The sequence below is a fragment of the Eutrigla gurnardus genome, assembly GCF_963514095.1.
Source record: "Eutrigla gurnardus genome assembly, chromosome: 5".
In the NCBI taxonomy this organism is placed as follows: Eukaryota; Metazoa; Chordata; class Actinopteri; order Perciformes; family Triglidae; genus Eutrigla; species Eutrigla gurnardus.
Window position 1 is genome coordinate 1,872,719 of NC_139919.1, and position 72,089 is coordinate 1,944,807.

Sequence of the window (72,089 nt, forward strand, 5' to 3'; positions counted from 1 at the left end):
TGCCAGCATCCCAGAGCCCAGAGCAGAGGGTGACAATGGAAATCAACCTATACCTGTCCCTGCAACCCCTCAATGCAGATAATGATCCCCTGGAGTGGTGGAATTCCAACAAAAATCAGTTTCCACTTCTAGCTAATGTAGCAAAGAAATTCTTATGCATTCCCGCCACAAGTGTACCATCTGAGAGGGCATTTAGCACCAGCGGGCACATCCTCTCTCCCCTAAGGTCACGACTCAGAGTAGACAAGGTCAACATGCTGTCCTTCTTGCATCACAATCTGCCCTAATATGCTCATGATTGGTTTCTGTGTGTAACAGTTCTCTTACATCAGGTCATATTCTTATTTTGCTACAGTTAATGTGTACAGTGCAGTTCTTTAATAGCCTAACAGGGCTTAGTCTCAGGTTTAAGGGGTGTTATTTCAAGTTTTACTGTTGTGTAATGTACAGTAGCTTTTGGCCTGTAGCCCCCCAGGTTTACAATGTTTTATATTTATGTTCCTGATCCTGAGTCTGACTATTGCTTATTTATTCGCCTGTGCAGAGCTCTCAGGTTTAAAATGTTTATGGCAGTCGAGTGACACCTCCAACTCTTGGTTGTTTACCTGTAAAAAGAATTCTTCTTGGATCATGATTCATGACCGTAATATTGGTTTCAGTTGAATAATTGTCTGGTGATTTCACACACACATTTTGCTTAAATAAAGCAGTTTTTCTTCTAAGAATGATACTTGTCTGTTTTGTTGGTTATTTCATGGCCCCTAGTACCAAAAAAAATCTTTAAAAAAATAAAATACCGTCACCGTGAAATACCGTGGTATACTGTACTAATACCGTCACCGTACCGTACTGCAAAATCCCATACCGTTACACCCCTAGTGCTGATGATGGATCAGGACCATGGTCCGCCGATGACATCAACCCAGCTACGACAATGGACAACAACAGATCCAATACTCTCCAGGGTACGGGAGTATATCCTGAGAGGTTGGCCAGATAACCATGACACTGACTTCAATCCTTATCGGCAGAGGCAATGTGAGTTGAGTGTACAAGATGGCTGCGTGTTGTGGGGAGCCCGTGTAGTCATACCAGAAAGAGGACGAGCTCATATGCTGGAAGAATTACACCAGTCACACCCAGGAATGAGCCGTATGAAGAGTTTGGCAAGAGGTTACATGTGGTGGCCTCACATGGATGCTGATACAGAGACTAAAGTGAAATCCTGCGCTACATGTCAAGAACATAGGAAAGCACCTGCCAGTGCACCACTACATCCATGGGAGTGGCCTGAAAAGCCCTGGAGACGACTCCACATAGACTATGCAGGGCCCTTCATGGGTAGAATGTTCTTAGTAATTGTGGATGCGCATTCAAAGTGGTTGGATGTGTATCCAGTGACTTCATCCACCTCTGCAGTGACTGTAAATTGTTTGAGGAACAGTTTCAGCACACATGGCATTCCAGAAATGATCGTGTCAGACAATGCTCAGTGTTTTGTCAGCGAACACACGAAAGAGTTTATGTCCAGGAATGGAATCACACATGTCACATCAGCACCATACCACCCCTCATCTAATGGTCTAGCAGAGAGGGCGGTGCAAACATTCAAGGAGCTGATGAAGAAGAGCACAGCTGGGACGATAGAGACAATGGTGGATCGGGCTTTGTTCAGCTATCGCATCACTCCACAGTCGACTACTGGATTGTCACCAGCTGAGATGATGATGGGAAGGAAGCTGAGGTGTACACTTGACTTGATGCACCCAGATTTAAAACAAAAAGTCGAGTCAAAACAAACCAGTCAGAAAACCTACCATGACAGGCATGCCAGACATCGTAACTTTGGGGAAGGTGACTCTGTCTACACTAAGAACTTTGGATATGGACCTAAATGGATACCTGGACTAGTGCAGGAGTTAACAGGACCAGTTTCCTATACTGTGTTGCTGGGGGATGGGAGAGTGGTCAGGCGACATGTCGATCAGCTGTTCAGCAGGCAGGAAGGGGAGCTTCCTACACCAGTGTCCGGTACTACAGAGGACGACATAACAGAGCCCCGTCCACCAGCTGCTGGAGCACAGGAGGGCGCAAGTTCTCACCAAACAGAGGACAGTGCTGTGCCGGTGGTGACCCCGGAGGATACTGCACCAGGGGGTACATCAACCGACGGGTTGCGCAGATCAAGGAGGGACAAACGTTCTCCAAACCATTTGAAAGACTACTCCACATAAAGGGGATGCCTTTAGGGGCAAGAATGTGCCTGTGTCTCCTTAGGGGGGAGATGAGTGTTTGAATAAATAAATAAAAAGAAAGAAAAGTAGATAACAAAGTGTTCGGAAGAAATAAAATGTGTTCTGGTATGGTGATGATTACATAAAGTTATATAAGAGAAGCAGGGTACAGCAAGCTAAAATATGTATATAAGTTTAGATGTTACTGGCTAAACGGGAAAGAAAATGCAGGTGTGTATTTTATTTATTTTTTTGTTTACAGAAAGGCAAGAGCTAAGAAGGGAGGGATGTGATAGAGTGCAGTTAGATGACTTCACCAGTAGAGGGACTCTATGTTATGTTTATGCTCCTTTTGCCTTCGCTGGTGTGTTCTCCCCGGTAGCCAGCCGGGCATGTTATGGCCGCTTCACACGTGACTAAAGACTGTTAATAAAAGGTGTACAAACCAGGAGTTGGTCTTGGTTACCTGACTGCAAGATACCAAGATACTACAATTATAATGACGTAGCTTAGTCAAAGTCCAGTCGGATTTTCTGAGCACCGCAGTCGGATTTTCTGAGCACCGCAGTCGTCTTTTCCTTATTCCTTTTGAGTTCTCCTATTGCCTTTCCTTAAACCTGTGACGTTTTCCCCAGAAGTCAAGGAAAAGGTGTTAGGAATAGGAGTTAGTGTCATGATCTCCTCTCTCAGTGCACCTCTTCCTCCTGCCAATCCCCGAGCAGTCTGCTCTGCCTCTGTCTCGGTGTTTGACCCAGCCTTCCGGCCCAGACTACAGATTCTGCCTGCTCCCCGCCTGTCTATTGCCTGCTTGCCGCGCTACATTGGACCCTGTCCGACGATCTCCTCTGTGGCGGTGTGCTACGCCAGCCACACGGATCACCGACTGCATCCGCGGTACTGCGTACAGGCAATAGACTGTTTCTGCGTGTTGGCAGGTTGCCTTCGCCACACACCGCCGCCTGTCGTACTGTTTCCTGTCGCCTCTCACGGCGTGCTCCCCCTGGACGTTTTGTATCATTCCCAGAAGCAAGTTCAGTATACGGTGTCAGTTTTGAACTGTCCATTATTGAAGTGCAATAAATTGCAATAAAAGTCATTACCGGCTGTCTACGTGTGCTGCATTTGGGTCCTCTCCCACACCCATTACAGTTAGGACCTATTTTTTTTTACTATTCGACCACAGCTCAGGAGTCTTGACTCCCCCACCCACTTGTGTTATGTTAGAATGAGCTTAGTGAATAGTGCAATAAGGATGAATCATGAAAGAAACTGTGTGTTAGTTTATTCAGAAATTCTGAAGCGTGCTGCATTTAATGCACTCGCAGGATCTAAATTCTATTGGGGAGTCCATTTCCTGACTGCTGGTATAACTGCGTTATTGTCCCATTGTTTGGCTACCAGCTAATTATGGAGCCATCACAGACACACCGACTTCAGGGAACACAAAATCACTGAATCACAGTTACAGCTGATTCATGCTCATTGAGCATGTTTATTTGAGGTAAACATTAGGAGAAAGCAGCAGCTTTAAGCACCAGAATTAAACCAAAAACAAAAATAACTTAACTGGCTGTAAATTAACTAATCTGTACTCTGCACTGTACATTCTTTGCAGGACACTAATTCCATCTACACAACAACAGAGTCAAATCATTCTCACCACTGCTTTATCTCAAAATACCAAAGGAAATAATTACAGCTTTTTCTACATTGGTATTCTTTGAATTATGTAAACCTACCAAGAATTAAAATGCCTGTTTCACATGAAAAGCCCATTATCATTATTGATAGTTAGGTTTGGTTCCTCACTGCATTGAATTAATTTCAGAAATTGCTACGTATGCTCAGATGCTGTAGAAACTGGCTGAGGATAAATTAATCTCAAGCAATTTGAAAGTGGTCCCTGTTTGAGACACTTAAGCACTTAAGTGTATTTAAGCAGTCTCGCTCCAAACACTCAAACATGGCAGCTTGTTCAGTGGCTCTATGCAGGGGCGTCCCTAGGATTTAGAAACATCCGGGCCGGGCATAGCCCAGAGGAGCTAAGCAGATGTGCGCTCCACATACCCTACAGGTACCTGCTCTTTCATTGTCCTCCCGTTGGTCTGCTGCAGGATCCCTGAACACATCCCTATCTGCTATGGTTATCATCATCTGAGAAAAAGTGTGTTAAATTATTTTAAGAACACACAATTCACACTACACTTGCATTCAGAGACGAATGCTTGGTTAAATACAGGGGTGCACTGCAAACCTGTCATATCACCGGTGAAAAAGGTGAAAACGATACAATCCCATAACCACAGATCATCAAATGAATGACCCATTTTGAATTTAGTTTGCACCCATGTACTGACATTAGCTAGCTAGGTAACACATTGTTTTTTCATTTAACACATTAGCAGCTACAGTAAAAGAGGCAGGCTATACAGGATCCCTGTCTGCTAGCTAGCTTTCATGCATGAAAAAGAAAATAAACAAGATGGTTCGACGTTATAGCCTAACATTAACTTTAGCTACTTTCCCCGCTAGAAGAAGCCCAAGCTTAATTATTTTTAGGTACATAATTCTCACACACTACAATTGCATTTACAGACAGATGCTAATAATAACAGATCGTTTTTTCCCCCATGTAATATTAACTAGCTGCTAGCTAGCTAACGTTAGCTACTTCCCTCTAGTAGTTCCAGCTGCAACACTCATTTCGAAATTATACATTTTTACATAATTTCTATTCCCATTACCTCTTTGTTTGCTGACCACCTTTGGGGGGAAAAACATGGAAATCTTTTTTTGTGACATCTTGTTACACTTCAGCTGCTAACCAAAGACAGCTGAACAGCTTGCTGTTGTCTAGAGTCCTTAAGAGAGAGAGTGGCGACAACGGAAGTTCAAAACGCCGGCCGATCACGTGGTCCATGTAGCCTCCAAAAGTTCCCGGAAGTGCTTGGCGGGCAATTGAAAAACACTAGGAAAACCACGACGATCGGTAAATAATGGTCAATAAATGCTTTGCGTTGCAACATGTATATTCTTGTGTTAATTGATTTGAACTCTGTTAGTTTATCAACTTAACTTTACTGTACAGTCGTTGAAAAGTCGTAATATTTTCTCTTTTTCTTAACTTTCAGATTTGAGTGAGGAGAAAGGTGACTAACAAAGATTTGCCCATTGACTGCACATTAGGTCTGGACTCGTAACAACATTATGATAACTGTATTCTAATATGAAATCCATGGCAAATAAATTACACTTTGATTTGAATTCACTATAAATCACTATTTCTATCACTATGTGTTAACTATTCTTCCTCATCTCAAACTTACTCTACTCAGTGATGCACAATAAATCAGTAGCACAATAAATCACAGTCTTGTTTTTCCCAAAAGCACTTAATACCACAATAAATTCCTTAAAACAGTATGTAAAGAAGTGAAACAGATCAGCATGTTAAGCTGTTTGTGTCCTTTTCACTATGTAGTCCTTGACAGTCTTCACGATGGTGTGCTGTGCTGCGTGGGGATGCTCCAATCGCTCTGAGAGGGGTGTCCGCATGTATGGCTTCCCTAAAGACAGGGACAGGCGAAAAGCATGGGTGGTTAAAGTTGGAAGGAGCCATTTAACCACCTACAAAGACACTACTAACAAAAAAATATGCGAGGTAATCATATTCAAACAATGCATTTGCACTTTTGCACACTTTCAAATACCACACCACTGGGAAGTTTAAGATGTTTTTAATTAAAAACAGAACAGAGAACAGGAAAAACAATGCAAAAACCAAGGGAAGTTACGTTGTAAATATAACGGGGAAGAAAAAGAAAATGACAAAACACTTGAAGGCCATCTTGGAAACAAGACCCAAACCAAGAAGGTGAACATCGGGCAACCCAAGAACAGCTGAAGTAGCTTCAGGACAGTGCTGGACAAGGGTAGAGCTGAGCACAGAGACAACAAAAAATATTTTAGCTCCTAAAAGAAGTCCCACTTCAAATTCTCTCTTTTTCTGTGTCTGCACTCTGCCTTCCTCCTGCAACCTGGGAGGGTGCAGTCTAGTGCAGGAAATGCAAGGCAGAGGGACCTCATACAACAACCCAATCACTTTCAGTTATAGAGATTCACATTTTCTAATCATCAACAGCTTTTCCTGCTCATGGTTAATTAAGTATAATCAGCCACTGATGTGTTACACATTTTGTCAAGTTGCCTCAGGAACTGGATGTGTTTTATGTGTGCAAAGATTTGAAACATATCTACTAAGTGTAATGTGCCATCTGATAGTGTGTATTCAACCACTATGGGATATATGCTAGACATGTTCATAGTGCCGGATACAAGTGAGTTGTTGAGTGTGAGAACTAAGGTGAAGTCACTCTGCAGGCACATTTTGAGGCTGACCAGTTTTTGAAGACCAGCAAGGGCAAGACTAGGCTGAGAGAAGATGCGATACCCACCATCTTTGTGCATCGGCCAGTAGTCAGAAAGAGGAGGGCCCCTACTCCACGATGCCCCCCTTCACCTGCAAAGACAGGGTTCTTAGCTGCAGATCACAGCTACTGTATTTTAAGTGACACAGGTAAAATGTATATCAAATCTTGATAAATATACCAATATTTCTTATTTAAAGTGAAACTCTCGCTAAATGCAACCTAGGCTTTTTTGTGAATGTATACGAGTCAAACCTTTGTGTAAAAGCATAATTACGATGAAAGAGGCCCTTTTAAGATTTACCGTATTTTCGTTTTTGGTTCAAACTCATTTTCAATGGGAGTGCTACAGACACTTTCACACTAGCATCAAATCGCTATTTTTAAAACACACGCAACACTTTCGCCGTAATTATGCTTTTGCACGAAGGTTTGACTCAAATTATACATTCACAATTCAATATTTGAAAATACACAGTTAAATGGCTTCTACTTACACCAGATTCCAAGACTGAGGAAAGAAAGGATGAGCAGAGTGAGAGAAGGGAAAGTGAGATAGAGGAAAGAGAGGACATGGCAGATGAGGAGAGACAGGGAGAGCACACATCAGCCATGCAGAGCAGGACGCCACCGCTGACACATCACAGCTCCTAAAACAATTGAAACGACAAGAAAATCTAATTAAAAAAACCAGGGCAGCACTGAGAAACTTAAAAAATTTAATATTCAAATGTGAACTTTTTCACCCCGCACTCAAACCTATATATATATAGCCTCAATTATATTAAATTGATGTTTATCTACAATCACACTCCCTGCACATTAAGCTGGCTATTGGTATAAATTGACAGTGTTCGATTAAGTTATATTTAGTGAACAGAATTTACATGCGTCCGCCTGTTGCATGTGTTGCTATCGTTATCCAGCGTGCTAGCTTAAACTTTTATCCGTTAATATTCTCTAATCTTCTAATCTAGACGGGGACAATCCGCCAACATATTTAATATAGCTAATTACTCATGTCAATTTAATTCCAATGAACTACTGATGTGAAAATGTCATTCTTTAAACATTTTACCTGATCAAGTGTTGCTCCGACCGTGTGCTCCATAAGAATTACGTTGGGCGGAAGTTAGCCGGGAACTTTTGAGGGTCTCCATGCTCCGCCATTGCTGTGAAAAAAATTAACCATTGCAGTAAACGTAGGTGGCGCCACTCTCTCTCTTAAGGACTCTACTGTTGTCAAGCCTGCCTGTTGTCAAGCCTGCCTGTTGTCAAGCGCGCCTGCTGCCTGAGGCCGCTGTTTTGGATAAATGAAGTCACGTGCGACCTGGAGGTGTTAACCACTTGTGTGCCAAAGCCAAAGTAGTGGCTTTAAAAAAAAAAAATGTTTACTCAAACCTGTCCAAAAACACTGTTTTATTGAAGCAACAACATAAAATAACTGTAGTTTGGGGATGTGATCTTTAAAAATGTTTTAAATTAAATATAAATAAATATATAAATATTAATAAATAAATACATATTAATATTCAGGGGTATTCAGGGCTAATTAAAAAACATCCGGGCTTTAGCTCCGTATGTTTTAGCCTAGGGACGCCACTGGCTCTATGCTTCAAAGTATAAACCTCTATGTAGCCCTCTAGTTTTGGAAGTGTCAATTTCAGCTTGTTACATGCTACAAGAACATTTTGAAATGATAGTTACGCAAAATTACACCACTGGCCTTCCCAGTCCCGATATATTATTTACTACAATGGCAAAGTCATGTCCCCTTTATAATAGACCTCTACTTATCCTGAAATACTTACCCTAAACATAACTCATTTCAGTTCTCATGCTGAAACCAAATCAACTCAACCAATGAAGGCAGTAAGTAAAAAGAGGCCAAGTAGGGTTCATCATGCCAGTAGGAAAAAAGAATCAGGATGGTCCCATGACATCATTGTGCATAATAATTAGCTATGTACTTTTGTTTGAGTGTGTATTTTCAGAATAATGGGCCTTTGGAACAATAGATGGTTTGTTTTCAGGTCCAATGGGGCATTTTTTTTTGGACTACTGGGGTTTCGGAATATTGGGCAGTCTCCACACAAACAATGTTCTCCTGAGTGAAAGTCCTGTGTTTGTTTGAGTCATCTATCCATCTGAGCTCCTGCCTGCACAGAATGTGTTGCTCTTTATTCTACATCACCCTACTTCCTCTTTGCTCCTGTCATAACTACTAAAGCCATAAGGACGCTTACACACTCGACCCACTTACAAATATTTATTTGGTGAGGACAGCCACCCCCCATTTCACTTCAAATCTCTTAAATATTTTACCTCATCTCCATGCTCCTTTTTGGAGGCTAGAAGTTGTCATCTCAAGATGTGCTGCCTAATGTTGCAGGTAATTAGCCGAGTCTGTCTCTTGCTGGAAAGTAAAGGGAAGTCGAGCCAGGCAAAGCACCAAGAGAGGCACGCTGACACCATCTTTGCCACTTAAATATATGCTAATAGAAAAGACATTTATCTGCATAGTTTTACATAAGAAAGGGGCCACCTGTCTAGGGTTTTTAATACTTTCTCTAAAAAATGTCAGAGAAAGTCATAACTTAGCTGTTACACAGAATAACATTTGCACTCTTATCTTCAGTGGCCGTGATCTATTTTTAAAAAATCATTAAAGAGTAAGAAAAAGAGAGGAAGCGGGGAGATGGGGCGAATACAGAGCAGTGATGGGAAATAGATGACCTCTATCAGAATAACTTTATGCTGCCAGAGAAAAGTCAGATAGTTATTCATTAGATGTGCTGCATACCTGAAAATATCACTGTCAGATTAACGGTTGTATCTTGGTATAATTACTCAGTGGTTCCCCCACCATTGTACAGGCCTGGCGGGGCCGCCAGGCCAAGGAAACCTGCCACTAGTGTTGCTTTCGTTAACGAAAATTATGATGAAATATCGTCGTCAACGAACCTTTATCACGTGACGAAAACGAGACGAGACACAACAAAAATGCTGGTCATGTGACAATAACGATAATTAAATATATAATGCAATATTGTAGACGAATAAAAACGAGACTAAATGCGGTTTACAAAATAAAAACTATGCTAAAATGTGTCTTCATTTTCGTTGACCAAAACGAGGCGACACGAAATGTTGTAACGTTGTTTCCTCTCGTTAAGTCGCGTTATTATCAGTCTGCTCGTTCGAGATGAACTGCTCCTCGCCTGGAAAGCAAACGAGATCAGTGGTGCAGCAGGAGGCGGACAGTTTCCATCGGCCTTCGAAGATTTGACAGGAAGTCATAGAAAAAGTTACATCCTGTTAGACGCAATCTGTAGTCTATTTGTAGTTTGCTACCACATTCGCTTTTATTTATATTTGTTCATAAATATCTGTGGAAATCAGAATCAGAATACTTAAGAATCCCTCGGGAAGTTATACAGCTGCATTTATAAGAGAAAGAGAAGAGAGAGAGTCAAATAAGTATAAAATAATGCCAATAAATATTAGTAATATTTATTGGCATTATTTTTTGACAGTTATACTGTATTAAATGTTTATCTGGGTAGTGTTAATAAGTTAATGAAAATTATGACTAAATATCGTCGTCAACGAACCTTTATCCTTTATATGAGGAAAACAAGACGAGATGCGAAAATGCTGGTCATGTGACAATAACATTTTTGGTTAGTAAAATAATGTTGTAAATTCTGTGTCTGGAATGGATGTATTCTTGAGTGTATAAGGTAATAATAATAATATAATAATAAGATAACCAAGACGACCAGGGCGAGGAGGAGGAACTGGGCTCCTCATCTCACCCAGATGGTCCTACCAGGTCCTTCCTCTGGACCACCTACCCCGATGTGCACTTGAATTCAACGTCGTCTCTGTCACCCTTCCTTTCAAGGTCAACATCATAGTGATCTATCGCCCACCCGGTCCTCTCCGTGACTTTTTAGATGAGATGGATGCCCTCCTGAGCTGCTCCCCTGATGATGGCACACCACTCTTCATCCACCCGGGAAATTTGACCTCACACTCTCCCCCTCTGAAGTCCACCCCATGAAGCCCATCACATCCCTCCCCTCTACGCCTCGAACTGTCACCAGCCACCGCAACCTGAAATCCGTCACTCCCTCTGCTCTCTCCTCAACTGTTCTTTCCTCACTACCATCCTCAGAACAGTTCTCCTTAATGCCTACTGAGGAAGCCTCCTCCATCCTGATGTCCTCACTCTCCTCTTCTTTGGACACTCTCTGTCCCCCCACCTCACGACCAGCATGATCATCTCCCTCCCCTCCCTGGCTGTCCGAACCTCTGCGAACCAACAGATCATTGTTTCGAGCGTCAGAGAGAAAATGGAAGAAATCGGGCCAGGATGAGGACCTTGCTCACTACCACCACCTCCTCTCTGACTTCACCTCAACTGTATCGGCAGATACTTTCTTTATTGAGCTAATTATTATGTATATATTTGAGTGAAAGATACGCTCTGTCTTCGATGTTCAGACCTAGGCCTATATTTTACAGAGATATTGTTTGCTACCTAAATGGCCTGAGGCCTATACTACGAAGCAAGTTCAACATAACCAGGTATCTTCCAGTTATTCAGCTTAAGTAACCCTAACAAAGGCAATCAGAGATAAGCGGTCACACGATGCTGGTTATCAATGTGCGTGCACATAAAAAGAGGCGGGGTTTGCAGCAATTGACCAATCACAAACATGGATCAGTCTACGGGCAGAGCGGCAGATTTCACATACAAGGAGCGAACCATAATCTTACAGAAATACGAAGAAGTTAAACATATAATACAGGCAAAAAGCAACAGTTTCATCTGCAACATGCAGGAAGGACAGCTGGCAAAAACTGTGTGAATGCGTAAGTCGTAGTAATCGTATTAATAGTCTTGCCCCGTCATAAGAGCACTACTAGATCTGACTGACTCAACTCAACATGTTAACTGAATTACCACCGCATGTACCGAGGCTCCATGTAGTGGTTCTGGGTTGGTTCCTAACTCTGAGACCCTGTCCCCCCTCCAACACCTCTCTCCATTCTGGAGAGGGATGTCAACAGACTATTTAAGAGGCAGAAACCCTGCAAGGCAGCTGGACTAGACTCTGTCTCCCCCTCCACCCTCAAGCATTTTGCAGATCAGCTGTCTCCTTTGTTTACAGACATTTTTAACACCTCGCTGGAGACATGCCATGTACCAGCCTGCTTCAAATTCTCCACCATCATCTCCATCCCCAAAAAAACAAGGCCCACAGAACTGAAGGACCCATTGACTTGACCTCTGTAGTCATGAAGTCCTTGTCCTGTCCCACCTCAAATCCATCACAGACCCACTCCTGGACCCCCTGCAGTTTGCCTACAGAGTCAACAGGTCTGTGGACAATGCTGTAAACATGGCCCTCCACTTCATCCCCCAGCACCTGGGCTGCGTTTCAAAAACAGGTTGAGTCGCCCTCGCTCACTTACCCTAAGCACTTGCCCTCGGGGGAATCCCCGCCGCCATCATAAGGGCTGTTCCATTTCTCTGAACAGCTGAAGTGAACTCCGTGAGATCGACCCTTGAAGGCTGAGTGATCGAGTCAACAACGATGGTCACTCCAGAGCTGTATATCACCCACAATGCATTGCAGTGGTGCACGAAAAATATGTCCATGCGGTGGCGATAATGAACCTCAAACACCATTGTCTGCTGTCTATTCCCCACCAAAGAAGAAGAAAATGAATTAAAGGAGCCAGCACGGGCAGGTACTAATTGTGCAATTAGACTGTCTGTTGCAGAGTCATGGCAGAGCCCATCGTTTACAAGTGTAAGTATATAAGCTATTTGTCACAAACAAAAGAAAAACAAAAGAAAAAGAAAGCAAAATACTATACAAAATAGCATTTTATTTTTCTGATGTCACATTGTTTGCTGTGCATTCTGTGTGATTAAGGGATTGTGTCCATATTGTTACAGGGTCTGATGAGGAGACGGAGCTCCTCATAAAGCTCAGAATGACAAATGAAGCTCTCTTTACTGGCAAAAGAAATGCCTCAAAGCTGGCCTGGGAGTGAGTTTGTTTGTAACCTACTGTGGCATTGCATTTGAATGTATTTCTGTTACTTATTACTTACCATTGCTTCTTTGTTGTGGTGCTAATTTTATTTGTGGGAGACTATATAGAGGTTTTAATGTAGGCTACCGTATTTTCTGGACTATAAGTCGCGTTTTTTTCCTAGTTTGGCAGTAGCTCATCTTCATCTTCCTCACGTACTGTTCTCGCTGCGCTGTCGGCCCGTCTTCGGTCTCTGCTCCGATCCCGACCGGGCTCCGGACACGAACCAGAGACCCAGGTCCGACAGTGCAAGCGGCTGTCCCTCTCTGAAGCAGAGGAGAGGTCGTCTTCACTCCCGTCAGTCTTCACAGATAGTCCACAAATAGTTTCTGATCATATATCCTCATCAGTTTGCTCCAGGCGACCGTTTTTTCTTTTTCTTTTTTGACCCGCCTGTAGGCTATTTGATGTTGGCCTCAAAGCCCCGGCCATTATATGAGACCCGGCTAGTAATTAAATGTTTGAAAAATAAATGCGACTCATAAACCGGTGCGACTTATATGTTTTTTTCCTCTTCATGGCATATTTTTTGACAGATGCGACTAATACTCAGGTGCGACATATAGTCCGGAAAATACGTTTGGTGAGCATGACATAACTGTTTTATTGTGTAAACAGGACAATTGTACAGAAGATGGGTCTGCAGGGGAGGCTGACAGCAACACAGGCGGCTAAAAAGTGGGAAAACCTAAAAAAGAAATACAAGGTAATTAGTATACAGTAGCTATACAATTGGTGAAACAAATTCACTCATAAAAAAAGAAGATAGAGACTGTGTTACTTCTGTTTTCTCCCCTATAGGACCTGAAAGCCCCCCCTACTGGAGCAGGAACAGATAAGGGGGAGGAAAAGGCAGACAGCTGGCAGTGGTTTCCCCTGATGCATGAGGCAATTGGGTCACGGCCATCAGTAACACCACCTGCCCTTATTGCCTCATGCACAGGGGGAAATGAGCCACCAACAACGAGCAGCACTGCCACTGCCAGCAGTCTGCCAGGACCTCCAGAAAGACCAACACCATCATCATCATCCTCATCATCATCATCATCATCATCATCATCATCACAACCACCACACCACAACAACCACATTCATCTCCACCCAAAAAAAGAGCCCGGAGGGAACGTCTTGTTGACATTATCCTGAAGGAAGGAGAGAGGGATGAGGACCGCTTTCAACGTTTGGAGGCACAGACAGACAGGCTTCTCAACATTTTTGACAAGGTGGTGGACAAAATGTAGGCTAATTTAATTTTGTAACTTTTGTTTTTGTTTCTTTTGTTTGTTTAGGCCCTGATTTATGCCTTGTGAGTTTAAGTTCAGTAATTAATCACAACACCCTCATTTGTTTTCTTTTATTTTGACATGAACATAAATTTCATGTAGTTTCAATCTTTTTTTTTTTAACTCAAAAAGAAATACACCACACATGTGTAAAAGAAATGTGAAAAAATAAATCTCAATAGCATAATTGTGTGGTGTCTCATTCGCATTCACAATATTTACATTCCCTACAGGTAATCATGGTCCAGTAGTTGTTGGACCGGTGCGGAGATGCGGCCTGCCAGCCTTTCTCTAAGTGCTGCTCCACCGACCTCAACAGCAAGAGGGGCAAGAGGGATATTGTCCGCCCAAGCTTCCTGGACTGGCTCCTCAATATCCCTGACACCCAGGCATATGTTATGCAGTACAGCACAACAGGTGATGACAGATGGCACAAACATTTTATCAACTTCCAGGGCCTTAAAAAAGATGCTGCGCCATCGAGTCTTCATCATTCCAAAAGACCTTTCAATAACTGAACGGGCCCTGGAGTGACAGCCGTTGTAGCGCTCCTGGACCCTGGACTGCAGTGGCTCTCTGTATGGTGTCATTAGGCAAATTGGTTGCTCAATGCAGGGGTATCCACCATCATCTACAATGAAATAGCCTGCCGGGGGGTAGAGTTGACCTGTGTAAATAGGACTGTTCTTTAGCACACGTGTATCATGGACAGACCCAGGATAACCTGTAAATGTGTCCAAAAACCTGCCTCCACTGTCACACACAGCTTGGAGCTAGATGGAATGAAAGAGCTTGCGATTAGTGTAGTCCATGGAGGCAGGACCTGCAGGTGCCTTCATTCTGATGTGGCAGCCATCAATGGCACCCACACATGCTTTGAATGCCTAATGTTGTGCAAGGGCAGCAAATCCCTCTCCTGTTGCCTCCAGCTCATTTGGTTTGGGGAGGGTGATCCAGTGGCTCCTCTTCTCCACAATTTTTCCTGCCACCTTATGTACAGCACGGAAGACACTTGTCTTTGGGGAACCAAATGCCCGGGAAACAACACTGTAAGAGGCCCCATGAGCCAGCCAGTACAAAAATAAAAGAACTTCAAAGTCAGGTTCCCAGCCATGACTTTTGTTTTGTCATCACGTGACAGACGGAAATCCCTCTTTGGATCCTCCTGGGGATCCAAATATACTGCCATCAATGGTAGTGCTGTGTTGATGACGGCATAACAAACAGAGGGTGTAAAATCAAAACTGTATCACAAAAGAATGCACAAAAAACTATGCTTTCTTCTCATTTATTATATTATAGAGAATTGTTTCATGTAATTTCATTCTGATTTATTCCATTCATGGTATACATTCTCACATGGTTGCACATATTTACATAATGTACACATTGTCACCATAAATAAAAAGGAGCATGATGACAAAAACTTATAGTACCTGCCCCTCTCTATTGTTACAATTACATTGGCTTACTTCAACACCAATATTGTACTGTTTCAAAATATTAAAGATGATGAAACATAGTAGTGACAAGAAAACAAACAAAATAGCAGTAGGCCTAGACACCACTCGTCTATCTATCTTTCCTTTTTTTCCCTTCTTTTTCTCCTTCTTCTTTTTTGTAGACGCTTATCTTCTCTTTTTTAAACATTTTCTTAAACTGAGACGTACTTGTACAACTTTTCAATTCCTTGCTTTGTGAATGCCATAGTTTTACACCAGCAACAAAAATACACATTTGTTTTAAGCTTAACCTTGCAAATGAATGTTTAAAATCAAGCTTCAGTCTGTTGCCCCCTTCCTCTAATTTAAACAAGTTTTGTAAATGTTCTGGTAATGATCTGTTCTTTGCTCTAAACATTGTTGCTTGTAACGTCTATCCTTCATGACTTTAAGTGTTGTGTTTGTATTGTTGTTTGAACAACGATCTTTAACAATTAAGGCCATAAAGACAATGACGAGGAGAAGGAGGAGGATAGTGGTGGTAACAGGCCTAATAAGTAGGAAGGGAAAAAAAACAATCTAAAACTAAAACTAATGTCAACTAAACTTAAAGTAGGTTAAATGTATTTAAACAACAAAACTGTCTACAAATTATAAGGTAAAGAAAAATAAATAAATAATGAATTGCCTGAACAAAATTTGATACAAAACTAATAATTCTGATAAATACCAGGTGCCGACGTATTGCCATCAAGAGCAGAATACGTCTCAATGAAATGAGTCCCCGCATATTTTGTGTAAATTGGAATAGGCAGTATAGCGCTACTCCAACAACGTGTGGTTGATCCATGATTGTCTGGGCTGTTAGTGAACGAGGGCAGGTGTGTTTCATTTACCTCTTTCACTCCTCCTCCATGAATGGCCCTCCGCCCACTTTCCCTCCGCCCTCCAAGTGGCCTCTGTGTGACGTCATAGCAAGGGCTGAGGGCAAGTGAGCGAGGGCAACTCAACCTGTTTTTAAAACGCAGCCCTGGACTCGGCAGTATCGTACGCCAGAATCCTGTTTGTGGATTACAGATCCGCCTTTAACACTATCATCCCAACCCTGCTACAGCAGTGGTCCCCAACCTTTTTTATGCCACGGTACCATGTCAGGCAACATTTTCACAGACCGGTGTGAGGGAAACATACAATGAAAATTATTAATTATATAAAACAAATAACATAAAGAAGATGGGATTGATATGTGGGACTCAACTTATTGCGAACAAATTGTAAGCACATTAATACTTGATTATTTATTCAATTAAGAGCTACGAAAGTTTGCAGGATACTAACAAAGTGTGTGTACACAACGGCACTGCGACTCACCACCCAAGCACAGTGCTACAGTGAGGGAAACAGTTATACTATCTCTGTGCAAATCATACAATATCAAGTGCATACAAAATACAACCAACTCCACATCATGCAGAATTAGTGTGAGCCCTGAGCTTGTTTCTCTTCTATGAGATTGTCCAATTTCGGTGTAATCAGAGACAATGACACCCGATGTGTTCCTAATGTCCAGCCGTTTTTGTGTCATGTGACCACGGCAAGAGCCGCTGAGCAAATAAGTGCGAGCAGATGACATGACAGTACTGCACTTATTTGATGTTTAGACGCCATTTTGTGTTCAAAGACACTGGAATCACACTGAAACGAAAGCAGATCCACTCCAGAGTGCTTTTATGACTTAAATGTGTTGATCTCGGTGGGACATTGAAGAATGCAGCTTATTTGACAACTGACACTGCAATAGTGTGTTACCTGCAAATAACAGCTTAAAAGCCTCCTCCCTGCGTGAAACAGCTATTACAGCCTTTTCACCACATTAAACTTGTAAAAGCATTGTTTTGCACTTATTTGATGTTTAGACGCCATTTTGTGTTCAAAGACACTGGAATCACATTGAAACGAAAGAAGATCCACTCCAGAGTGCTGTTATGACTTAAATGTGTTGGTCTCGGTGGGACATTGAAGAATGCAGCTTATTTGACAACTGACACTGCAATGGTGGTTAAAACGTGTGTTACCTGCAAATAACAGCAGGTCACTACAGTGTACACCTTTTCAAAAGCTGTTTTTTTTGTACATGCATGAGTTTTTATGGCATAGTTGCATAGCAGCCACTACAGTGGACTCTATTGCATCATCTCATACACTTCCACTCAGTGGCAAGCCATTGCAAGTGCAAAAAAACCCAAGTCAAACCAACATGGCCGACAGACAGCCAGAAACTCCAAGTTGTTTATTTTCTTCTGTTCAAAACTTCTGTAAAAAGAGACCCTTGCAGGTAAGAAAAATATGGTGACATCAAGCAACATCTAAGGAGTCATCCAATTGCTAAATTGCCGAGGTATTGATTTTATTTTGGGAGGAAATTGTGATTAATCACATGTCCACTGTAGTGTACATCATGCATCATGAGCTATATTTCAAGTACAATTCATAGGCTACAATTAGTCTATTACTGCTGCTGTTCTTGAAAAAACTTCATTCCCAGTAATTTCCTTTCCCTGTAAATCAACTTGTTTATGTTTTTAGAATGTGATTTGAAGTTTTTGTAAATCTTTACATTTTGTAGAGCTCAGGAGCAGAGCGTAATAGACAGGCCTACAGGATAGTGGAGGAATTACCACAGTCAAGTGAGGATGATGATGATGCTAGTAGCAGTGAGGAGGAAGGGCTGCCAGAACAGGAAGGGTTATCAAGTGCTAGCAGTAGTAACATTGGAGCTGAGGACACTGAATCTGGAAAGGAGGCTGAGGAAGATGAGGCTGATGGAGCTGAGGATGCAAATGATGGTGAGGGAGTTGAGGCTGAGGATGCATCCATCACCATAGAACTCAAGGGAAAAGGACAGGCATTGGCCTTATAAAACAGTATGTAGAGTAGGTTTCCTTGCAGTAAAGCTTGCCATAAAAACATTCAGTGTAAGTTAGTGCTGGATGAATCGTGAGCAAGAGACTTGGGAATCTATACAGGAGAGTGAATTCCTCAATGGTGTTTTAGTTATGAATGAATACATTAAATTATATTATAGTTCACATGAAAATTTCACATTTCAATACACTATATTATATAAATGTATTCATTTGTTTATTAAATACGTTTCTACAAAAACGCATGCTGTCCACCTGAGTGTACATGTAATTATATCTTTATTACATATGGGTTGAAAAAAAATAAAGTTCAAACCTTGTATTTCATGCCTAAAGATGACTAAAAACACTAAGTAAAAAAATCCTGACTGAGGCAAATAACAGCTTAAAAGCCTCTTCCCTGCGTGAAACAGCTATTACAGCCTTTTCACCACATTAAACTTGTAAAAGCATTGTTTTGCACTTATTTGATGTTTAGACGCCATTTTGTGTTCAAAGACACTGGAATCACATTGAAACGAAAGCAGATCCACTCCAGAGTGCTGTTATGACTTAAATGTGTTGATCTCGGTGGGACATTGAAGAATGCAGCTTACAACTGACACTGCAATAGTGTGTTACCTGCAACTGCGGCTACAGTACTGAAAAGAAATCTAGGGTTGTTTTTATTTTCCTCTATTAAAGATGACTAGTAGGCTGCTCTGGCATTACGGAGAACCTTCTTATACGTTTTAAGACTGTCTTGCCAGACTAGGTGGGATTCTTCCAGTTTGGTGGAGCGCCATTTGATTTCAAGATTACGCAATTTTTGTTTTAATTTACAAGTTTGGGAGTTATACCATGGAGCTAACTTCCTACCTTGCTGCGGCTTTCCTACAGTGCAGACACTTTTCCTCTTTGCTCTCACCCCTGCCTGCAATTTTCTGCTATTTTTTGCTATCTGCTTCTCCTCAACAAGACACAAAGAGCAGCAGCTCCTGGATACTTACAAAACCAGTGGGATTATATTTTCTTTGAGATAAAACAGGCATTTTTCAATATTTTTACGACTTATTTTTACGGCCTACCAAACAAGATAAGCCTGAGCCTGTGCTACATTGCTAAAGGTAATTAGCAGAAGATGCCTCCCTTCTCTACGGAAGATTACCATAAACTCCTACAGAAGATTTTACTGCTGGTCACAAAAATGAATTGGTTAGAAGTAAATGTAGAAGTGAATGGACTTTGTGGGAACAACACCACTCTAGCACTGACTCAAAACAGTGGACAGGAGCATGCTAGAACCCAGCTAAGTAGCAATAATGAAGCTATGAAGAAACGGGAGGATCCTGTAGACGGTAATAAATCTACCAGCAATAATCCTCCCTGGAACACACTTGCTGCGAAGCCAAAGAGAAGACCATCTCCCTGTGACATGGGAGAACGGATAACTGGCAGGACCCAGCGCCCCGATATCTGTGATCTGACCGGCTGGCCTGTGTTACCATCTCCATCCAGGCACAGCGCATCCTCAACCCCACTGCCTCGTAGGACACAGCAGCGGACAGCTGGGGAGAGGAGAGCTACCAAGAAACCTCCCCAGCAAACAACTGTTCAACTAAAGAACAGGTTTGCTCCACTGCTGCAGGACCATGGATCCCCCTCTGATTGCCTGGATAACCCCCCACCACTTCTTACCCTGCTGCGTAGCAGGGTAAGACCTGCTAACTCAAAGCCACAGAGAAAGCTAACGACAGGGCCTGAAAATCTGATTGTGGGTGACTTTTCTGTAAAAGATATGAAAAGCAGTAATAACATCAAAGTCTGCTTTCCGAAGGATACGGTGTCGGACTTGGAAAAAAGAATCCTGGCAATTGTGGCTGCACACCCAACTGTGAAAAATATCATTCTGCACATTGGATTTAATGACATTGAAAAACAACAATCAAGAGAGTTGAGAGAACATTTCAACAAACTCTTTGAAACAGTCAGCTCTGTGAATGCTGAGGTTTTCATCAGTGGCCCTCTGCCCCCGACCGGGAGAGGAGCGGAGACATTCAGTAGACTCTCAACTGCATCTCTTGCTCGCCCAATGCATTTTATTGACAATTTCCGCTTTTTCTGGGACCGCAGGCATCTTTTTAAGACAAACGGACTTTGTCTAAATAAGCTAGGAGCAAAACTATTCATCACCAACATGTCTTACTGCCTGCGTCATCCATCTGTCGCCAAGGACAAGAGACGAGAGGAACCAACAAAGAGGGAAGACAAAACACAGATTATCAGAAACGACGAAGGAGGACTGAATGTGGATCCCTCCCCCGCCCCCCCCCCCCAAATCCCCATACAGGTCTTCGTCATTCTCCCTCCCTCCAATAAACCTGTCTCTCCCCTCCTCCCCCTTGGAGTTCCATGAGCTACCACCACCTACCCCCTGCCCTACTCAGATTATCAGAAACATCAAAGGAGGACTGAATGTGGATCCCCCCCCCCCCCCCCCCCCAAATCCCCATCCAGGTCTTCGTCATTCTCCCTCCCTCCAATAAACCTTTCTCTCCCCTCCTCCCCCTTGGAGTTCCAGGAGCTACCCCCACCTACCCCCCGCCCTACTCAGACCCCCTCTCCCAAGACTGCAACTAAGTTACCAAAACCCAGGACCCCCTCTCCCAAGACTGCAACTAAGTCACCAAAACCCAGGACCCCCTCTCCCAAGACTGCAACTAAGTCACCAAAACCCAGGCGATCTCCCCCTCAGCATCAACATCCACTTCCAGCAGTTCACCCCAGCTGTGACGCTGCTCACTCCCCCCCCTTATGGCCACCCCCTCCCCACCCTGACAGCAGCCCTGAATATTACTGAGACAGAAAAGGGTTCAGCAGTAGACCGCATTATCAGCTGGACCCAAGGTCGCCTACATCAAAACATGGCACCTTCTGCATTCCTGTTGTGACTACTAAGAGAGTAAACATTGGGAAACTTGAACACACAGCTAACCTAAACAATCTCATTCCTGTTCTCTCAAAATCAAAGTCAACCTCAAAGCCTGTCAATAACACCATCAGGATGGGTCTGCTAAATGTTAAGTCTCTTAATAACAAATCATTTTTAGTCAATGATTTTATTACCACTTCTAAACTTGATTTTATGTTTTTAACTGAAACATGGCTAGAACAAAATAACAGTGCAAGCATTCTGATCGAGACAGCACCCCCCAACTATAATTTTATTGATGTTTGTAGATCTGGGAAAAGAGGTGGCGGGGTTGCTGCTATATTTAAAAATACATTTCAGGGGAAACAGATGTCACTTGGTGTTTTTCCATCATTCGAATACCTTTGTGCTGTGCTGAAATGCTCTCCCAGAGTTCTCCTGTTAATTATTTACAGGCCACATAAATATTCATCAAATTCTTTCGATGATTTTACTGAATAATTGTCTAGCATCTCCACTGATTTTGACTGCCTAGTTATAACTGGTGACTTTAATTTTCATATTGATGATTTGAATGACAAGGGTGCTGTGATGTATTACATTTGTTACTGATTGACCTGATAGGCTTGCCGTACTTTTGAGTAGTTGGCTGCGCATGCTCAGTAAGGGTTCTAAGGATACACACGTGTGACATGTGTCGTTGTACTGTTTGCCCCAAGCTGCTAGTAAAAGTTATTGAACGTGTGCAGCTGCCTCGTTATTGAAATACACCACATAATTGGCGACGAGATAAACTGGACGAGGTAAATGGCGACCTTTGCGTGACCGGACGAGTTCAAGCCTGAAATTGAGCCATGGTCTGCCTACGTGGAGCGTATGGAGCTCTTTTTCGTGGCACACGATGTCGCAGCGGACAAACAAGTGGCGACCCTGTTGAGCACCATGGGGGCTTCTGCCTACGGACTTTTGCGCAATCTGGTTCAGCCAGACAAGCCAAAGGATAAAAGTTTTCAGCAGATTGTGGACGTTCTGCGGGGATATTACGAGCCTAAACCGTTGGTCATCGCGGAGCGCTTCAGGTTTCGTAGGTGTGTCCAGAAAAGTAATGAGTCGGCTTCTCAGTTCGCGGCGGAGTTACAACAGTTAGCCGCAAAATGTGACTTTGGAGACCGGTTGGAGGAATCCCTACGAGATGGTTTCGTCAGCGGGATTAACAATGAAGCGTGCCAGCGGAAATTGCTCTCAGAGGACGGACTTACTTTTGCAAAAGCCGTGGAACTTGCAATGAACATGGAAACAACGGGATGTGCAGCAATTGAGGAAGGGAGACGGCGCCACCGTTTCTGTTAACAAGGTAAACGGGAAACAGAGACACTCTCCTTCAGCACAAAAAGAGTGCTATAGATGCAAAGGCAAAAATCATAGCGCCAGTGACTGCTACTTTAAGGACAGTAGATGCCATAAATGTAATAAATTGGGGCATATCCAAAAAGCGTGCAGGGCCAGCGGTCCCGCGCATGAGAAGAGAGGAGCGCAGAAGAAGCGCACACAAAAAGTCACCACAGGCTATGTCCATGCAGAAGGGGCAGAAGTGGATATGTTCCCAGTGTTAAGTGCAGGTGACACAGACAGGCGGCCATTCAGCGTTGACTTTGAAGTAAATGCGGTTCATGTACTGATGGAAATAGACACGGGAGCCGCTGTCAGCATTATCTCAGAGACTGTGTATGAAAGATCATTCTCACATGTACCGCTAGAGGGTGCGAGTGTCAAGCTAAAAACCTATACAGGTCAGCCCATCCCAGTGAGAGGACAGTTCATGGCTAAAGTAACATATGAAGATCAGACTGCTGACTTGCCACTGATAGTTGTAAAAGGGAAGGGTCCTTCACTTTGTGGGAGAAACTGGCTTGAACAAATAAAACTCAATTGGAGAATGATTAAAACTGTCAGTGAACATACATTGCCACCCAAGTCTATTCCTGAGGTGGTTGCAAAATACAGTGAAGTTTTCAGAGATGAGCTCGGGACATTAAAGGACATCAAGGCAACAATCTCTGTCAAACCTGAGGCAACTCCAAAATTCCACAAGGCATGCCCCCTGCCTTTTGCAATGAAAGAAAAAGTGGAAAAAGAACTGGAAAGGCTGGAGAAAGATGGCATCATCTCCCCTGTAAAGCACAGTGAGTGGGCTGCCCCAGTAGTCCCAGTAACCAAGCGGGACAGCACACTCCGTTTATGCGGTGACTACAAGGTTACTGTGAACCAGGCTACAAACACCGAGATATACCCCCTACCACGCATTGAGGAGGTGCTGGCAACACTTAGTGGTGGGAAGTTATTCTCAAAAATAGACCTGGCTTCAGCATATCAACAGGTACTACTTGATGAAGACTCCAAGAAATATACAGCTGTAAACACTCACAAAGGACTGTTTGTTTACAACCGCCTCTGTTTTGGTATAAACTCTGCTGTCAGTATCTTCCAGAGAATTATGGAGAACCTGATGAAGGATCTCAACGTGGTGGTTTATCTGGATGACCTCCTTATAATGGGCAGAGACGAAGCAGAGCACCTCATGAACTTGGACAGAGTCCTACAGCGTCTCCAGGAGAACGGGTTAAGGGTGAGAGAGTCCAAGTGTGAATTCGGCAAGACTCAGATTGAATATCTGGGTCATGTGCTGGATGAAAAAGGCGTGTACCCATCCCAAGACAAGGTGAGAGCCATACATGATGCACCAGCATCCACAAGCGTCAAAGAGTTAAGAGCTTTCCTGGGGCTGGTAAACTATTATGGACGTTTTGTGCCGCAGCAGAGCACAGTGCTTGCACCGCTCTATGGTCTGCTAAAAGATGAAGCCACCTGGAGATGGAGCAAAGCTGAACAAGATTCATTCAACAAGTGTAAACAACTTTTGACAAGTGACAAAGTGTTAGTGCACTACGATCCTCACCTGCCGCTAACTCTTGCATGTGATGCTTCTGCTTATGGGATCGGAGCAGTAATTCAGCACACAACACCAGATGGAAAAGAGCATCCAGTGGCTTATGCTTCACGGTCTCTCTCCCCAGCAGAGAAGAATTATTCACAAATCGAGAAGGAGGCTTTGAGCTTGGTGTTTGGTGTGAAAAAGTTCCACCAATACCTGTGGGGACGGCAGTTTAGCCTAATCACAGACCACAGACCTCTTCTAACACTGTTCGGAGAGCATAAGGGACTTCCAACAATGGCGGCAGCACGTATCCAGAGGTGGGCCATCATATTGTCTGCATATGATTACCACATACTGTACCGTCAGTCTGAAAAGCATGCCAACGCAGATGGATTATCACGTGTTCCACTGCCTGAGACCAAGGATGCAGGAACAGAGACAGTGTCAGCATACATCGATGCACTGGTATGTGAGCACCTGGAGGGGGCACCACTGAGTGCAAAACGGATTGCCAAGTCGACAAGAAATGACTCGGAGCTTTCAAAGCTGCACAGGTACATCATGGAAGGATGGCCGAAGGAAATACAAGAGGAACTGAAAGTGTTTCACAAAAAGAAAGATGAATTGTCTGTGGAGCAGGGATGCGTCCTGTGGGGGACAAGAGTGATTGCACCTGTAAAACTGAGATCAGCAGTGCTAAAAGAGATCCATGCCGGGCACCCAGGCATCGTGAAGATGAAAGCAGTCGCACGGCAATATGTCTGGTGGCCTAAAATCGACATCGACATCGAAAAAGTCTGCAAAGAGTGTGAGACTTGTCAGCTGGATCATCACATGCCGCGCCAGGTCCCACTACACCCATGGGAGTTCCCTGGGGGTGTTTGGAAAAGACTTCATATTGACTTTGCGGGCCCGTTCATGGGTAACATGTTCATGATCGTGGTCGACGCGTACTCAAAATGGTTGGAAGTTTACAAAATGACACAAATAACTTCTGCAGCAACCATCACCAGGCTAAAGAGGCTGTTTGCGTCATATGGAGTTCCAGAACAAATAGTCACTGACAATGCAACAACCTTCACGTCAGACGAGTTCCAGCAGTTCGTGAAGAGAAATGGAATCCTCCACACAACTGGTGCTCCGAGACACCCGGCCACCAACGGCCTAGCTGAGAGGTATGTTGCAACCTTCAAGGCAGGCATGAAAAAGCTAGCAAAGGAAGACCTGAGCATTGATGATAAAATCTCACACTTCCTGCTACGGTATCGCACAACTCCCAACAGCACGACTGGCGAGTCACCAGCTGACTTGTTTTTAAAGAGACACGTGCGAACCAGATTGGACTTCCTGAAACCAAGCATCACAGAAACAGTGAGAAGAAAGCAGTATCGACAGAAGGAAAGACACGACAACAAAGCTGCAGAGAGGCAGTTTGACGTGGATGAACAGGTTTATCTGCGCAATACTGCAGGAGAAAGTCCAAGGTGGATTCCAGGAGTAGTAAAGCAGCAGACTGGCCCTGTCTCATACAAGGTGCTAGGTGAAAAAACTGACCACATGTACAGACGTCATGGAGATCAGCTGAGACCTCGTTTCTCTCCAGACACTCCGGAGCAAGTGCCTGAGGAGGAGGCAGCCGAGCTGGCTGAGCAGGCAGAGGCTTGTTCAGGAACAGAGCTCCTGGCACCTGAGACCGCAGCATCTGAGCTGCCCAGATTCCCAGAACCACCTGACCCCGCTACAGTGACTTTGAGGCGCTCACAACGTGCCACACGCTTGCCACAGCGTTACCAGAACTGATCATGGAGATGAGAAGTTCTGAGGACTGTTGAGAAACTGATTGCTGAATTTGAGTTTATTAAAGTTCATAATTGAGTAATACATTAAGAGCATTCAGTAAGGTTAAGTGAGCATGTCTATTTTTGTTGTTAACAGTTACTGTGATGATAGTGATTGCTCATGCACTATAGTGGTAAACACTGTTTTGGGGTGTTGCAATATTTTTGAGTTAGTTTTGAGCTAAAGGGGGAGGAAATGTGATGTATTACATTTGTTACTGATTGACCTGATAGGCTTGCCGTACTTTTGAGTAGTTGGCTGCGCATGCTCAGTAAGGGTTCTAAGGATACACACGTGTGACATGTGTCGTTGTACTGTTTGCCCCAAGCTGCTAGTAAAAGTTATTGAACGTGTGCAGCTGCCTCGTTATTGAAATACACCACAGGTGCAAAATAACTTTTTAATATTTTAGACACATTTGACATTTCTCAACATGTGACACACCCTGGACCTGATTATCACAAAAGGTCTCCATGTTTCTGATGTTTTTGTGACTGATCCTTCATTGTCTGATCACTTCTGTGTTTTCTTTAATATTGCTTTCATTCCTGACACACAAACAGAATCAAATATGGTCAAAAAGCGGTACATCAATGAACATGCCAATGTACTCTTTAAAAATGCCATCTCGTCGTTACCACCTCTAAACCCATGTCATGCTGATGATCTTGTAAACATCTTTAATTCCAAAATTCTGAATGTCATTGATGTCATTGCACCTGCTACGGTTAAAACGATTTCTGGTAAGCAAAAGGCACCCTGGAGAAAAGCTGCTGTTGTGACAGCCCAGAGAAGAGAGTGCAGGAAGGCTGAACGAATCTGGCGGAGTACTAAACTTCATATTCACCATGACATCTATAAAGAGAGCCTCCGGGCCTACAATTTAGTCTTAAAAAGTGCGAGAGAAACATTCTTCTCCAATATCATAAACAACAACACTAATAAGGCGAAAACCCTATTTGCAACTGTTGACAGACTGACCAACCCACCAACACAAATACCAGCTAAACTCCATTCCACGCAGAAATGCAATGAGTTTGCATTCTTTTATACTAATAAAATTGAAGGCATCAGATGCGCCATCAATATCTCAAACAAAAAAGTTGGATCACCAACCTGTTCAGGCAAAAGTTACACAGCAATCATGGCAAGCTTTAATGCCATAGACTCTAAAACTCTAGTGGAAACGGTGACAAATCTAAAATCATCCACCTGCTGCCTTGATGCTTTACCTACCAACTTTTTTAAGAATGTTTTTGACTGCCTATCAATAGACGTATTGCAAATAGTTAATAACTTCATTCAATCAGGCAATTTCCCAAAGGCCTGCAAAACTGCAGTCATTAAACCTCTTCTAAAAAAGCGGAGCCTAGATGCCTCTATTATCAACAACTACAGACCAATTTCAAATCTACCCTTCATAAGTAAAATAATTGAGAAAGTTGTCCTCCAACAACTAAATCACTTCCTGTTTTCAACTGGCTGCCACAACAACTTCCAGTCAGGATTTCGACCTTTTCATCGCACCGAGACGGCCCTTATTAAAGTTGTAAATGACATCCGTCTTAACACAGACTCTGGCAAAACTTCAATATTAATGCTATTAGACCTCAGTGCTGCATTTGACACTGTCGACCACTCAATACTTTTGGACAGGTTGGAAAACTGGGTGGGGCTCTCAGGCACAGTCTTAAAGTGATGGTTCGGAGTGAAATGGACCCTAGGTAATTTCCACCAAGACATCCAGCCAAACACCCCCTCGGAAGCATTTTCAGCAATGGTCAGCAGTGGTCAAGATAGGGCGATCAGCCGAACGGCTTCGTAATAGCGCGATGGTACATACATTATATCTCGTAAATTTCCCCACTAATAATACATGGAATGTTACCAAACTTCTGCAGTAGTACACATAGGGTCTGTACTCACAAAACGAGGCATTTTAAAGTTTGTAAGTACATCAGGAGTTTATTTAAAAAGAACACTTGCCTGATAGCTTCTACTGCTCAAGCTACGCTGTTTGCGTAGACGGAACGTCCGTGTTTACACAGCTTCTTCTTCGTTGGTGTTTAATGGCAGTCGGCGTATACCCAGCTGTTTCCGTGACGCGAGTTTCACGCCAGCGTATGAAAAGATTTCGCTTAATTTTTTTTATAAATGCTTATATTATCAGGTCGACAAGCATTTATAAAAAATGTGCGAAACTTTTTCATACACTGGCGTGAAACTCGCATCACGGAAACAGCTGGGTATACGCCGACTGCCATTAAACACCAACGAAGAAGAAGCTGTGTAAACACGGACGTGCCGTCTACGCAAACAGCGTAGCTTTAGCAGTAGAAGCTATCAGGCAAGTGTTCTTTTTAAATAAACTAAATTTACAAGATATACTGTATGTACCATCGCACTAGTACTAAGCCATTCGGCTGATAGCGGCCATCTTGACCAATGCTGACCATCGCTTAAAATGCTTCCGAGGGGGTATTTGGCTGGATGTCATGGTGGAAATTACCTAGGGTGCATTTCACTCCGAACCATCACTTTAAACTCCGATAAAACGGAACTTATTGTACTTGGGCCTAAACTCCACCAAAGCTCGCTGTCTAAAGATATAGCTACTATTGATGGGATTGCCATCGCCTCAAATACTACTGTAAGAAACCTTGGAGTTATCTTTGATCAGGACTTGTCCTTTGACTCACATATTAAACAAACGACAAGGACAGTCTACTTTCACCTGCGTAACATTACTAAAATTAGGCCAATGCTTTCTCAAAAAGATGCAGAAAAACTCATGCATTTGTTACGAAGCCGTTCGGCTGATCGCCCTATCTTGACCACTGCTGACCATCGCTAAAAATGCTTCCGAGGGGGTGTTTGGCTTGATGTCTTGGTGGAAATTACCTAGGGTCCATTTCACTCCGAACCATCACTTTAAGCTGGTTCAAGTCATATCTACAAGATAGGAACTATTTTGTTTCCATTGGCGAGTTTGTATCAGAACCTACCAATGTAACGTGTGGATTCCCCCAAGGTTCAATCTTGGGGCCGACTTCATTCAACATCTACATGCTCCCACTAGGACAAATCATGCAAAATAATAACATTGACCACCATTGCTATGCTGATGACACCCAAATCTATGTAGCACTATCACCAAACGACTATCGCCCCATAGATCTTCTGTGCCAGTGCATTGAGCAAGTCAAAGACTGGATGTGCCAAAACTTCCTACAACTAAATGAGGATAAAACTGAGATGATTGTTTTTGGTGCTAAAACAGAAAGGTTTAAAGTAATTCAACACCCTTCACTCTCTGTCCCTGAAAACCTCAAACAAAGCCAGAAATCTTGAGGTTATTATGGATTCTGATTTACTTTTCGACAGTCACATTAAATCAGTAACAAAATCAGCCTACTATCACCTCAAAAATGTAGCAAGACTTAGAGGGCTCATGTCAGCTCAAGACTTAGAAAAACTTGTACATGCCTTTATTACTAGTAGGCTAGACTACTGTAATGGTCTCCTTGCAGGTCTTCCGAAAAAAACTGTCAGGCAGCTACAGCTTGTTCAGAACGCTGCTGCTAGAGTTCTTACAAAGACCAAAAAATGGGAGCACATTACACCAATTCTTAAATCCTTACATTGGCTCCCTGTATGTCAGAGGATTGATTTCAAAATCCTCCTGCTCACATATAAATCACTACATGGTCTAGGACCGAAGTATATCACTGATATGCTCCCACTACATAAGCCTTCTAGACCACTAAGATCTTCTGAGACCAATCTGTTAGTGATTCCCAGAGTAAACAACAATCACGGGAGAGCATCATTTAGTCACTATGCAACAAATAGCTGGAATAAACTTCCTGAAGATGTAAGCCTTGCCCCAACTCTGACCACTTTTAAAACTAGACTGAAAACTTTTATGTTCACCATAGCTTTCTGCTAAATCTTTTAATGTCTGCACTGTTTTTAATTATTGCAAATATGTTTTTATTCTCCTTGTCTTTCTGTAATGCATTTTAATTTTGCCTTTATTTTCTTTTAATTCTTCTATTTTTTTCTTTTTCACTTTGTTGTATGACATGTCATGATGTGAAGCACTTTGAGTCTGCCTTGTGTATGAAATGAACACTTGCCTATGTTTTATAGTTTTCCCTTTTAGAGGAGCAACAGAGTCGAGAGTCGTTCTCAGTAGGCTTCCAGATTCATCTATAAGAGAATCAATCTGAGAGGGACTAAAATGAACATAGAAGTCCTCCGTTTCATTAAGACATGGAAGTGAACTCAAGACTGGCGGAATTACTTCCTTAAACTTAGCTACTGCTCTATCCGATAGACACCGAGAGTAGTAGCTTTTTCCTAGAGGAGCGAAGTCCAGCAGCAAAAAGTCAAAGGTTATCAAGTAATGGTCAGATAAAGAAGAATTTTGAGGAAAGATTATTAAGTGTTCAATTTCAACGCCATGAGATAAGACAAGGTCGAGAGTGTGGCTATGACAATATGATACGATAGACTTTATTGATCCCACATCGGGGAAATTCACTTGTCACAGTAGCAAGAGATGTACAAGCAATAAAAAAAACGACACAATAAAAACAATAAAATGCTGGTATAAAAAAACAGACAGACAAAAGACAAGAGGATTTAGATTAATAAAGATATAGAGAAGCAATGGGCTATGTACAGTGAGTTTATGTACACTCTAAGTGAAGCCAATAGAATCTATTAATGAAGTAAATGCTACACTAAGGCTGTTATTTACAACGTCCACATGGACATTAAAATCCCCCACAATAATAACTGTATCTGATTTAAGGACTAAACTTGATAGAAACTCAGAGAAGAATTCAGATAAGAATTCAGAATATGGACCAGGAGCACGATACACAATAACAAACAGAATTGGCTGCATTGTTTTCCACTTTGGGCATGGAAGGCTGAGAATCAGGCTCTCAAATTAGTTATAGTTTAGTTTTGGTTTTGGATTGACTAATAGGCTAAAATAAAAAATGGCTGCAACTCCTTTTCCACGTCTGCTGCCTCAAGATATGAGTATTAATATGGATGGGAGGACAAGCTTTGTTTAAGCAAACATAGTCTTCATCAGGCAGCCAGGCTTCAGTCAGGCAGAATAAATCAATATGATTATCTGATATTAAATCATTGACTAATACTGCTTTAGATGAGAGAGATCTAATGTTTAATTAGATCTATTTCTAGATATATTTAATTCTCCTATTTTGTTGTACTGCATTTAGTATTAGGTTTTCATGTGAAATCCCTCTTCTGTTGGACCAAATTAATTTAGTTGGTCGGGGGACAGACACCGTTCTTCTGTGGTTTTGGTTTTGGGTGGGTGACTGCTCCAATGGAGGCGCAGAGAAGTGTGTAAGACTGCAACTGTGCTTCCTGGTCTCAACACTGTTTTGTCATATTTTAGGACTACCAATGAGATCGGTGATGTTTCTAGATAGGAGAGCGGCTCCATCCAAAGTGGAGTTGATGCCAACTCTCCTGATCAGACCAGGTTTTCCCCAGAAAGGCTGCCAATTATTAACAAAGCCCACATCGTTATCTGGACAGCCAGCGGTGGAAAGATGACATGCGGCTATACATGTCATCACTAGTAAAGTTTGGCAGGGTACCAGAGAAAACTACAGAGTCCGACACTGCACTTCCATTTTAGTGTCGGCTGGCACAACATTACTACACCACTGACAACTGACTGCCACACCCCACAGTTATTCTTTTGTTGCACATTCAGCTCAGTTTTGATTATTGTGATAAATTAAATATTTCTTTGATACCGTTTAAAGCCATGTGCTTCCTCCTTTTTGGTGCGGCCTTTGAGCCAGTTCGTGTCAAATTGGGGGCTTGCCGTCATTCTATTGGCTAAAGTTTTAGTGGATGGTTACTGAACCTCGTGGTTGCTTGATTGCTGCATACCTGAGGGTTACCAATTACCCTCTGTCCTTGCTTAATGTAAGGTAGCACATGTGAGTTTCTCTCTGTCTTTTCCTCATTCATTTGGTCAGCAGGCGAGTTTTGGCGTAGTATAGTTCTGCTATAGTTCTGTCTGTTTTCTGAGAAAATAATTTCAAAAATCAGTCATCATATATATATATATATATATATATACTCAACAAAAATATAAACGCAACACTTTTGTTTTTGCTCCCATTTTTCATGAGATGGACTTAAAGATCTAAAATTCATTCCAGATACACAATATTACCATTTCTCTCAAACATTGTTCACAAATCTGTCTAAATGTGTGATAGTGAGCACTTCTGCTTTGCTGAGATAATCCATCCCACCTCACAGGTGTGCCACATCAAGATGCTGATCTGACATCATGATTAGTGCACAGGTGTGCCTTAGACTGTCCACAATGAAAGGCCACCCTGAAATGTGCATTTTTTTGCTTTATTGGGGGTCTGGGGACTCAGAACCAGTCAGTATCTGGTGTGACCACCATTTGCCTCATGCAGTGCAACACATCTTCTTCGCATAGAGTTTATCAGATTGTCAATTGTGGCCTGTGGAATGTTGGTCCACTCCTCTTCAATGGCTGTGCGAAGTTGCTGGATATTAGTGGGAACTGGTACACGCTGTCGTATACGCCGGTCAAGCACATCCCAAACATGCTCAATGGGTGACATGTCCGGTGAGTATGCTGGCCATGCAAGAACTGGGACATTTTCAGCTTCCAAGAATTGTGTACAGATCCTTGCAACATGGGGCCGTGCATTATCTTGCTGAAACATGAGGTGATGTTCATGGATGTATGGCACAACAATGGGCCTCAGGATCTCATCACGGTATCTCTGTGCATTCAAAATGCCATCAATAAAATGCACCTGTGTTCTTCGTCCATAGCAGATGCCTGCCCATACCATAACCCCACCACCACCATGGGCCATTCGATCCACAACATTGACATCAGCAAAGCGCTCACCCACACGACGCCACACACGCTGTCTGCCATCTGCCCTGAACAATGTAAACCGAGATTCATCCGTGAAGAGAACACCTCTCCAACGTGCCAGACGCCATCGAATGTGAGCATTTGCCCACTCAAGTCTGTTACGGCGACGAGCTGGAGTCAGGTCAAGACCCCGATGAGGACGACGAGCATGCAGTTGAGCTTCCCTGAGACGGTTTCTGACAGTTTGTGCAGAAATTGTTTGGTTATGCAAACCAATTGTTTCAGCAGCTGTCTGAGTGGCTGGTCTCAGACGATCTTGGAGGTGAACCTGCTGGATGTGGAGGTCCTGGGCTGGTGTGGTTACACGTGGTCTGCGGTTGTGAGGCCGGTTGGATGTACTGCCATATTCTCTGAAACGCCTTTGGCGACGGCTAAAGCTGTGCACACACCGGAAGAACTGCCCGACTCGCGTCGGTAAATTCGGCGTCGGCTACTTAATATGGCCGACTCGAACAACGACATGGGCGGTTCACACCTACGGAATTACAGCCGACGCCATACGTTCCGCGCTTGCGCAAGATGTAATGTCTCCAAAACAACAGGCGGCGCTAATCTGTATTGTGGGCCAAAAAACACGAAAACCGGAAGTAGGCGGTCCTCTCTAGACCGCTTTCTTCGATTCCACTGGTTATCTGGTATGTTTACCATCGTCACTTCCGGGCTTCACTGATTCGCTAGTCAAGCTGCTAGCCTCCACCAATCAGAATGGTAAAAGAATGACCGACTCGAATGGCGGATTACACATTTGAATCGGCTGAAATGAACGCCGACGTGGGCCGATTCGAGCGACCACACCAAGTAGACTCATGTCACGGGCGCCGACTCTCTCAAAGACGCCGATTTTCGGTCCGGTGTGTGAGCCCCCACATTTGGTCTGGAGAAAGGAAGGAAGCTGCTTTGTCTCTTGTTGGTAAGTCAGAAACTAATTGTAGATTTGGGTTTAGGCATTGTGTGTGTAAAGCTAGTGGTAACATTTAGTCTAGTATTGATAGCTTGTTGTTGAACTTCTTGTGAAGCTGTCTATGGTAAGTGAGCAATCAGCTTGTTTGAGCCAGCTCACCTGTAGTGAATAGACTTGATTAGAGGGAAGGAGGAGCCCCAGTCAGAACTTAAAGGACAGCAGTAGTTCTCTTCAAACCACATTTGGTCTGGAGAAAGGAAGGAAGCTGCTTTGTCTCTTGTTGGTAAGTCAGAAACTAATTGTAGATTTGGGTTTAGGCATTGTGTGTGTAAAGCTAGTGGTAACATTTAGTCTAGTATTGATAGCTTGTTGTTGAACTTCCTGTGAAGCTGTCTATGGTAAGTGAGCAATCAGCTTGTTTGAGCCAGCTCACCTGTAGTGAATAGACTTGATTAGAGGGAAGGAGGAGCCCCAGTCAGAACTTAAAGGACAGCAGTAGTTCTCTTCAAACCACATTTGGTCTGGAGAAAGGAAGGAAGCTGCTTTGTCTCTTGTTGGTAAGTCAGAAACTAATTGTAGATTTGGGTTTAGGCATTGTGTGTGTAAAGCTAGTGGTAACATTTAGTCTAGTATTGATAGCTTGTTGTTGAACTTCCTGTGAAGCTGTCTATGGTAAGTGAGCAATCAGCTTGTTTGAGCCAGCTCACCTGTAGTGAATAGACTTGATTAGAGGGAAGGAGGAGCCCCAGTCAGAACTTAAAGGACAGCAGTAGTTCTCTTCAAACCACATTTGGTCTGGAGAAAGGAAGGAAGCTGCTTTGTCTCTTGTTGGTAAGTCAGAAACTAATTGTAGATTTGGGTTTAGGCATTGTGTGTGTAAAGCTAGTGGTAACATTTAGTCTAGTATTGATAGCTTGTTGTTGAACTTCTTGTGAAGCTGTCTATGGTAAGTGAGCAATCAGCTTGTTTGAGCCAGCTCACCTGTAGTGAATAGACTTGATTAGAGGGAAGGAGGAGCCACAGTCAGTACTTGCGGTAAATTGAGCACTTAAAAGGCTGTCACTACAGCGTCAGCTGCAGCGTCGGGCCATCAGAACGAAGACAGCTGAACAAAGACAAGGGAGTCTATCTGTGGGAGTCAAGACAGCTGAACAAAGACAAGGGAGTCTATCTGTGGGAGTCAAGACAGCTGAACAAAGACAAGGGAGTCTATCTGTGGGAGTCAAGACAGCTGAACAAAGACAAGGGAGTCTATCTGTGGGAGTCAAGACAGCTGAACAAAGACAAGGGAGTCTATCTGTGGGAGTCAAGACAGCTGAACAAAGACAAGGGAGTCTATCTGTGGGAGTCAAGACAGCTGAACAAAGACAAGGGAGTCTATCTGTGGGAGTCCATCGAGGAAGCCCATTGAGGTAGGTATAACATCTCAACCCCCCCCCCCCCCCCCCCTCGCAGCCATGTATCTTATCCCAGTCAGGACATCGCACTGGAGAAGATTTTACCGAAGTCCCTTCATTCGAGGCTGTAACCCATCCAATCTCTGCTACCCACCAATCTCCACCGGTAAGGAACTTGAAGTACTAGGGGGGCTGTGGAACTGCCAGTCTGCAGTCAAGAAGGCGGACACCATCTCAGCCTATGCCTCCCTGCAGTCTCTCCACTTCCTGGCCCTCACAGAGACCTGGATCACCCCAGAAAACACTGCCACTCCAGCTGCCCTTTCAACTGCCTACTCATTTTCACACTCCCCAAGACGAACAGGGCGAGGAGGAGGAACTGGGCTCCTCATCTCACCCACATGGTCCTACCAGGTCCTTCCTCTCGACCACCTACCCCGATCTACGCTTGAATTTCACGCCGTCGCTGTCACCATTCCTTTCAAACTCAACATCATAGTGATCTATCGCCCACCCGGTCCTCTTGGTGACTTTTTGGATGAGATGGATGCCCTCCTGAGCTGCTCCCCTGATGATGGCACACCGCTCGTCGTCCTCGGTGACTTCAACATCCACTCGGGAAAGCTGCACTCATCTGAATTCATCGACTTCTTTTCCGCATTTGACCTTACGCTCTCCCCCTCTCCACCAACTCACCGGGCCGGGAACCAACTTGACCTTGTCTTCACAAGATCCTGTGGCATCTCGGCAATCTCTGTTACCCCGCTCACCGTGTCCGACCACCACTTTGTGACTTTCTCCCTCCCCATGAAGCCCACCACATCCCTCCCCTCTACGCCTCGAATGGTCACCAGCCGCCGCAACCTGAAATCCCTCACTCCCTCCGCTCTCTCCTCAACTGTTATCTCCTCGCTCCCATCCTCGGAACAGTTCTCCTTAATGCCTACTGAGGAAGCCTCCTCTATCCTGATGTCCTCACTCGCCTCTTCTTTGGACACTCTCTGTCCCCCAATCGCACGACCGGTGCGATCATCTCCCCCCCCCCTCCCTGGCTGTCTGAACCTCTGCGAACCAACAGATCATTGTTGCGAGCGTCAGAGAGAAAATGGAAGAAATCGGGACAGCACGAGGACCTTGCTCACTACCACCTCCTCCTCTCTGACTTCACCTCAACTGTTTCGGCAGCTAAATCTGCCTTCTACCTGGCAAAGATCAACTCTTCTGCCTCCAACCCCAGGAAACTCTTCTCCATGTTCTCTTCCCTCCTCACCCCTCCTACCCCTCCGCCCCCTTCCTTCCTTACTGCCGATGACTTTGCAACTTACTTTACCAAGAAAGTAAATGACATCAGCTCCTCATTCACGCCTATTCCCTCCCAGAAGACATCTCCCCCAACTCTCAACTCGGATGGTCTTACCAGCTTTAGCCCCCTCACCTCTGAAGACGTTCACGCACTTGTTACATCTAACCGTGCCACCACCTGCTCCCTTGACCCGATTCCCTCCTCTCTTCTCCAGGACATCTCACACGACATCTTGCCATTCCTCACCACCCTGATCAACTCCTCCCTCACCTCAGGTGTCATTCCAGCGGATTTTAAGACCGCTATCGTGAAGCCTCTCCTGAAAAAACCCACCCTTGACGCTACTGACATCCAAAGCTACAGACCTGTATCTCTTCTTTCATTCCTCTCTAAAACCTTGGAACGTGCTGCCTACAACCAACTGTCATCCTATCTCTTGCGGAAAAACCTCCTAGACCCTAACCAATCAGGATTCAGGACTGCCCACTCCACTGAGACGGCCCTCCTCACTGTGACCGAGTCCCTGCGAGACGCCAAAACATCATCCAACTCCTCCGTTCTCATTCTCCTTGACCTATCTGCTGCATTCGACACAGTCAACCACCAAATTCTCCTCTCCACTCTGGCTGAACTTGGCATAACCGACTCTGCTCTCACCTGGTTTACATCATACCTGACAAACCGCACCTTTCAGGTCACATGGAATGGCTCTATGTCCAAACCCTGCTCTCTGGACACGGGTGTCCCTCAAGGCTCAGTATTAGGACCGCTTCTGTTCTCACTATACACCAGATCACTAGGTTCTGTTATCACATCGCATGGATTCTCCTACCATTGCTACGCTGATGACACCCAGCTGTTCCTCTCTTTTCCCCCGTCCTCTGACGCTCACATTGCAACTCGCATCTCGGACTGTCTGGCTGACATCTCTGTCTGGACAACTGCACATCACCTCAAGCTTAACCTGAATAAAACCGAACTCCTCTTCATCCCTGGGAAAGACTGCCCTCACATGGACCTGTCGGTCACTGTTGAGGGCATCACAGTATTTCCTTCCTCAACTGCGAGGAACCTGGGTGTAGTCCTCGATGACCAACTATCCTGCACCCCCAACATCACTGCTGTGGCCCGATCCTGCAGATTTGCCCTCTACAATATCCGCAGGATTCGGACCTTCCTCACAAAGGATGCAACGCAGCTCTTGGTCCAAGCACTGGTCATCTCCCGCCTTGACTACTGCAACTCTCTCCTGGCCGGACTCCCGGCCTATGCGATTAAACCATTGCAGCGTATCCAGAACGCTGCAGCACGCCTTATCTTCAATCTACCCAAATTCTCCCACGTGACCCCCCTCCTCCGTGACCTCCACTGGCTCCCTGTTGCAGCACGCATCCAATTCAAGACGATGACACTGGCCTTCAGGGCCATCAATGGAACGGCACCTGCCTACCTTCAAACACTGGTCAAACCTCATGCCCCGAAGCGAGCACTCCGCTCCTCTACTTCAGCTGGCCGGCTGGTACCACCATTGCTGAAATCAAACAAATGTCGCTCAGCAAAGTCCAGACTCTCCTCTGTTCTGGCGCCTCAGTGGTGGAACGAACTCCCGACCAATGTCAGGACAGCAGAGTCATTTGCCATCTTCCGAAAAAGGCTCAAGACTCACCTGTTCAGACTTCACCTCGACTCTACATAGCATGACCCACTAACACCCTCCCTCGACACCCCCCCCCCCCCCCCCCCCCCGCAAAAAAAAAAAAAAAAAAAAAAAAAACTCGGATCGTAGCACTGTTACTTTTGAAGTACTACTTTACTCAGATGAGGACCTAACACTTGTTCTATTTTTAGCTCTTACTGCATCGGCAATGATACGTCGTGGTTTCTTTGTTTCCTTCTTTTGACAAATGTACTTGTAAGTCGCTTTGGACAAAAGCGTCTGCTAAATGACCTAAATGTAAATGTAAATGTAAATGGTGGAGAAATGAACATTCAATGCACGAGCAACAGATCTGGTTGACATTCCTGCTGTCCGCATGCCAATTGCACGCTCCCTCAATGCTTGTGGCATCTGTGGCATTTTGCTGTGAGACAAAACCGCACATTTCAGAGTGGCCTTTTATTGTGGGCAGTATAAGGTACACCTGTGCACTAATCATGATGTCAGATCAGCATCTTGATGTGGCACACCTGTGAGGTGGGATGGATTATCTCAGCAAAGCAGAAGTGCTCACTATCACACATTTAGACAGATTTGTGAACAATGTTTGAGAGAAATGGTAATATTGTGTATCTGGAATGAATTTTAGATCTTTAAGTCCATCTCATGAAAAATGGGAGCAAAAACAAAAGTGTTGCGTTTATATTTTTGTTGAGTGTATATGACTGATTTTTGACTGACTGATTTTTTGCACGCCTTCGTTAGAGGTGGCGATGCTGGGCCACCACCTGTTTTACAGGCATCTGCTTTCTTTCTGTTGGCTGTGTAGAAGTCTGTTAGTTTAAATCGGCTTAATTAATTAACAGAACATGATATAGATGAGAAGACATTTATGTGTGTGAAAACAGCATTATGTTGGGGATAAAACAACTGTACAGTCAAACAGCCACTTAATATTTACTTTACAATGTAAAACATGATCAAAATGAGGTACCCCCATGACATTATGCCGAGGTCTTACCTGTTTGAACAATGTTTTTATATTTCATCTTAAGCTGCTGCCAAGTGCACTTCTCCCCCACGGGAATGCACCAAAATGAAATAAATTAATAGGCTACCACTCAAGCAGTTTCCCCCTGTAATATTATTGTGATTGCAAAGGACTAGATTTAAACTTACGCATTGACCCGAGCAGCAATGTTCTCCCACGCCGTCTCCCTCTCTTTTGTTGCTGCAGCGGGTGTTACACTTTCGTCTAAAAACGTACTCAAACTCACCGTATGACCACATTAATATTTCCAATTCCAGTGGTGTGAAAAACGTAGCCCTCCTCTTCCCCGTTGCCATGGTGACTCGTCGAATCGGGGCTCCATTGATGCTGTCTTTTTATACTTGTGGTTAGAGCTGGGTTTCGATTCAAATATCAAGAATCGATTCGATTCCGATTTTTAAGTTTCAGAATCGATTTTTTCCGATTTTCTCAGATTCCATCCGATTCGATCCGATTTTGATCTGATTTCCGATTCGATCCGATTTCGATTCGATCCGGGGGTTAATGTTATTAAAAATGAAAAATGTATTTGAACCGTTTCGGCTAATGTCACCATCACTGTCCGACGCCATGATTGTTTTCGAGTTATTTTTAGACCGAGCTCGCCTGCGTGAATTTAGTGAGCGCGCCTGCGTGAATTTAGTGATGCAGCGGGGGTAAAAGTTCACTGAGGGAAATGTAGAAAATAATTTTAATTAAAAAAAATCGATCATATGTGACTGTCTGTTTATGTCTTGTGTTCTCAAGTATGTCTTGTATCACTCGGTGGTTTATTGTATTGTCTCACATTAAAAGGAAAAAAAAAAAAGAAAAAGAAAAAAATCGATCTTTGGACGTACGAATCGATAATCGGTCATTAATATGCGAATCGATTAAAAATCGGAAAATCGATTTTTTCAACACAGCTCTACTTGTGGTGCACGCGCTTCACTCCAGGTGAAACTACTCTGAGTTTATCAAACTAACTCAAATCAGCTGTTCTGGAATCGAAAACTCAGTTTCCTATCTCAGAGTAGATCAACTCAGAGTTCAGGGTTAGACTCAGAGTTTGTTGAACCTGCTTTGTGAAACGGACCCCAGGTCTCCGTGAAGTACATCTAGCTACAGTCCTTGTCCAACTTGACATTCTTTACCACACTGTAAACCCCAACAGTACTACTAACTTATAAGGACTGAGGGCACAATAATTAAAATCTGTTTAATAGTTGAAAGAACTTATAACTAATCAGTGATGTGAAAGATTAATCTAGTTGTAATTTTCTGTGGCACAGCACTTATGAGTAAAGTATTCCCCATTAATGATCGCTTTTGAGTAAACGCTACGTACACGGACGTCATGACGTCACAACGTTGTGAATCTGCTGCCCTGACCAACGTGAATTTTTTTGTCCAAGATGGCTGCCATGTGCGAGAGTCCGCGTCTCATCTTCGTTCATGGATTAACTTGTCAAAACTGCTTTGCTTGTTATAACGTTGCATGGGTATCAGAAATAATAAAGTGTTTGATCGTTTGACTGCGCTGTTTTTACATTTAGAGTACCGAGCAATGGCCGCGGTGATTCACGCTCATATTTGAATTGCGGCGCCTGTGCTGCCGTTAACGATGACGATGTTAGCTAGTAACTCTTTTCAGTTAGCAGCCATAGCGTTTCTTTGTGTGGCGCTGATATTTATGTGAAGCGCCCTTATCTGGTAAATATTTTTCTTCTTCTAACATGCACCCGAATGAACTAATGTAGGCCTAGTAGCTATCTTAAGACGAACGAACGTTAAGTTGCAGCTAGTTTAGCCATTAGCCGACTCAGTAACTTTTATGCACTTCAGTGCTAGTTACGTCCGTAGTAATGCATGGACATGAAGTTGGTTAGCTTATGCAATCTGCAAGCTTACATTGAACCTCCATTTTTTCTTTCCTCATAGGCTGTAGTGGATGCAGAGAAGCGAGCATGCACACAAATCAAGGTAACTGAGCTTGTGCTGCTCCCCCTCCATAAATGGGCTAACATTTTATTATTATTTGTAATAATCAAGTCTGTCTGTCTGCAAGTGTGTGCATTTGAAGATCTATGTAATTAACTGTATATGAACTACAGTCACTTATATCATCTGAGAACAACTTTATTGGTAAGTTATATTAACACTTGAGATTCTGGGTTAATAAATTGTAAAGCTGTTGTTGAGTAGCCTACATAATTTAACTGGTTTCTTACTGCTTATTGTATCTGTTTCCACAGGATCAAGTTGAGAATATTGACCAGCACTGACCTTTTTCTTTGGTAAGCCAAATGATTTAAACTCACTTGTAGGAGAATGAATTTAGTTTGAAAGTAAGCACTTCAAATGATGGAGTGGAAGTGCAAGTTGGGTGCTGTGTCCTCAGACACCCAGACACAGTTATTTAAGCACTACATAGCCATTATTCAAGAGTTAGTCCTTTGCCATGTCTCTACACCTCCTGCATTTGTACATTTCTGTAATTATTGCACTGAAAATTCATTTATCGCGGTTTCACAAAGACACTTGTAGAGCTGGTGCAAGTGAAGGAGCACAAGCAGGACACAGTTTTTACATGTCCCTTGTGTGACTTCAGACCGCCCTTCTCAGAGGCAACACTGTCACACTGATGACTTTTGCCGTGCGTCGCCAAGAGATCGTTCAGGAGGATCAAATGGTGAAGGAGTTCCTACAGAAATGGCCGGCTCTTCGGATGGAATCGCAGGTAAAACAGGCTCACTCTTTCTCATTTCTGCCAATCTTTACACATCTTTCTCAGTCTGCCCTCTCTAAACATGTTTCATCCCAATTCATTTGTCCTATTGTGTTTTTTTTATTTTGTTTTGTAGGTTTGTGCAGAGTTCCACCGCATCACGTCAATCTACGGAACCAGTTTTATGCTGAGCTTGACCGGCACACACCACAACTGTTGGCCATATACAGACAGAAGGCAGAACACACTGGCAAGATAGCAGAGGCGCTGCATGACATCCTACATATTTATGACCTCCAGGTGAGTTAAAATTGAACTTGATAACAACAGTGACAGCAACAAAGTTCATCATGTTCAATTTGCTTGTCCTTTCAGCAAGAACAAGATGTCAACATGAGACGCACTGCAGCCCTACGTGCCCTCCCGGTATACCTGCGTGAGGAGGACCCACCGTTCTTCAAGACACGGAATGTAAGTATGCACTGCTTTCGCAGAACTGTTAGTATCAATGAGGTGATATTGCTTGCTTTGTATGGATAGCATTATTTTCAACACTAAAAGCTGCCTAAATATACAACGCAACCACCTTCCAAACCCTGTGTGGAGGCGTGAGTGTGGATGCATATGGATACATACAGTATGTGGTATAGAAGCCCTGTAATCCTTAAGTTTAACTTCCCACAAAGCCCTGACCTCACCTTGCCCAGAGGGCTAATAATTTGGTTGACCTTTTGACCTAACCACTCATGAAATAACACACACACACACACACACACTACTTTCCTACCTCCTCCCTTCCTTCTTACCTCCCTCCCTGCCCCTCCCTTCATTCCTTCCTTCCTCATTTTTTCTTCCTTCCTTCTTCCCCTCCTTCCCTTTTTCTTTCCTTCCTTCTTCCCCTCCCTCCCTTTCTTTCCTTCCTTCCTTCCTACTGTCCCTCCATCCCTCCTTACTTCTTTCCTTCCTTCTGTCCCTCCATCCCTCCTCACTTCTTTCCTTCCTTCCTCCCTTCTTCCCCCTGTCCTTCCTTCAGCTTCCTTCCTTGACCCGATGACCGCTGGAGGGTTTAAAAGACCTATATGAGACACATTGACATACTTACATGTATACCTACCTGTTGGATGGTGACTAGTAGAATAGTCAGTTTAAATACCTACCTAATACTTAGCTGTTGAGTCATGACCATGTCTAGTTCCTGAAAGTTAACCTTGTATAACCTGCATATTCCAGGAGGACGATTCGCCTGAGCCAGACCTCACTGACACGCCTGTTGCCCTTGTCACGGTGGTCTCCGAGAGCACTACAAGTCCAGTTGACTTCAGTCCTGCATCCATTGCTATTGTGGTAGAAGATTAGCTTGTGATGAGCAACATCCCCAGGTTGGCTAAAGCATTTGCATTGTTGTTTGGTTTGATGTATGTATTGCATTTGGACTACCCCAGGAAACTCATTCACACTTTTACCTTCATCCAGAAAGTGCTGATGGGACCACATTACACTTTGTGTCTATGCACATGCACACGTCTGTATGCACATACAGAAGCGAGTTTTTGGTGCCAAGTGTCTTAATGTGACAGTATGTTGAATATATACAGTGCACTTCAATTTAATGAAAGTTCAATTTAAATAATTTAAGTATGAAGAAGACAAATATTATTAATTAGGTTAACTTTTTACTTTTTTAACTTTTTTTAAAAGTTTTTACGTAATCAGTTACAGCATAAATTACAGCATGAACTTATTCGGGTTTACAGTGCAGGGCAGCCAGCTTGTCAGACGGCAGCCAGTGAGTTAACGTTCCTCATCACAAAGGAAGAATGGATGGCTTGAACCTCCACCGCTTCTCCATGTGCCTAGCCTTAAAGGAGACATCCGGTCATTTTTGACCCCATTTCGTTGTCTCCAGGGTCATCCCGACTTATTATTGTCTGATTGTTTTGATGTATAGGACCCCCTGGAAGACGAGATGATGCATCTCAAGGGGTTATCCCTTAATAAATTTGAAATTTGAAATTTATTAGAAGCAAAAAAACAGACAAAAATTGACGTTGCCTAGCCCGAGATCTGCATGCCTGGCAATCTTCCAGACTCGCTCCAATGCTAACCCCTTGGGGCAAGTTTTATCTGCTTTTCTGGGCCTCAGAAAATAATTCCAAGACCTATGTGTGGCGGGCGGGCGGTTAAGAGGTAGACCAGAAAACTGGTATAATTAAGGAGCTTCAAAGGCACAGAGGTTCGCAATACTTATGAGGCTGGAGACGTGGTTCCATTTAACAATAGTTCATATTTTATTTTACACAAACACCTCAATAATAAAAAGGCCAAAAACACAACAAACACAATTATGAAGGGGGGGGGGGAACGGCCGACGCTGAGGCTTACCAGTGGAAGGATGGGTCACCAGGAGTGAGGTATCCGAGGGAGAGAGACGCCCCAAGCACACGTGCACACACCTCCACACTCACACACACACGCACGTGGAGGATCACACCAGGGGTCAACACAGCACACAACGAGGGGACACCACCACCTACGCGCACCAACCACCACCTTGAGGCTCTCAGCTTCTGCACGGGAAAAGAACAGACGTGACAATTAGTGGGACATCACTCACAAATAAACAAAAAGACTGGATAACACTGGCCGACATGCGGCAAAGGATTAACGTATGATTACTGTACGAACACAAACAAAACAGATTCTTGGTAGGTCTAAGCAGCCAGGGATGACAAATAATAAGAAATTAACAAAGCAAAAATGGAATAAGGAAAATAAACAGAATCAACTTCAAAAGAAACAATAATGGCTGTAACCAGTTAGCAATTAAGCAATCAAAAATGACAAGTTAAGCCCCACTGATCGCACCCACAATACTAAAATTGACACTAAAATGAATGGAGACGGTCAACAGCCACCATGAGCAAAAACAACGGTAACGTTAGTGTGACGAAACCGAGCGTGTTGCGAAACACAAAAAATTGTGGGTTTGGCCAAGGATGCAGAGGCAGTAGTAATTCTTTTTGGACAATATTTTATTAAGAGGGCTTGCAGCAAAACAAGCAATTCCGGTCCAAATATGCAAATACAAAATAACTAGGTTAAATTTAGAAAATAACAAAAATAACAAAATAAAGTACTACGGCAGTTCTACGCTCTGGTGTAACCTCAACAGTGAGGTCTACAGCTCTCCAAAAATCTGTCTTGTGACCAGTACATATGTGTGTCTCACACTAGACATCATAACACTCACATACAAGAAACAGGGGGGTAAACATATAGAAGGCGGCCAGCACCATTATCAAGACACAGGGGAACATTAGACAAAAATTACACGATGACAACAAATAACACTCTGAGACTATACATAGATACCTATTGCACCTGCCCACAACAATTGTTATGCAATATACATGTCGCATAATTTATGTATGAAGGGATTCCTAACAAAAAAAAGTTGGCTTGATCAGGGCCTACTCTCCCCGGAAACCCCCATACTAAACTCCACATTGGTACGGAACCAATCACGCACGGAACCTATAAACGCTCCGTTGTTCGTCGTCGGCACCCTTTTCCCGCGGACACAGGAGCCAAACGAGACGGCAGCCGGTAAATCTTTTGTTTGTTTAACTTTAACATTGTGATATATTTTTAACAAATAAAAAGGCGCAACATTACATTTCAACCTTTCATTGTTCGTGTCATTCTTTAAAAGAAATGTCCATGACGTTGTGCAACTACTAAGACATGATCACTGCAGATGTGGCATCAGTATAAGTGTGAGACCATGATATGTATGCGTGTAACGTGCGTGCCGCAGCTGAGTCGGGCGTCTTCCTGTGCGGTCCTCTGGACCGTCACAGTTAGGCAAAAACACAGGTAGGCAAAGCAGCAGCTGGGGATAGTTCGGACAGATGTAGCTGCTACGTCGCTAGCTGCCGAATACTGGCACTGAGAGATGCACCGGCACGCAGTCCCGATCCGGCCGTGCCTATGAGCTCGGGGAGGGGAGCAGACAAGTGTCTGGAGCTTAGCCTGTCAGATGAGCCAATTCCAGCATTGATCGAGGATAGCGGCAGGTCTGAGGAAGGGAGGAGGGTCCACGACAGTGTTGGGGTTGTAGCAGGAGCAGATTTGGTTATCAACAGTTAACTATCAATATCAATATGATTATCGGTATTAATAATTATTTTTAATATATTATCATGATATAATCATGAATAAACGGGGCACCACCCTGGGATCAGGGAAAAGATAACCTAAAACTGTATTCAGTCTCAATATAAAGGTTTTATACTCACATGCCAATCATCGTGATCATTGACATGGAAGCATAAAACAATCTAACAATTAAGAAGGGCGTGAAATTCAAGCACTAGCCTTCACAACCTGCTGTTATCCAGTGACATATACACAACAAGCACAAGAGACCGCTAGTTATAATATAATACGATTTATTAAAATCAGTAATAATGATCACAATCAATAACATTGCAATTAACAAAGCCTTATTACCTAACTACCTAACACACAAAACTAAGCTAAACAGAAGGAGAGACACACGTGGAGTGTGTGTGTGTTTGTGTGTGCGTGCGTGTGTGTGTGTGTGCGTGTAGAGAGAGAGAGGGAGAGAGATATGGTCGGGCGCGACCATCAGATGGAGCTATTCCTCACAGCGTTCAGGGGCGGAGCCACTGACGTCAGACAGGATCGCGAGAGGGAGAGAGCGAGAGAGAGAGAGCGAGAGGTGGAGCTACGTCCTCAACGTCCGGAGCTGGAAACAGCTGGCGGAGGATGTGTGTGTGCGGTGCGTTTGTGTGGGTTAGCGGGACACAAACAAAGAGAGAGAGAATGCGCGAGCGATATTCTGAGGCTCAGAAGGCGTGCCGCTATCACACGGGCGCGCGTGAATGAACTGGCGTTTATTCCGCGAGACCGGTCTTTTAACTGATAGTAGAGGCTTCCTGAGCTCGCGAATATGGCGGAGGTTAGTCGCAAACACTGTTACAGAAATCAACCCAGCTGCGTGGGTACACGATCAGCCTTCAAATACAGCAGCACATGAACAAACGGACTCGGCGGTCCGCGATCAGAACTTAAAACACGTTAACAAGAATTACAAACATATCCTACACTATCACTTATGTCTCTGCCCAAACTGATAGCCTCTTACTGGTATCGTTGCGTAAGCTGCGAGTCCGTCCTGGCGATGACGGCGTTCCGTAACGGCGGTAGTTCGTGGGCCCCGGCGTCAGCGGGGGACGTGATGAGTCGGCTTCGTCCAGACGAGAGCGGAGCGGGTTTCCTCTCGTTGATCAAACTCAAATAAAGAAAACAGTTGGTGTTTCCTCCTTCCACGAGCGGCGATATAATCGCGGCTTGGCGATTTAGTCAGCTTACTTCAGACAGCGTCTGGTAGCTGGAAGGCAGGAACCGGCTTGGTTCCTCTTGTTGCAGCGGTGCGCTTCAGGAGGGGTCGCCTCCCGTTGCAACATGGTGTTGCGCCGGTTGTAGGAAGAGACGCCAGAGTAAGAGTAAGAGAGCATTCTCCAGGCGGCTTCGGTTTATAAAGCTCACGGCTGCTGCCGGGGACCCCCTGGGGTGCCTGCAGTTGTCAGCCAATAGGGCACCAGTTGTGTGACGTCACATTTCTCACCTGGGTGAGATGTGAAACTAAAATGGCGGTGTAGTTTTTAATCCCCTTTGTCCCTTTGTCCATGTGTAGGCTTTGTAGGCCGCATTGTGTAGTCCTAACGGTTAGGTCCCAACACCTGTAAGTAGTGGTCGTGAAAAAAAAGAAAATGAGTACTTGATTGTAAACACTTCTGATACAGACCTTTTAAATCACAAATAAAAGCAATCGATATTCCTCAAAAAAAATGTAAAAATCACATATCAATGTAATCCAGGTCAAAGTAATTAGGCCTATTATCATCCTGTTAAATATTGATTTACCATCCATACCAGTGAATGTGTTCAGGAAGAAACCCTTATGATCACAGACCGCCTGAAGCTGGATCGAGTGGAAAAGCTTCCTGTGTAAAAAGAAAAATTTTAAAAAATCACTAAATAGTTCACATTAACATTAGAGCTGCAACAATTAATCGATTAATTGAACAATAATCGATTATTAAATTAATCGTCAACTATTTTGATACTCAAAGTGTCGGTTTGAGTAGAAAAAAGAAGTCCAAATTCTCTGATTCTAGCTTCTTACATGTGAATATTTCTGGTTTCTTTGTTCCTTTATGACAATAAACTGAGTATCTCTTTGGTTTGTGGACAAAACAAGACATTTGAGGACGTCATCGTGTGGTTTGGGAAACACTGATTGATATTTTTCAACATTTTTTAACATTTTAGTGACCAAACAACTAATCGATTCATTATTTAAATAATCTTCACATTAATTAATAATGAAAATAACCGTTAGTTGCAGCCCTAATTAAGATGGGATTAAATAGAACTTTGTATGCAGCATACCTGTTCAGGTAATCATCCTTGTTTGCTGCAGGTGGCTTTATCCTGACGTGCGTCCCGTCGATGCAGCCAACAACACGGCAAAAGGCACGGGAGCCAGCAAGGTGGGCAAAGCCTTCCCCAATGCCCTCCAGCTCATCTGCAGCAGGAAAATGCACCACCCTGGCATAGATGGCCATGATGCTGTCTGCCACCCGATGCACGATATCATGGACTGTGCTGGTGGGGATATCGAAGGCCTCCGATACCACCCGATACGAGGTGGCTCTGGCCAGCCAGGAGAGGAAGACTGCAACCTCCAGGGCGTCTCCCCATCCGTGGTCCTTGCCACACCCCAAAGCCTGGACCAAGGCATTTACTGTCCGCCTTGAAAGGCGGAAGTCTCGCCTTAAGTCCCCCTCTCCCAAGAAGAGGCGGACCACAGGAGTGTGGGCATTTAATTGCAAATATTGCCCTCGAGGCGCAGCCTGTGGGAGCAGGGGCAAATGTTTTTTCTTTGTTGTATCACTTCACATGACTGTTCAAGTTCTCTTATTTTAAGTTAACTGTTTCAAGAAGGCCTTATAAATTGTTTCTTAATAAACGTGTTTATCTCTGAATATTATTTATTGACTTATCTGGCACAACTGTATGCCCAGGTTAAGAACTACAACTGCCCCTAACTGACACTTATAAATGTTTGGTTTACTTACATTGGCTTCATATTCATATTCACATATGATTGAAAGAAGATTCATCCTGGTCCTCTCCCTCCTTCGTCTTGTTTGTGCCACATTGTGGCGTCTTACGACTGTTCCCTCAGTTTTTTCCCCGCCTCTGCTCACCTTTTATACTGTCCATAAGCTTCATGACGTCGTCACGTACTCCGGAGCAGTAGGGCGTTTATATTTGTTTACATAAGTACAGTGCATAGGCTACTTGATTATTGTGACGAAAGCTATATAGGTACAATAGAAATCCAGGCTGTTGTACATATGAAATGAAAAAAAGTACTCTGTTAATTCAAATATATTAAAATTTAATAAAGTGACATAATAACAGCGCTACAGCGGGAAATAAAACAGCTTTGCGCCTGTTTTACAACTACCGCTGCCGGTCGCCACGAAATGCATTCTGGGAAACTTGCATACTGCATACTGCGGTGTGAACGGCGTCGGTCTGCTGAAGTAGCATACTGAATCCCACATTCAGTAGGCAGTATACAGTATATACTAACGCAGTATGTAGTAGGCAGTACGGTAGTATGCGGTTTCAAATACAGCCTGTGTGTTTCCCCTGTCTCATTGTTGGTTCATTGTCGCTGTCGGTGTCACCCCCCTGCATTTTGCACCACGCCTCTGTCTGGATTATTCGTCTCTGCGTCCTGCCTCCCGTGTCCCTTCGTGTTTTGGTTTTGTTCGTAAGTGTTTCTTTGATGACCGTTTTTGCCCTTGTGGTTTTCTTTGTTTGATACTTTGTTTTAGTCTTAGTTTTGGTTTTGTATTTAGTTAATGATTTAAATAAATCCTTTCTCGACTGCATTTGGGTCCTCACCTCCTTTTTTTGAGTCCACGTCTTGCCTGAACCGTGACACTTTTGTAACGTCTTCTTGTGTTGCGTCTGCTGATGAAGACAAGATCAGATTAAAATCAAGAATAATTTGTAATGTAATGTGCTGCGTAAAATGTGATACTTTGAAATAACATTTAAAGATAATATTATTTTCATCAAATTCTAAAGTTATTATGAGTAAAATTTGATTGGATGCGATGCCTCCATATGACCTAAAGGTGGGTAACCAGAACCAGGATTGGGTGGGGCAGACTGTTAGACCCTGCTGCAGTGAAACAAGAGGATTTGAAAAGGGGACTCTTTTTTTTGTTGCCATATTTTTCCCCTCTAGCATCCCAGTTGAACGTTATTAATTATTGCTGGTTGGCTGATGATACGTTTTTGAGTGGAATGGTTTCACACCTTTGTGTGTCTGTGAGTCTGTTGTTGAGAAATCACATAAACAGTTGCCGACAGCCTGTATGTGAATGAGCAATTTAACGGTGTGAGATGCATAAGACTCTAATTCACATATCGCATCATTTTCATCGCATGACCTCACACTGTCGGAGCTCATTCCCATCACAGGGACTTGCACTTTTCACCAACACTCGGGGATCTTACAGCATCTGATGGGTGAAGTCAGCCATATGGTCTAACATTCTGAAGCGCTGTGAGATGGGTAGAGGACATGAACGAGGATTGGGACTCGGACTGAGAATGAGATGCAAAGCAGTGTCTCTAATTGGTTGTGGTCAAGGATGCAGAGGTGCTGTCATGAAATTTAGCCAACGGCTGGAAAATGCAAATGGTCAATTTTCTACCTATTGCTCCCATCCTGCTGCTGAAGTGAATACGTTGCTACGTTGTGAGCTAATCACTCGCCTTCGGGGACAGAATCAGGATTCTTCCATCTATTGTTTGTGGACACACACACACGCACAAAGTGATAGGGAGGTAATGTATAAAGAAGGCAAGCATTGTGTCCATGTTATCCTGTATCCATATAAACTTCACATATCTGAAAACCCTAACGTCCACACTCAGGGACCTGGAAGCATTTGTCTCACTGTCCAATCACGGAGGCCTCCTCACTGTGGGCTGCTGTGTGTAAAGTGGCTAATGTTGAAATTAACAACAACATGTTGCCACATTTACATTTATTTATTGATTTATTTATTTGACAAGGACAGTGCATATTAGCTGCAGGGGGGATTAGCTCAGGAGGTAGAGCGGGTTGGCTGGCAACCGCAAGATTGCCGGTTCGATCCCTGGCTCCTCCTAGCTGAGCGCCTGGTGTCACTGAGCAAGACACCTCATCCTAATTGCTCCTGACGAGCTGACTGTCGCCCTGAGTCGTTGACTCCACCGTCGGTGTGTGAATGTGTGCGTGAATGAGTGAATGTCAGTCATTACTGTAAAGCGCTTTGGAGAAAAGCGCTATATAAATGAGGACCATTTACCATATTAATAATCATTTGTGTCAATATGCCAGATTTAGTCAGAAGGCTAGTTTCCATCTGCAGTCCCTGGCCAGATGTAACAATAGGCTCCCTAAAAGTAAAAGTAAAAAACAAAACAAAAAAACAGCAATTTACAAGTAGGGTTAAGAAAAAACACATTAACTAAGATAAAAGCAACATAGCATGGCAATAGCATGAAGCACATCCAGCGAGGCATGCAGATTCAGATGTGTTAGACATACAGGCAGTAGCCAACCAGAGCAGACAGGACAAAATACAGCAACATTGCCTAAAAGACTAAAAACCAACATGTCTTTCAATCATGAACAAACAAACAAACAAACAAACAAACAGAAATACAACTACAATAGTACATATAAAGCAGCACATGATAGACATAGAAGGAACTACACAGAAGCATGACACAATCCCTTGGGATCCCTCTGCCTGTCCGCGGCCACCTGACTGCTCACCGCCCTCTCCACCGGCGGCCGTCCGGGTTCCCTCCGAAGCGGACTGGATCACGGCCGGGGCTAAACCGAAGGTCCCGCTGGTCTTCTGCTCCACTCCAAGCCGACCTGCACCTCTGCCTCGCTGGACGGAGGTGATCCGAGGAGCCAAAACAATATCTTCGGCTCCTGGGTCAAAGACATGCCTGGAGCTATCAAATCGCTTCGGGCCTCTGTCTGTTGCCCCAGCGGCACCTGCTGCTGTTATTCCTCCCCGAGGCGAGTGTCGGTCAGCTGTCCGGTCCGCTGCTTCTGCTCACCCGGCAGCGGCGCCTGCTGTCACTCCACCCATGGCAAGCACTGACCAGGCGCCTGTCCGGTCCCCCGGGGGGCAGGGAAAGTCCTCCTCCCTCTCCAGGTCCTCGACCGCCTCCACCTCCTCCCGGCGCAGGATCGTGAAGGAGGCGGCTCGCAGGGCGACTCACTCAGGTGGCCCTCGCCGCCCTCAGCCCACAGCCGCTGCCGATACACCTTCTTTCCCGGCTCTGACCTCTCCCTGGTCCCCAGCTGTCAATCCAGTGCACACTGGCAACACAAACTGTGCCACCAGTTCTCCCGCTCTACTGGTTGGATCCTCCATGGTCCGCCATGTCCAAATCAACAGGTGTATTACTTCATGTCATCCCGGTGCCTGCGTCAGTCATCTCACTGATAACATCCCCCAGCTGCTGCAAAAACATCCCTCTGTCCGCACTGTTGTGGCTCACTTGGGTGGTTTCAACGACCTTAAGCAGCAACAATCCATAAAACTTAGGAAGGACTGCACCCGCCTCATCGATAACATTTCACAGCTGAACAAGCGGTGCGTCGTCTCCGGGCCCCTCCCCCCTCCGTCATGTGGCGATGAAAAGTTCAGTCGTCTCTGGCAGCTTCACGTGTGGCTTAAATGCTACTGTACTAGCGCTGACATTCCATACGTGGACAATTTCACCACTTTCCTCCATAGACCGGACCTGTTCAAACGAGACCGTCTTCATCTAAACCACAACGGATCCCTTCTTCTGTCTCTGAACATTAATCTCACTCTGCTAGCCGTCCAGTCCACAACATTCACTGATTGACTGTGTACGCGACACACCTCCGTAGCCTCTTCCTCTACCACCACTACGACAGTTCCCCCCGGCACCTCTATGGGTAACACCGCCCCCTGCTGGCCCCAGCCGTCACTAACCTCTCCCACTGCTGCAGTACCAATTCAAACAATTATCACAGCCAGACCCTATCACGCATATGGTGTTCTTAAAGCTGCAAATATTAATAATATCTCCTATATTAAATATAGTGCCACTGCTCCGTCACCACTTGGTATCCTGTGTAACCTGGCCCTGCTAAACATAAGGTCTCTCTCAAACAAGACTTTCATTCTTAATGATCTCATTTCATCCTCCCAGCTAGACTTCCTGTTTCTGACAGAGACCTGGTTGAAGCCTGGTGAACACAGTCAGCTTCTGGAAATGTGTCCCCCTCAATATAATTTTTATAGCTCCCCTCGGCTTTGCGGCCGTGGGGGAGGTCTAGCTGTTGTCTATAGAAAGTCCCACAAGTGTACTCTTATTAGCACTGATAATTACTCCAGTTTTGAGGTCCTAATGTTTAATAATGATGGCCCAAGCCCAGCCCTCTTTGTAGTGGTGTATCGACCCCCCAGGCCGGAGGCTACTTTTCTCACTGAGTTTCCTGAGTTTCTGACCTCAATTGTGATGAACTATGACAAAATTCTGATCTCCGGTGATTTAAACTTTCACATCGATGTTAAATCCAATAGTAAAGCCACTGAATTCCTCGCCATTATGGATTCCCTCAATTTTGTACAGTTTGTCTCTGGCCCAACCCATAATCACGGTCACACGCTAGACCTAGTGTTCACGCTTGGTCTGAATATTCCCTCTCTGACTGTGGAAAACATGGGGATCTCAGACCACCTGTGCATTAGATTCTCCACCCTGCTTCATTCTATTCCCAAACCTCAGTCATCTGTCTCATACTCTCGCACAATAAACACCTCTTCAGCTAGGAAATTTTCTGAGGCCTTTGCAGCCTCATCCTTATCCCAGAGTGTCCAGGCTTGTTCCCCTTATATCAATATTGAAGAGCTTTTAACCCAGTTCAACTCTACGTGTGCTCTTATTCTAGACTCTGTTGCCCCCCTCAAGCCTAGGAAACCTAAAACTAAAACCCAGCCCTGGCTTAATGCCAACACCCGCACACTGAGACAGTCATGTAGGAAAGCTGAAAGAAGGTGGAAAAGTGACAGGTTACAAGTCTCATATGACATCATGAGGGGCTGTCTTGACACATACCGGCGAGCTGTTAAGGCAGCAAGGGCAACATACTTTGCCAACATCATCTCCAGAAACTCCCACTCCTCAAAATCATTATTCAAAGCAATTAACACTATTCTAAATCCTACTGCTAGCCCCTGCCCTGCCCCTTCCACTGTTAGTTGTGAAGACTTTCTACATTTCTTCATGAATAAAATTGAGATCATCCGATCTGCAATCTCACCTTCAACTTTTGACCCTTCCTCCTTCCTGCCTTGCCCTGCTGTTCTCACCAGGTTTGAGCCTGTGTCCCTCTCTCAGATTGTCGACACTGTCTCCCATACTAGGCCGACTACCTGTACCACAGACATTGTTCCCACCCAACTGCTGAGGAAAGCTTTTAACACTCTAGGTCCCACAGTGTCACTCCTCCTCAATAGTAGCCTGGCTAATGGTTCTGTTCCATCATGTTTCAAACACGCAGTTGTTCAGCCAATTATCAAAAAACCAAACCTACATCCTGCTGTTCTAAATAATTTTCGACCAATCTCAAAACTCCCATTTCTATCCAAGGTCATGGAAAAAATTGTTTACTCCCAGCTTCTGTCCTTCTTAGATAAAAACAACATCATGGACAAATTTCAGTCAGGTTTCAGGGCACGGCATAGTACAGAGTCAGCACTGCTAAAAGTCACGAACGACCTACTGCTCTCCCTCGACTCTGGTAAACCCGCCTTATTAATACTCTTAGATCTCAATTCTGCCTTCGACACTGTTGACCACTCCCTCTTGCTGAACCGGCTTGAGCACCAGGTCGGTATCCAAGGCAGCGCTCTCCAGTGGTTTGCCTCCTACCTTTCTAACAGATCCTTTTCTGTTAACATTGGTAATCTTTACTCTTCATCTGCTCCAATCACATGCCGCGTACCCCAGGGTTCCATCCTAGGCCCCATCCTATTCGCCCTATACCTGCTCCCTTTAGGCTCCATTCTCCAAAAGCACAATATCGCATATCATTGCTACGCCGATGATACACAGTTATATCTTCCACTCGAACCTGGTCATAGCAACAACTCCACCTTGGAGTCCATTCTTGACTGCCTCCAAGACTATGGTTGGCAAATAACTATCTCCAATTAAATGATGGGAAGACAGAAGTGGTCTTTTTTGGCCCCCCAAACTCCTCCATAGGTATAATAAATCACTTAGGTCCCCTGGCGCCCAATCTTCATACCCATGCCAGAAATCTTGGGGTGATCTTCGATCAAGATTTAAAATTTGACAAACAAATAAACTCTGTGGTGAAAAGTTGTTTTTTCCAACTACGAAACATTGCAAAACTTAAATCAATTCTCTCCCTCTCTGACCTTAATACAGTTACCAACGCCTTGATTACCTCTAGGCTGGACTATTGCAACTCACTTTATTTAGGTATTAGCCAGTCATCACTATCCCGCTTACAGTTGGTTCAGAATTCTGCTGCCAGATTGATAACAGGAACTAGGAGGCAAGAACACATAACACCCATACTAGCATCCCTTCATTGGCTCCCCATCAAGTACAGGACAGAGTTTAAAGTTCTTTTATTTGTTTTTCAAGCACTACATGGCCTGGCCCCCCAATACATTTGTGACCTACTCTCCCCCCTTTCCAACCCAAGGATTCTTAGATCCTCGAATCAACAGCTCCTGACCGTTCCCCGGTCTAGGCTACGAGGAAAGGGCGATCGTGCCTTTACCATTGCAGCCCCAAGACTATGGAACAGCCTACCCACTTCAATTAGGTGCTCCTCCTCTGCAGCTGCCTTTAAGGCAAATCTAAAAACCTTTTTGTTTGCCCAGGCCTTTAAATGTCCCTGATGGTCTCAAGTGTGGTCTCAATGTGTGTGTCATTTTTGTTTGTAATTTTGTGTTCACTGAACTGTACAGCACTTTGGTCAACTTTGGTTGTTTTTAAATGTGCTTTACAAATAAATTGATTTGATTTGATTTGATGTGAAGAAAGGTGAGTGCACCTTTCAATTCAATTCAATTTTTTTTATAGTGTCATATCACAACAGAAGTCATCTCAGGACACTTAACACGTTGAGCAGGACTAGAATACGCTCAAAATTTCCAGAGTCAATACAATTTCAAAGTCCCAACATCACCCAGGGGCAAGCGTTACAGTGACAGTAGCGAGAAGAAACTGCCTTAAATAGGCTTTTAGGCAGAAATCTCGTGCAGTGCAGGCCCTTGGGTTCCAACCGCATTTGGTGTTGGTACTGGGAGCCAGTGCAGTGAAGCTAATACAGGAGAAATGTGATCCCTTCTTCTAGTTTTAGTCAGAACACGCGCTGCAGCATTCTGGACCAGCTGGAGAGCTTTAAGAGATTTATTAGAACAGCCTGATAATAAGGAATTACAATAGTCCAGCCTTGAGGTAACAAATGCATGAGTTTTTCTGCATCTTTTTGAGACAGCATTGGCCTAATTTTAGTAATGTTACGCAGGTGAAAGTAGACTGTCCTTGTCGTTTGTTTAATATGTGAGTCAAAGGACAAGTCCCGATCAAAGATAACTCCAAGGTTTCTTACAGTAGTATTTGAAGCGATGGCAATCCCATCAATAGTAGCTATATCTTTAGACAGCGAGCTTCGGTGGAGTTTAGGCCCAAGTACAATAAGTTCCGTTTTATCGGAGTTTAAAGTGATAGTTCGGAGTGAAATGCACCCTAGGTAATTTCCACCATGACATCCAGCCAAACACCCCCGCGGAAGCATTTTTTTTGCTAAAAATGCTTCCGCGGGGGTGTTTGGCTGGATGTCATGGTGGAAATTACCTAGGGTGCATTTCACTCCGAACCATTCGCCGACGTCGAAGTGCTTCCAGTTGTTATTCCGCCATACTATATAGTTATCCTTGTTATCCGCTTATAAAAATTGGCATGTTTCATTTTGTGTAACCAAACTTGGGTCGTGTAACTACTCACGTAACCGTATTTAAATAGGGACAACGTGGAAGTGCTTGGTCGCTTCTAACTTCACCCCCCTTTGGATCCTAAGGACAAGCTACATGCTAGCAAATTAGCGCTGCGCGGAGTGCGCTCAAGAGCCATTTAGTGCACGCACAGAGGAGAGGGAGGTATGTATCACCTCGTCTAATATCAGAGCAGAACATGGTTCAGTATGGAAATGCGGTGGTGTTTTCCTTTAAGGGTAAAGCTCGGTTTCTTCTACAGAAACAAATCATGTTTTTCACTCAGAGCTCGGACGTTTCTGATGTCAGCAACCTTCATGTCTGTCCTTGATTATGGTGATGTGGTGTATATGGCAGCTTCATCCAGCTGCCTCAAATCCTTAACTTCGGTCTATCACTGTGCGCTGAGGTTTATTACTGGCTGTAGTCGCCTCACCCACCACTGTGAATTATACGCAAAAGCTGGCATGCCTTCCCTCAATGTAAGACGCCATACACATTGGATGACCGTAGTTTTTAAGGCACTTCTTGGCCTGGCTCCGATATATTTATGCATGTTCCTTCAGAGAACTGGAAGCCGCTATGCCTTAAGGTCAAATGACATTCTGCACTTCACTGTTCCTCGAGCTCGGACTGAATCGGGAAAAAAAGCATTCAGTTTTGCTGCCCCTTCTGCTTGGAATGCTCTCCAATCTGAACTGAGATTATCAGAACTTGTTTCATTGGAAACATTCTGCTCTATTTTAAGAAAACGTCAAAGGAAAACTTTTGAACAGTGCCTATGTTCTTAATTTGTTACTGTAAATATATCTTCTGCACTTTATTTGCCTATCGACTTGCACTTTAGTATTTGCTTATTCACTCGCACTTTAGTACTGAATATTTTAATGTTTTCATGTTTGTTTTTTGCTGCTTGTTTGTTGTTGTCTGTCTGTCCTGATTGTCATGACGTGTGCTGCTGCCTTTCTTGGCCAGGTCACCCTTGTGAAAGAGGTCTTGATCTCAATGGGTTTTTTATCTGGTTAAATAAAGGTTATAATAAAAAGGGCAGCTTTCTGGTCAAAGCTTCTGCCATCGTTCTTCCAAACAAAACAACAACATAATTACATTACTACACACCAACAAAACTGCACTCATTACAGCAATACATGCTTCACAAATTGCAACATTGAAAATATACTCACGTAAGTAATGTATCTTCAAAACATCTGAAACTACTAGACTAACAACACATTTTAACCACATTAACCTGTAGCCAAGGGAGTAGGTTTGATTTTGAGATTGGTGGGGACACAAAAGTGCTCCAAGGCAGCACTCCTGAAAGTTTACGTTTTTTTGCATTAGCAATCATAATTTCACGTCATGAAGATGTTATAGGTTAGATTACTTCATATTAATTAATTATATTTTATAATTATAAAATCAGATGATCATCTAGAATCTGAGGTTTTATTGTATTTCCACCACAAATTGTCTTTGTGTTTTTAAACCTTTGCCCTCTTCTACACAAATACATGAAAATAAGAATTAAAAATAACTTTAAAAAGGTGTATCTCTTTGGCATTAAATATTATCTTTTATTCAATATCTGTATTGTTGAGCCTCTACCTATACACCCTTGAAGTAACTTACACTTTGACTCCTAAAGAAGTCCCTTATCACTTTGATTTTCTTCAGCACACACGTACACGCATGCAAACAGACACAAACACAAATGTAAATGACACCACTGATATTAAAATCCATCTAGCTGACGTGACCCAGGAAGAACAAATGCCGAACATGTTGACAGCTTACACTCGCAGTTGCAGATAACATGCACTGCCTCTCGTCCGGTCCAACTAGCAGGTTGCAGGTAGTTTCAGTGTTGCCAGGTGAGAAATGTAGGATTATCGTACCAGAGACATAAAATTATCGTATTTTGAGGGAAATTATCGTACACCAGTCATAACCAAAATAATAAGTCTATTGATGCGCTATAGTCACTCTAGTGTTGAATAGCGTCTAACATGTTCACTCATTTTCAGCGCTTCTTCTTCCTTACTGGCTCTGCTTCTTCTTCATTTCTTTTTTTTTCTTTTCCTCACTCATGGGGCGGGCGCAGCGGACTATTCAGCCAATCATGGCCGTTGTTCTGAGGCAAACGCATACACGTCACTCGTACCTCACATTTAGAAAAGCGATTATCGTGAAACAGATGCCTTTAGATTCACAAAAAAACTCCGACAGACAGTTGCGACAGGCTGATTACAACCAATTACAACCACACATTCACGGAATGCTCAAATTATCGTATATTTGGTCTTTTTTGGGATTATTGATCGTACATCGTACAGTGGGCAAAATTGTCGTACAAATACGATAATTATTGTACACCTGGCAACACTGGGTAGTTTTAACAAGCAGAAGGAGTGGCAGTGGGCACAGCCAATCACATCTAAGTTAGCGAGAAACCGGCAGCCGATCAGGGAGCGGTATTTAGGTTAGAGGCGGGACTTCTAGCAGAGACCGACATAACCCTTTGTGTGCCATAATCAGGGCTGGACTGGCCATCTGGCATACCGGGCAATGCCCGGTGGGCCGATGCACATATTTGGGCCGGCCCAGGACTGTCATAATTTAAAAAAAAAATTAAAAAAAAGTATATAGTTTTTAATCGACCGCAACGGTATCTGAGACATGAAACGTGGCCCATTGGTTGATTTTCTTGAAGGACATTGGGCTAGTCCAATGAAATCTCTCAGCTCTCGTTGGCCCGCCCCTCCCCTCCCTCTTGATCATTTGTCCTGACCGGAGGTGGAGGGAGTGTGGTGGGTTTCGAGATGGACGGAAAAAAACAAAAACGAAAGGGGGGAGCAGAAAAGCTGAGGGAAAAAAAAAAAAAAATACTAAAAGAGGACGCAGCAAAATGTGCGAAAATTACCGACATGTTTGCTACCACAAGCTCGGCGGTTGTCGTCGGGTCGAGTCCAGCAGTCCCGGACCCGGCGCCTTGGGCAAGTGCACAGGTGGTTGACGGAGAGGTAGCGGAGGAGGAGAAGGAGGGAGAGGAGGAGGATGATGATGACGAGAGAGACGTGACCCAGCAGCAGCAGGGACAGATTGAGGTCAGAGAGGCCACTGAAATGTTAGGAGAATCAACGTGGCATCAACAATGAAAATGTTATTGGATGTGTACACTAAACAGTATCTGGGGAATTTGTAGGCTTATATGCAAATGGTCAACCTAGGAAATTATATACATATATAATAATATATAATATATTAATTTTATTTAGTCAGTCTTAAAACATGTGTGTGTGTGTGTGTGTGTGTGTGTGTGTGTTGTGTGTTGTGTGTGTGTGTGTGTGTTTATGTATACTGCCTTTATAGCCTTTGTTGTCAAATAATGCTTTGAGTAGATTTGGTGTCCAACTTACAGTGTTATTTATTTTAGCTTGCCATAAAGTTATAGTTTGCAGGTTACAATTAGGCCTATTATTATCACATAATATTAGTGAAACATTTCTTTGCTGAAATGGATGATTAATCATTGGTAAACAGAGAAGAAACACTAGTGACACTAACATCTCTGCCTCTCTCTCTTTCTCTGTGTTTAGTCAAGCCATGCTGTTGAAATGGGAGTGGAGGAGACAGTTGTAGACTATTTTAGTCGCCCTTCTTCCACACAGAGGGATGATTTTTTTAAGTTTCATCCTCAACAGGAGTCCACAAACCCTGTCGTCCAGAGGCTCTTTGTTAGAACAGACGGCATGGCATGGAAATGGCTGACTTATTGTGATCAACGTCATGCTTTATTTTGTTTTGTTTGCCTTGCTTTTAGCAAGCCCAATGATCCAAGTGCTTTCATTAGAGCCATGACAGACTGGAGGCATGTGCACCAAAGAGTAGAGGAGCATGAGAGAGGCATGACACATAGACAGTGTGCTGAGGCATATTTTTTAAACTGCTCCAGAGCAAGCATTGGTCACCTTCTTGAGGGAAGACAGCTGACAGGACACCGTGAGCAGGTTAAGAAGAGACGTCAGGTGTTGGAACGTGTAGTGGAGGTTGTCAAAGTCATAGGAAAGAGAGGCTTGAGCTACAGGCACGAGCACAATGAAGCTGCGTACACCTTGGACGTTGACAGTCTTGACCATGGCAATTTCTTAGAGCTAATTATATTGTTGGGGAAATATGATGTGTGCTTAAAAGAGCACCTCAGCAGTGTAATTGAAAAAAGCAAGCAGAGCCATGCTTCAGGCACACAAGGCAGAGGTTCGCTGGTAACCCTCCTGTCAAAGACAACTGTAAATGCTGTAATTGATGCTATCAAGCATTTAATTAAAGAGAACATCTCTGCAGAAATTAAGAAAGCAGGATTTTTTTCCGTGCAACTTGACACAACCCAAGACATTACTGGAAAAGACCAGTGTTCAGTAATTCTGAGGTACGTCACTGATGCAGTACATGAAAGGCTGGTTGCAGTCGTACCATGCAGCACAACTACCGGACAGTCGTTTGTGACTCTGTTAACTGAAGTCCTTGAGCATCTGAAATTGGACATAGGCCAGTGCATCAGCAACTCCACAGATGGAGCCTCTAATATGCAGGGTCAGTACAGAGGTTTCTCTGCATTAATGGCATCCAAAAACCCCACCCATCAGCATGTGTGGTGCTATGCACATGTCCTGAACCTTGTGTTGTCTGATACCACCCATTGTGTCATTGAAAGTGGATCACTTTTTGGCCTGCTGAACGACATTGCTGTTTTCATCAGGGAATCATACACAAGAGTGAATGTGTGGGAGACCGAGAGCCAGGACAAGAGGCACAAACGCATTTCACCGATTGGAGAGACGAGATGGTGGGCCAAACATGATGCCTTGAGGAAGGTTTTCGGAAACTATGGCAGACCTGATGGCGGCCTTTTTGTTGAAGTGGTGTCCACACTCTCTGCCATAATGAATCTGAAGACACTTGCATCAAATGCACGAAACAAAGCCAGAGGATACCGAGACGGTTTACTCCGATATGAAACTGTGCTAACAGCTCAGTTATTCCTCCGCATTTTTGAGCTCACCTCACCGCTATCAAAATACCTACAGACCGAAGGATTGGACATCCTCTCAGCACACAGAATGGTGACCACAACACAAGATTCACTGAAAAAGATAACAAGAGATTTCTCTGCTGTCAAAGATGCAGCTGACTGTTTTGTCCATTGGGCAAATGAAAAGTTAGAGGAGCAGGAAGAACTGGATTTGGAAGTGGAGGCTGCTCTGCCTCAGAAAAGGGTGAGGAAGAAGAAAGTCTTGCCAGGAGAGATGGCCCAGGATGAAAGCCTCAGTGATTCAGAAAAAGCCTATGAGGTCAATGTTCACCACCAGATTCTTGATACAGCTGCCGAGGCCCTTCACAAAAGATTCCTCACCCATGGCACGCTGTACTCAGATTTATCCCTCCTACATCCTAAAAACTTCCACCTCATCCACACCAGTGCTCTCCCCGAATCTGCACTTGCGGAACTCAGCAAATGCCTAGTTGTGTATGACAGCAGGGCAACTGTTGCCAATCTACAAATTGAACTGAAAAACTTGGCACAGCAATGGGACAGGCTGGTACAATCACCCTTGGATGACTACTCAACTAGAGCAGTTGAAGAGATCAGATCAGATGATCAAGAAGAGGTGGACATAACAAGCAAAACCTGTGTGTCTTGCAAAGCATGCCCCGTGTGCTGCTACAAAATCCTTCTCAGATTTAACATGCTGACTCACGCATACCCCCTACTTGGGTTGGCATACAAGTTTTTGCTGACCCTGTCAATAACTCAGGTAGCCTGTGAGCGGTCATTTTCAACCCTCCGCTACATCAAAAACAGACTGAGGAGTTGCCTGTCTGCTAGCAAACTGGAAGCCTTCATGTTGATGGCCACAGAAAAGGATGTCCTTGTGTCCCTTGATACTGACACAGTCATTGACAGAGTTGCAGACAACAGTGAATTACTGAGGAGACTGCTTTTGTAAGGTGAGATTTATGTTAAATAAATACATTTGTGTTACATTTGTGGATTTAATTACACTTTTTGACAGAGTAATCTGTTTATTGCTTTGCTCTCTGCTCACTCCTCTCCTCCTCTCTCAGAGTGCCCTTGCTGCTTTCAGTTGCTCCAGTTCATAATCTTCCAATTTCATTGCCTTGTATTCGTTCTTGAGGATTATCGGAGGGCCATTCAACATTTTCTTAACCAGTATGTATATCAGACTGTTGTCTAACTATTTCTTTATTTTAGTCATCAGTCCTGTTATAATGCAATTGGTGTGTATGACTCACTTTTTTGTCTGTCCAACTCTTTCTCTTTGAGGCTGCCCTGTCTCCCTGAGATGTTCCAGGGATGTGTCTTTCATTGGTGTGGACTTCACAGGCATTCATCACATTTGTAAGTTTACTATACTGTATAATGTTGTCATGTTGTTGTGTTCTTGCTGACATGCACTGGGATGGTCATAAAGCCTATTAGTTTTACAGAGTGACTGTAATAAATGCAACTATCAATTATTGCATTATTTTAAAGACACCAATACTGTCAATGTATTTCTTTTGAAACAGTCTCATTCTCACTGTTATCTTGACCCACCTGGCCTCTCTTTTTCTCCCCAAAGGGCATATTGGAGTGAAGATGATCCTTTCCCTGATGTGGAGTTTCCATTTGTTTTTGTTTTTTCATTGTGAGTTTACTTACAGTAATATATTTTTTTTAATTCTAGAAGAGACAGTATCTGATCAATCTAGCATATCTGACCTCACCTCTGCTTTCTGTCTCCCTCAGCACCAAGGTCCATGGAGCCTTTTGTCTCTCAGCATATGTAAGTTAAAATAAGCTATTATTTCTTTGTTCAGCTAAAGATTATAATACCTTAACTGATCCCTGCTCTCTTTCTTTCCTATGTCTGCCTGTCTCTGCATCTCCCTCTCTCTCTTTCTTACTGTAGGCCTAATTGTCTTGTGTAAATTGTATTGTTTAATTAAACACTGAAAAGACATCTCTAGCAGTGTTTCTTTGACAACCACTTTCACTTCAAGATGGGAATTGTGGCACTGTGGCCATCTCCCCCAAGAAAAAGGTCTCTGTGAGTAGTGAAAGAGCGTATCAATTTTTTTTTAACATGGTTACTCTCTTCCATGTAGGCTACTGCACTTTATTTTCATTTTTGAAACTTCACAATGTGCACATACATCCTCTGGTATGGCGTGTGCTTACATTTGTAAGCACACGCCATACCAGAGCACACGCCATCCATATATCATGTAAATAACCATGGTGGGCCGCCAGGGACCAAAATGCCAGGGCCATTTTTTGGTCCCAGTCCAGCCCTGGCCATAATCATTGACTAAACACTATGGACAGCGGTTGTATTGATAGTGACTACACAGTAGCGGCTGAATATTGGTTGGGACGTGTCCCTAGCATCCCTACCCAATTCTACGCCCTTGCCTGTAGCTAAACCTCTCCCGCAGTCTCCTCACAAACACAATTGGCTATCATTAAAATACCACTATTTAAACTCTCCAATAAAAAGTAACCACATAAAGTTACTCCCTGATTCATGTAAAACATTCCTTGACCCATGTCTGACATGGGTTTGGCATTTTTAACCCTACAAAAATTACTTTTACACACTAATCCTTTTAACATAGTAAATTACATAATAGCCATCTGTACACCTGGGACACAAAGTCCCAACTTCAAATATAAAAAATCAAAAAAAAATCACGTCTGTATCTTACAATATTTAATTCTTTATTTGTTATCCTCCATCTATCTTTTGTTCAAATCCCTCAATGCTATACTGAGACTAACAACTACTATACTGTGTACAAAAATGCATCAAACTGGTGGAGTGGTTAGAGTGCATGCCATGTACGCACGTACGCATATGCAGCCGGCCCCCTTTCGAATCCCGGCCGGAGGTCATTTGCTGCATGTCACACCCCCTCTCTCCTGTTTCCTATCTGTCCACTGCTAATAAAAAGGTGTCTATGCCTGAAAAAAATCATTAAAAAAGCAAGATTGTAAAAATAAGAGCCCATAATCATGTAATAATAATGCATGAGGGACAAACAATTGCCAGCCTAGCAAATACTTAAAAAAGAACTCAAAAATTATGACACAAACCATTCTTGGTACATCCTTGTATAATAATTAACATACATCAGCATTCCTTTCCAATTTAATTGGCCAAAAATGTAATCCTTCGAAGTACCCTCAAACCCACACACACTTTGGCCCACAACAACATAAAAACAAGTCTGCAAGACAAGACATGCTGGAGCCAATACTTCGCACCAGATTACAACTCTGACAGTCAGTCAGATCACTCTAATAGTTTCCCAAAAATGACCTGCCAAAACACAATATACCTGAACATCACCTCATAACCCTACCTCAATACATTTAAATGACACAATTATAACCATTGCAAAGTACTTTTGCCCACTGAATAGACAATCCACACACACAAAAACACATTCCAACCCAAAAGCAACCACTTGGCCTTCAAAATTGTCAGACTTGGGCAAGGGAGAGGACTCAGATGCAGATTTTAGACAGGCTTTTATTTTGAATTAAAAAAACAAACAAGCACATCGCTCCACAGGGAGGAAAAACAACAAGGCTATGAAATGCTACAAACTTAAAGGGATAGTTCGGAATTTTGGACATACGACTTATTTTCCAAGTGAGCCGTTGTGTTCGAGACGTCTGGAGATTCTTCAAGTTGCCGAGTTTGCTTATGCTATGGCTAGCGCAAGTCAATGGTTCTTAGCTAGACAGGCATTAAAAACAGTCTTGCCCACTCCACAGTGCACCCGAGGCAAATCAATTAAAACACTAGACTGTCGATGTACATATCTGTGTTGATAGAATAATATTTGAAACAAAACTAACCTTGCATCGCATGAATCATCCATTTTTTGAGGAACTAGTTTCTCAGCAGCAGCGGAACTTTACTTTGCTCCGTCGGACTCAAAACTCTAAGACGCGCCACCCGAAATACTGCCCGTAAATGGGCAATCAAACTGGGCCAAACTGTCGGGACTTATACCCCCAAGACTCTCTGAAAAGCCCTCGGAGCTCACTCAAACACCGGGCAGCCCACGGCCACGCAAAGCCACAATTAAGCACTGCAAACCCGGACCACTGCTCCGTCCGGAGAACCATAAACCCTCGGACGCGTTGCGGGGATTCCCTCCGGTAAATAGACACATGAACACAGCCGAATATTCGGGCCTCGTGCCCTCAGAGCTGGGTGAAAAGCCCTTGGACCGCAGACCAACACCGGGCTCCGCAAATCCACACATGCGGACTCTCCGTCGGACTCAAAACTCTAAGACGCGCCGCCCGAAATACTGCCCGTAAATAGGCAATCGAACCGGGACGAAATGTCGGGACTCATGCCCTCAGACCTGGGTGAAAAGCGCTTGGACCTCACCGGGCAGCCCACGGCCACGCGAACCCACAATTACGCACCGCGAACCCGGACCTCTGCTCCGTCCGTAAACCCTCGGACGCGTTGCAGGGGATTCCCTCCTGGCACCACCAGTCTCCGTTTGTTCGGTTCCGGTTCTCAGCTCCAGCGGGGGCTATCTCGGTCTCCACAGACGCTTGTTCACTTTCTGCCCTTTGAGCATCCCTCTCGCACAATTCTTCCTCTGTTTATTCAGGCTCGTACAGGTACGGTTGGGTTTGGGTGGAAAAAAACTCCTCATCAGAGTCTTCAAAAGTTTCAGTATATTCTCCAAAAGTGGCCATTTCTGTGAGATTGAAGAAACTAGCACTGCAGGCTACTCTGCGTCTGTAGCAATGACAGCAGGCAAACCAACTATTATAGAACCGGTAACTTGTGCTAGGTGATATCACTCCGCCGCTGCCATAGCCTACTAGGAAGTATGACACGCTGCTGCTGCTGCTGAGACATAAATCCTTAAAAATGCAAGGTTGGTTTTATTTCAAACATTCTATCAACACATATGTACATCGATAGTCTGCCGTTACAATGGATTTGCCTCGGGTGCACTGTGGAGTGGGCAAGACTGTTTTTAATGCCTGTCTAGCTAAGAACCATTGACTTGCGCTAGCCATAGCATAAGTGAACTCGGCAACTAGAAGAACTGAATGAAATTTCTTGAAAACGTCTCGAACACACCGGCTCACTTGGAAAATAGGTCTTATGTCCAAAATTCTGAACTATCCCTTTAACTAGACTATTCTTGACTACCAAAAGGTACAAACAAAAGAACGCAAAAAATACAAACTTGACGGAGCTTGGCAAGGTTATGGACGACATGACAAAAGACGAAACTCACTGGCACAAGACAAGAGGAGACGCAGACTTAAATACACAGAGGGATAATGGGCAACAGGTGAAAACAATCAGGGGTGACGTCAGACTGGGGACACATGAGGAAGGGCAAGTGACCTGAAAATGAAAGGGGAGTTACTCTTTCAAAATAAATCAGGAACTTTCACAAGACAAAACCAAGACAAATCTAATCTAAAGAAGGCCACCTACTAAACTTAACTTAAATCACAACATTAAACTACTGATTATAAAAATATACAATTCACAATCCATTCTAAAATGAACACACTACTCTATAATGCAGATAAATGAACACATTCTCATTGTTTTATAAACACAATAATATACCATAACTTGTACACAAAAACGTGGAATACTAATCATGGGGAATATCACAAATTCAAACTATCATGGAGCAAACAGGAGGTCAGAGCATTAAAGATCCCATATTATACTGTTTTTCATCAATTTCACACAGCTGTCAGAGGTCCAACAACACTGTATTCGATATGCATTGCCCCAAACCCATCCGTAGTCCTGAATTTCAGCTGTCTAAAAGTTTCTCAAATGAGTTCTGCTTAGAACAGGCTGGTTCTGTGCCTGCACCTTTAAATGCTAATGAGCTCCGTCTGTCATCGCCTACTCGGAGAGAGGGACACAGCAGCATGCGCCAATGTTTATGTGGCAGTATCGCTATGGCTCGCCTATGTGGCTCAGGTGAAGTTGCTGGGTCCAGTATGGTTGGGACAGATCCTTTTACGAGGGTCAGTGTCGGGGCAAAGCCAGCTTTGTACTGACCCTCGTTACTGAAGCAGTCCGATGTGAAGTGGTTAGCACACACAGAAGCTCACCCGCCACGTTTTCTTTTATTTACATTTTATAGCCCAGTGTGAATGTGTGGGCTGTGGACATTTGAGTTTTTCTGATTTTACCTTTTCTCTGTTTGTTCATCATGGGTAATTTGTCAACCTACAAGTGCATGTCATGAATGAGAGTTTTATAACACTGTTAACAGTGCATACTTAAAGGGGCCCTATTATGCTATTTTTCAACAAGTTAATAAGTTATTGATGTCTCCAAACCTGGTCTTTGAAATACTCAACTGGAAAAAAACAATCGGAACATGTACTTTGGAGTGGATCATACTGATATTTTCACCCACTTTTCAAATGGGTGATTCTGACGGGGTGTAGCCTTATGCTAATGAGATGAGATCCTACTGAGGAAGTGGTTGTGTCTCTCCGCCCCGTGCTGTCTGCGTCCAGCTTGTTGCCATGGTTATGGTTCTACGCTACAAACAAAACAGCGGTCCAGCTGTACCGCTTCGAACCGGACTCCGACCCAGAACCAGGAGCAGCTCCTGCAGAAGTTCTGACGCCGCGGATGCAGCAGGACATTTCTGAATGGTTAGTTAACATGTCTGTGTAACGTTTTGGACGGTAACTCGATGTGTGTGTAAGCGTAGCTAGCGCCCAATGACGCTAATGCTGCTTTCTTCGCTCTATAAGTAAAGTATCTATGAGCTATTTTGTCAGTATTTAGTCAGTATCATGTCGTCCTCCAGTTTTATGTGCTGAATTTTGAATATAGGTTGTGTGCTGTGTTTTATAAACGTGATTGTGCTCCATCTCAACATCACGTGCCAAACTTACTGTTAAAAATTCAAACATGAAGTTTACTGCTCATCCACCTCAGCTTGTCAGCAAAGTTCGGCAGGTTACCATATTGATAAGATTTATGTTGTTGAAATGCTCAAATGATGCACTATGTTCGTCTAGGTGCAACAATGCCTTCAGACACCGAACATGTATGCTGCATGGAGACACCACAGGTAATGTTACTGTTTGTTACACCAAGTTGTAGTGTTGTCACGATACCAACATTTTGGTACTGGTACCAACATGTATTTCGATACTTTTCGATACTTTTTCAAATAAAAAGAGAACGCAAAAAATGTCATTACTGACTTTATTTTAATAGAAAATCTAGTCTAGTCTAAAATAGAACAATAACATATTAATCAGTAAATAAAATAAAATACCACAAAGACAAGCTTTCCTAATGCACACAGTTTTAAAATAATTCATGTATGCATTTTACAGCTCTGGAAAAAATAAGGGACCACTTCAGATTTATTGTAAATCAGCATGGCTACATGTATGGCAAAAATATAATAAATAGGGCCGGGACTTTAACGCATTAATTAAGATTAATTAACTACACAAAAATGAATTTCTCACTGGATGAGTTTCAGGCGGACCGATGATACTGGAGCACCAACTGGCGTTCATGACTTAAAACAACAACAACCACAGTGAACATGAACAAAGAAGAAGCTGATGAGACTGCTTTGGTTGGCCCCGTGGATGGGAAATTTTGTTATAAAAAACGAACGGATGGAAGCGTCGATAAGACCATGGTTGTGTGCAAGCTATGCAACAAGGAATTCGCATATCACCGCAGCACATCGAGCCTCAAGTATCACCTCAATGCAAAACATATAGCAGCTAGTGTGGACGCTAGCGTGGTAGCTAGTGTGGACGTTAGCCCGACTCCGAGTACAAGGACCCACACCCAACCCACACTCCACCAGATGCTATTGCTACACTAATGGCAAAAATTGCACTGGTCTGTTGGACTTGGTTGAACAAAAATAAACAATATTTTGTTGCTTAAGCTTATGTATTCAGTCATTCAATGGTATACTAAAAATCCATGTGAAAAAAATTACTTCTCACTGTTCTCAGGTCAAATTTATATGCGATTAAAATGCGATTAATTTCGATTAATTAATTACAAAGCCTCTAATTAATTAGATTTTTTTTTTTAATCAAGTCCCGGCCCAAATAATAAATAATATAAATAAACCATCTCTATTTTTTTTCTTCCAGAGCTAATTTTGTTAAGAGTGAAGGGGGGTGGTGCTTGCTTTTAGCACTGAATGTGGCTTTTCTTCATGAGTAAATGACCTGTCGTTCCCTGAGCTCAGTGTGCAGGTCTGGGTGCTTGTCCTTTAGGTGTTTGGCTAAGTCGGAGGTGTTTCCGCCCTTAGCCATGCATGTTTTTAAACACCGTTTACACAGTGGTGCATCGACGTTAATTGCCTCGCCTTGCGCATTTGTTTTTAAGCTAAAGTGCGGCCATATCGCACTTCGCGCCCCTGGTTTGTCCACAAGTTGCGGCGTGGTGACGGTTGCAGCAGCCATTCACCTCTCCGTGCTCCTCTCCCCCCCTCCCCCTCTCTCCCCCACTCTCTCTCTCCCCCTCTCCGACGTCTCTGCTCTCTGTAAGCTTTCCTCCTGCTCCGTTTGTTGCTCCAGTCTACGTTGCTGGCTGTTTCCTCCGGCTTGCTTGCTTTTTATTTTTATCTCCCCAAGCTCCGGCTCGCTCCTCGTCCTCTCAGCTGTAGTTACAACGCGGTGACGTCACATGACGAGTTCGCCGCGCTGTTGCGGGCGCTGCCGGCGACACTGCAAGTACCGGTCCCGTTCAAATGCAATATAGTACCGTTTTAAATGCCTCAGTACCCCGGTACCAAATTAGTACCGGTATACCGCGCAACCCTACCAAGTTGTGTGTTCAGATCATTATTCATGATTCAATTATCATGATTCACACTAGGTAAGACAGATGCAGCAGCTGGGGGGGGAAGAGGCTTGCATGGTGGAACATCCTGGTTGGAACAGTCTGCCTGAATGTTCTCTCTCCAAAACGCATTAAATATATACTGTATAGAGCTTATTATGGTGCTTTACATGTAAGAGGAATACAGCAGTCAGTTGTTTGTTTATCAATTGTGTTTTATAAAAATAAATTCCTCTATGCAAGATATTATATAGTCTTCCTGACCGTTACTTCAGTAATATTAACCATGACACATTTTACAATTACTGTAAAGACTTTATTGTCAAAGTAATCGGCAGTTGAAGTTCACAGTTATCTCAGGGAACTTCACACATTGAGCAGGACAAGGACACGCTCATGATTTTCAGAGGCAACACATTTTCAAAATCCCAACATCACCCAGGAGGTAGCATTGCAGTGCGACACTGGGGAGAAAAAACTAACTTTTAGGCAGAAATAGGCAGATAGTTCTGCCTTTGTGTGTCGTGTTACTGAACTGTATTACAGCTACATTTTGTTTGAACAAAGGAAGGAAGCTGCTTTGTATCTTGCTGGTAAGTTAGAAACTAATTGTAGATTTGGGTTTAGGCATTCTGCGAGTAGAACTAGTTGTAACATTTAGTCTTGTCTAGATAGCTTGTTTAAATTCTTGTGAAGCTATTCATACTGAGTGGGCAAATACCTAGTTTCAGCCAGCTCAGCTGTAGTGAATAGACTTGATTGGATGGAGGGGCTAAACCTGCATGAGGTAAACCCAGCACTTAAGAGCTTGTCACTACAGCGTCAGCATCTCCCTCCCCTCCCTGGCTG

At 43.7% G+C, this 72,089-nt stretch overlaps 3 long non-coding RNA genes across 3 annotated transcripts; 2 read left to right on the forward strand and 1 right to left on the reverse strand.

Moving 5' to 3' along the window:
• Positions 1-6,080: 6,080 nt before the first annotated feature.
• LOC311013840 lies at positions 6,081-7,290 on the reverse strand. Its single transcript, XR_014597196.1, has 3 exons — positions 7,159-7,290; positions 6,689-6,753; positions 6,081-6,172 (listed from the first exon to the last, which is right to left on the reverse strand). It is a non-coding gene; the product is annotated as an uncharacterized lncRNA (long non-coding RNA).
• A 34,043-nt stretch (positions 7,291-41,333) lies between these two features.
• On the forward strand, positions 41,334-42,129 carry LOC311013537. The gene is made up of 4 exons (XR_014597158.1): positions 41,334-41,370; positions 41,643-41,684; positions 41,925-41,945; positions 42,071-42,129. It is a non-coding gene; the product is annotated as an uncharacterized lncRNA (long non-coding RNA).
• A 148-nt stretch (positions 42,130-42,277) lies between these two features.
• LOC311013536 lies at positions 42,278-43,687 on the forward strand. Its single transcript, XR_014597157.1, has 3 exons — positions 42,278-42,415; positions 42,491-42,586; positions 43,346-43,687. It is a non-coding gene; the product is annotated as an uncharacterized lncRNA (long non-coding RNA).
• Positions 43,688-72,089: the final 28,402 nt, after the last annotated feature.